This window comes from Homo sapiens, chromosome 12, assembly GCF_000001405.40.
Source record: "Homo sapiens chromosome 12, GRCh38.p14 Primary Assembly".
Taxonomy (NCBI): Eukaryota; Metazoa; Chordata; class Mammalia; order Primates; family Hominidae; genus Homo; species Homo sapiens.
Genome location: NC_000012.12, coordinates 42,947,950 through 43,020,038, shown reverse-complemented (window position 1 = coordinate 43,020,038; position 72,089 = coordinate 42,947,950). Strand labels below are relative to the sequence as shown.

At 38.5% G+C, this 72,089-nt stretch overlaps 2 annotated features.

Annotated features, from left to right (window-relative positions):
- Window positions 34,022–34,614: an enhancer, noted in NCBI's record as "OCT4-NANOG hESC enhancer chr12:43379228-43379820 (GRCh37/hg19 assembly coordinates)". NCBI's record gives its function as "activates a minimal SCP1, AML or CMV promoter by ChIP-STARR-seq in naive and primed H9 embryonic stem cells {active_cell/tissue: H9 hESC(naive and primed)}" and the evidence as "EXISTENCE:reporter gene assay evidence [ECO:0000049][PMID:30033119]".
- Window positions 58,221–59,420: an enhancer, noted in NCBI's record as "P300/CBP strongly-dependent group 1 enhancer chr12:43354422-43355621 (GRCh37/hg19 assembly coordinates)". NCBI's record gives its function as "activates an origin of replication core promoter dependent on BRD2, BRD4, P300/CBP, MED14 and CDK7 cofactors, with strong dependence on P300/CBP, by STARR-seq in HCT116 cells {active_cell/tissue: HCT116}" and the evidence as "EXISTENCE:reporter gene assay evidence [ECO:0000049][PMID:35650434]".

Sequence of the window (72,089 nt, the reverse complement as noted above, 5' to 3'; positions counted from 1 at the left end):
GAAACAGCATAAAAGCACCTGCTTTGCAGGGTCATTGTGAAGACTTAATACAATAATCTGTCTAAGCAACAAGGAAAGTGCCTGGCACATAGAAGATGCTCAATCAATGTGACTTTTCATCCTTTTCTGTTAATATCTGTCACATTAAATATATAATATAAAGAAATTTCTGTCTATGTCATTTAACAGTGGGGTGACAATAGGACACTGAAGGATTTTCAAGGAAGTAGACTGCATGTTCTCTAGCAGTAGTGAACACTGAGAACAGTAAAGTCTTATCAAAAGGTATCCCAGAGATTATAAATTAGAAGGTCTAGGTTGTAGCTAGATATATATATATTTTTAAGTTCCACAGTTTATTCTGATATGAACTTTCTGTTGAGGGCCCTTAAAAACTCCTTCTCAGGTAGGATGTTTGTTGTATGAAATTATGATGCTGCTATATTTCTTTTTTTATTGAAACTTTTATTTTTGACAAATAATAATTATATATATTTACAGAATGCAATGTGATCTTTTGATATATGCATACATTGAGGGATGATTGTATCAAGCTAATTAACACATTCATCACCTCAGATACTTATCATTTTTTGTAGTAAAAACATTTAACATACACTTTCTTAGCAATTTTGAAATATATAAGACATTATTATTAACTATGGTCACTATGCTGTACAATAGATCTCAAAAAGTTATTCCTCTTGTTTAACTGAAACTTTATACATTTGATATACATTTGACCAACATCTCTTCATTCCAATTTCCCACCCTTGCTTCCAGTAACCATCATTCTACTCTCTGCTTCTGTTAATTCAACTTTGTAAAATTCCACATAAAAGTGAGATCATGTAGTATTTGTTCTTCTGTGCCTGGCTTATTTCACTTAGCATAATGCCCTCCAGGTTCATCTATGTTGTTACAAATGACAGAATTCTCTTCTTTCTTAAGGCTGAATAGTATTCGATTGTGTACAGATACTATATATTCTTTATCTATTCATACATTAATAAACACCTAGATTGATTCCATATGTTGGCTATGGTGAATAATGCTGAATGAACCTGGGAGTGCAGATATCTTTTCAACATACTGATTTCAATTCTTTGGATATATACCCAGTATTGGGATTGCTGAATTATATGGTAATTTTATTTTTAGTTTTTTGAGGAACCTCCATAACTTTTTGCATAATTGCTCTACCAATTTGTGTACCCACCAACAGTGTACAAGGGTTTCCTTTTCTTCACATTTTCACCAACATGTTATATTTTGTCTTTTTATTAATAGCAACTCTAACAAATATAAGGTGATAGCTCATTGTGGCTTTAATATGCATTTCCTTGATGAGGAGTGAAATAGAGGATCTTTTCACATATCTGTTAGACATTTGTATGTCATCTTTGAGAAATATCTATTTAGGTCCTTTGCCCATTTTTTAATTGGGTTATTTATTTTTTTGCTATTGAGTTGAGTTCCTTATGTGTTTTAGATTTTAATCCCTTCTCAGATACATGGTTTGAAAATATTTTCTCTCAGTCTGTGAGTTGTCTCTTCACTCTGTCATTGCCTTTGGTGTGTAGAAGCTTTTTAGTTTGATGCAATCCCATTAGTCTATGCTTTTGTTGACTGTGCTTTTGTGATCACATCTAAAACAATTTTCTCCCAATAGTTTTGTGGTTTGGAGCCTTATACTTAAGTCTTCAATCCCTTTTGAGTTTATTATTGTATGTAGTATAAGGGTCCAATTTCATTCTTTTTTTTTTTCTGTGTCACAGCCTCAGGAGTTCCTGAGGACATGTGTCCCCCAATTTTATTCTTCTGCATACAGATATTTAGTTTTCCCAACATTTATTTAAGAGTTTGTCATTTCCTTTGTATGCTCTTGGCATCTATTGAAAATCAGTTGACTGTAAATGCATAAGTTGACTTCTGGACTTTCTGTTCTGTTCCATTAGTCAAGGTATCTATGTTTATGCCAATATGCTGTTTTGATTACTATAGCTTTGTGATATATTTTGAAGTCAGGTAGTGTGACACATCTACCACATTTCTAATTATTTCTTTATCTTTTTGTACATTCAATGAGATTTCATTTAATACTTAACAGTGTACCAAGAACTAAGCTAGACACCAAAGATACAAAAAATAAGGTGCAATTGATGATCCCAGGGATGTCTTTAGTGAGGATCACAAACTTCAGAACTAACTATTATAGGAAAGAGGTACTATTATATAAATATATCTAATGTGTAATGAAAGCACAAAGGAGGGAACTGTGTCATGGCCTTATTATGGATTCAATTGCAACTCACTTTTATATTGCCAAACATAAAGAGTATTTCAGTACAAACTATGAATTTTTTGTTTTCAAGCAGCCGTTTTTCAGTAGTTTTCAATTTCTAATAGTTCTCATTGCCTGATGCCATTGCCAAAAGACCTGGTCCAAATCTCAGAGCATAGACACTCAGACCAGAGGATGCCTGGGTTCTAATTATGAATTCCTTTTTACCCTTAGCTAAATTGTCCCTGGTGGGTAATTTACTTATCACTTAATATCTATGACCCAGTTCCTCAGTCCATAAAACTGAGACAATAATATTTATCTGCTTTTTATGATTTGGTATTCAACTTTTAAGTAACATTTTTTATTTTAAAGGGACCTTATAATTCTTAGTTAGTTTTTCCTAACTAGCTATACCTGCCTCACAGCGATGGCATGAAGGTAATGAATTCATTTTGGCAAATGCTTCCAAAGATGAGATTTTTATTCCATTATTTGGTAGTTTATTTTGGCATTATGAGACTTCCCAAATTTGCTTGCCCCCAGGGGCAGCCCTGGAGGCACAATGCTTTCTTACCACAGTGTCTCTTAAATGGTTTAACAGGAGAACATAGCATTGATTCAGAGAAAACATTTTTAATACATACTCTAGGTCATGTAAGAGAAATTCTTCTGATGCTAAGTATAAACCTGGTGAATGAAGCAGAAACATACTCCCAAGTATCCAGTGTGTTACCTCCAAGTTCTTCCTACCAACAGTGAAATTGTTGCTTGAAGCCAAGGATGTTGGACACTAATCAAGTTAATAGGAAACATAAAATTAAGAATGCCTGTATTATTAAGTGGGAAAAGTATATTTTTATAATTATGTAGCTGGTAAAAATGTTCATCTCTATTTTCTCATTTACTTACTGAGTAAATTGGTAAAACCTGTTTTAGAAGATGTGTACTATATAGCAGTGTGTATTTTTGGCTTTGAACGTAATCATACCTCTACTTAAGATTATAATGTTATGAAATCCATCCTAAGGAAATTATAGGAAAGTAGATAGTATTTGTATGTGTCTGTTCTTGCATTGCTATAAAGAATTAATGAGACGGAGTAATTTATAAAGAAAAGGGGATTAATTGGCTTACAGTTCCACAGGCTATAAGGGAGCATGGCTGGAGAGGCCTCAGGAAACTTACAATCATGGCAGAAAGCGAAGGGGCTACAGGGATGTCCTGCATGGCTGGAGCAGCAGGAAGAGAGAGCAGGGTGAGGTGCTACACATTTTAAACAACCAGATCTCATGAGATGTGGCCCCTCCAAAATCTCATATCCTTCTCATATTTCAAAATAAAATCATGCCTTTCCAGCAGTCCACCAAAATCTTAACTCCTCCAGCATTAACTCAAAATTCCACAGTCCAAAGTCTCATCTGAGACCAGGCAAGTCCCTTCTACCTATGAGCTTGTAAAACCAAAACAAGTTAGTTATTTCCAGGATACAATGAGGATACAGGCATTGGCTAAATACTCCCATTCCAAAAGGGAGAAATTGGCCAAAACAAAGGGGCTACAGGCCCCATGCAAGTCTGAAACCCAGCAGGGTAGTCATTAAATCTTAAAGCTCTGAAAGAATCTCCCTTGTCTCCATGTTTCACATCCCAGCAACACTGAAGCAAGGAGTGGGCCCCCAAGGCCTTGGGCAGCTCTGCCCCTGTGGCTGCTTTCATTGAGTGCCTGTGGCTTTTCCAGGCACACAGAGCAAGCTGTTGGTGAATCTGTCATTCTGCGGTCTGGAGAACGGTAACCCTCTTCTCACAGCTCCACTAGGCAGTACCCCAGTGGGGACTCTGTGTGGGGACTCCAATCCCACATTTCCCCTCCACTCCGCCCTAGTAGAGGTTTTCCATGAGGGCTCTGCCCCTGCAGCAAACTTCTGCATGGACATCCAGGCATTTCCATATATCCTCTGAAATCTAGGCAGAGGCTCCTAAGTTTCAACTCTAACACTCTGTGCACATGCAGGCTTAACACCACATGGAAGCTGCCAAGACTTATGGCTTGCACCCTCTGAAGCAACAGCCCAAGCTGTAACTTGACCACTTTTATCCATGGCTGGAGCTGAAGTGGCCACGATGCAGGGCACCATGTCCTGAGGCTGCACAGAGCAGCGCAGCCCTAGGCCTGGCCCACAAAACCATTCTTGCCTCCTAGCCTCCAGGCCTATGATGGGAGGGGCTGTCAAGGAAGTCTCTGAAATGTCCTGAAGGTGTTTTCCCTATTGTCTTGCCTATTAACATTTAGTTCTTCTTTACTTATGCAAATTTCTGCAGCCTTGAATTTCTCCCCAGAAAGTTAATTTTATTTTCTACCACATGGCCATGCTGCAAATTTTCCAAACTTTTACGCTCTGCTTCCCTTTTAAATATAAGTTCTTGTTTCAGATCAAGTTTCAGATAATCTTTTTGCTCATGCATAACAAAAGGGACCTTGCCTCATTCCCAATAAGTTACTTATCTCTATCTGAGACCTCTTCCACCTGGACTTTATCACCATCAGCATTTTGGTCACAACAATTTAACAAGTCTCTGGGAAGTTCCAAATTTTCCCTCATCTTCCTGTCTTCTTCTGAGCTCTCCATACTCTTCCAACCTCTGTCCATTACCCGATTCCAAAGCTGCTTGCACATTTTCAGGTATCTTTATAGCAATGCCCCACTCCTTAGTACCAATTTTCTGTGTTAGTTTGTTTTTGCACTGCTATAAAGAAATACCTGAGACTGGGTACTTTATAAAGAAAAGGGTTAAATTGGTTTCCTTGTTCTGTAGGCAGTACAGGGAGCATGGCTTGGAGGCCTTAGGAAACTTACAGTCATGGCAGAAGGCAAAAGGGAAGCAGACAAATCTTATGTGGCTGGAACAGGAGGAAGAGAGAGCAGGAAAAGCTGCGACACACTTTAATCAACCAGATCTTGTTAGATCTCACTCACTATCATGAGAACAGCAAGGAGGAAATCGGCTCCCATTATCCAATCACCTCCCACCAGGCCCCTCCCCCAAAATTAGGAGTTACAATTTCACATGAGATTTGGGCAGGGACACAAATCCAAACCATATCAGGATTATTTATTATTTTTAAAACATGGCACAAATATTCAACAATTAGAGAATAATTAAAGTATATAACATACATAAAATGAAACATTTTGTGAACATTAAACTATGTTTAGAAGATGTTTGTTGATAAAAATAAAATGTTCTGGAAAAAATAAACAATAATAAAGCACAAGACAGAATATACCATATGATCTCATCTATATATATGCATAGAAATTGGTTAACTCTGGATAGTAAAATTATTAGTGATTTTCAATGACTTTATTTAATATTTGTGACATTTCTTAACCTCCTAATTTTATATAGCAAGCAGTATTGCTTAACTGATCAGAAAAATTATGATAATTTAATGCCAGTTCTGAGACAGGCATTCTTTCATTCAACTCCTCTTCTATTGGCATTATTAAAGAGACATGCTATTACTTATAATGGTTACCAATTACTAAATTGGGATGTGTGTTTACAGGTATCATCTTATTTAACAAGGCTTTAAAAGTGACTTCTCCATTGCAGTATGTCCATGTGAACCTAGAAACTAACTACTTTCTTATAGCACATTCTTAGATGGCCCCACCCACCAACATCCACTTTGTATTACACTTATTCACAGTAATGTTTTTCTTCCTAATTTAAGTTACAATTTTTAGAAGCAGAGATTATGTTCTATATATTTTATATCCTACATTTCCTAGTACTGAATAATTTTTACTGAAAGAAATATTCCCAATCAGTGCCATCTTATCTAATAGACCAGAATACTCCTATTTAATGACTATATCTGCCTGATAGGCCTGAAGCCTTCTTGGGCAGTGGATCTAAAACCAACCCATCTTCTCTTCTGTTGATTCATTCATTCAACAAATACTCAGTGAGTGCCTACCATGTGCCAGACGCAATTCTAGGCACTACGAGTAAGGCTATAAACAAAACAAACAAAATCTCTCCCTCAAGGAGCTCACACCCTAATGAGAAAAAAACAAATATACACAATAGATGAAAGGTATAGTATGGTAGACAGTAATAAGTACAAGGAAAAAAACCTAAAGCAGAGAAGGGAAATGAAAAAAAGTCAGAAGGGATTGAATTTTAGAAAGGACGGCCAACAAAGACCTTACTGAGAAAATGGGACATTTGAGTAACACTTAAAGGTACTGTGGCAGCAACTTATGTTAATATCTGGGGGGGCAGGGGGGAACATTCCGTACATAGGAAATAGCCAATGCAAAGGCCCTGAGGTAAGTCCATGACTAGTATGTTTAAGAAAGAGCAAGGCCAGTCTGGCTATAGCTAAAAGTGTAGAGGATCAAAGTCGTATAAAATAAAGTTAAACATTGAAAAACGCCAAAACCATGTAGGCCCTTGCAAGCCATTATGCAGATGTTAGCTTTTACTCCAAGAGAAAAGGAGAAACACTGATACATTTTGGGCAGAGGAGTGACCTAAACACTATGTTTTATCAGCAAAGCTTAGGCTGCTGTGCTGCAGAAAGACAACAAGGGCAAGGGTAGAAGTTTTGGAAGGCTTGTAATCCAGAGATGATGGTGGTATAGACCAAAGTGAGGGCAGTAAAGGTGCTGAGAATCAGATTTTGAAGAGAATTTGCTGATGAATTGGATGTGCCTTGCAGAAGTATCCCAAATGCCTCCAAGGTTTGGATGTAAGCAGCTTAAATAATGGAGTTGTCATTAACTAGGAGGAGAAAGATTATGGGCAGACCAGTCTTGGGGAAAATAGCATAAGATCAGTTTGGTTTGTGTTAAATCTAAAATAGCAATGAGACTTCCAAGTAGAGATGTTGAATTGGCAGTTGGATATACAAATCTGGAGATCTATATATGAGTTCTGGGATGGATGTGGACATGTGGCAATCAACAATATATAGATGGGACTTAAAGCTAGGAGATCATCTAACACTGCCAATCATAATTAGAAGATTGTGAAATAACAAAATGATGTAAGAAATTCTTTTCCTCTCAAGGTAGAGAGAAAATAAGTCCACTTGACCTTTTTGCAGCATAACGTTTACCTCAATACAACCCCAGGAACATTAAGTCTTGTCAGAGCTCCAACAGGAATTACCACCACCTGTATTAGGCTTTACTAATTAGGATTCTTGTTTATCTAGTACTCTGGCCTCAGCACTGATGTCAAAAGCAGCAATGTTGAAAACAGGTAGAGGCCTGTATCAATTAGACCAGAGGCTTTGCCATTACCTGGGAGCTTGTTGGAAATGCAGAATCCCAGGCCCCAATTCTAAACCTACTTCACTGGTACATTGAAGTTTGAGAAGCGCTCTACCAAAGGCTATTAGGTAGCTCATAGAACCTTCAGGAGGTCCAGGAATCATCTTGGAGACTCTGCATCCAGGAATCATGCATAATCTCAATCTCAGGATGCTTGTAACTGTGCCTACAACATCTCTGAACCTATTAGAACAGGGACCATGTCTCTTCCTGGGGATACTCAGCAAAGAATACACCTACTGAGACTTCTGCTATTGCTGCCTCCAAAATCTTAATACCAGTCTCATCATGGTGAGTTCTAGTTACAGAACCTAGATCATTGAAGGCTGAGAAGGTGAGTTGTTGCCTATATTTTGGAATGGAAATTTCATAATGTGGAAAATGTGTTCAAAATATGCTGGCAGCCACAAGTGTAATAAATATCCCCCAAGGGCTGAAGATAAACACTGGGGAGAATATAGATAGAAAAGGAAAGCCTGAGTATTTGGAGGTGAAGTCAGAAATAAGAACAAAGCTAAATCAGATATATAAACAAACAGTAGATTCATTTTAGATACATGGCAGTAACAGGTACAGCATAAATAATAGTAGACAGGTCTCAAGGGTGAATGAGAAAATCTGCATCTACAGGATAGATTCTGAGTCAGCAATTGAAGCCAGGAACTGAAAATACAGTGTGGTGGTTTTGTTTTCTATCGATTCTGCTAAGCTGGAACTCTACTTCACAGAATCTTCTTTCCTATGTGGTTCTAGGCTTGAATTGGCAAAAAAAAAAAAAAAGAGAAACTGGTACAAGATTTAGATGGCAGACATGACAACAGCCATTTCTCTTTGAGAGTCCTAGTGGTTAGGCACAGAAGACAGATGCAGCAGCAGTCAGCTTGTTCTTCCTCTTCCCCATTCCACATCCAGCTCTTCTGCCTGTCAGCTGGCCTGATGACCAACGGTGACTGCAGGATGACCCACAGATGCAGAGATTCTGCCCTTCCCTATTCTTCTCCACTGCTCTCCTGTGTGCTCTCATCCAGCAGCTGGATATACCCGGCTTTAGGAGGGTTACTTAGTGAATATTCTTTGATCCTCCAATTCCCTCTTTTGGGCCCTTGTGTCCCCAGCTGCTCCTACAATCATGTAGGCCAAATTCCTATGTAAACCTCTTACTCCATAACATTCACAGTGCTTCTGCTTCCTCAGTTGAATCCTGACTAATAGTTATAGCTACTAGAATTGGCTCCAGGGAACAGAACCGTAAGGATGGGAATCTGACCATCTTACTCTGATAAAATTAGATTTAAAGGCATTAGTGACTCTGTGCCCAGTGGTTTAGGAGACACTAGTTGTTCATGGAATGCTATGGCAAAATAGTTATTTTAATCATCATCTGTCATCACTTATCATCAAATTCTTGTAGAATATAAGGCTTCGAACAAACAAGAAGTTGCTACCATACAATTTTATAGTGGAAATAAATAATACATTAGGTTGGTTTGTTGCTTCTGAGTGCACTTCTGAACACGGAGAAAGAAAATCATTAAATTTTCAACTCCAGGTCTGGGTGAAGAATTAGAAAGCTTTTAGGTCTATATCAACTTGGCTGAGTTGTAACTATGTTTTCTAAAACGTAGGCATTGATGCAGAAGAAAGTCACTAACCAACCCTCCTCAAGCACTGGTGCAGGTGGACAAGTTGGAAACTTCAAGTTCAATGGCTCTAGGAAAGTCCAGGCTACCAGTGTGAGACCACAAAGGGGAACTGGTAGAAAAGGCCAAGGAAAACTGTTGCCTCTGCACAGCCGGTGTCTGAAGCCTCAGATCTAAAAAACAACCCCAAAGTGTAATCCTATAGGTGGCTGAATTACAACACAAATTGAATTCACAACCTCACAGGGTCTCTAATGCTCAATGTGCTTTTGTTATTTGCTTTTGGTATGAGAGCTGTGCCCTGTAAGTATATATCAATAGGAAAATTAATGAGAAGAATTCAAGAAGTTACATCCCTAGGAATATACTTTTTTCATTTTTAAAACTTCCAAGAGTAATTTACTCAATCAATATAAAAATATGAAGAATAGGAATAAATGCAAATCAATGAGGAAATGAGAAAAATTGGGTTGCTTTCAAAATTGGTATTGGATTTCATAAAAACAAATTAGCTGAATTACTGCATTTTCCACATTTTATAGAGTCACAGAATTTTAGAGTGGGAAGAAGCTCTAAGGCTCTCTATTTTGCAGCAGAATACACATAGTCTCTATGTAGTCTGTTCTATTGCTTCATGTGCTTTGACTTCTTTGACTTTGGTCATTAAATTTGTTTTGAGGATTTAGCATATGAAAAACAAAGTCACAGGAGGAATGATCAGCACTGAATTTTGGACAATAGTTAACCCTGGGTTAGGTGTAAAATGGAAAGAAATGCAGCTGGCAAGAGTACAAGGAGGCTTCCAGTGCATTTACAATGTTTTATTTCTTAAGGGAGTGTTAGAAACACAGTCCTGTGTTATATTACTTCTAGCATTTTGTATGACTGAAACATTTTATCAAAATAAAATGGTAAAAACAGATTTAGCATGGGACTTATAAATAGGTTTTTCTCTATTTTATCTTTGGTATGAAGATTTTAATAAAAGACATTTTACGTTGGATAAAAGGTTTCTGCACAGCCAGTCAATGAATTATACAAAGCAGCTGTCAGGAAACCTGGTTCCTGCAGAAAGGATTTTTCAAGATTTACATAAAGTTTTATAGATAGAGAATTTTGGAAAAGATCTTATTCAGGCAGATACAAAATAATGACTTACTTTGGCAGCAAGCAATGCATAAAATTGTCTTCTCTTTCCTATCCCCTACAGAGAAGAAACAACAGTGACTTTGAATGATAAGGACTGGATTCTGGCCAGAACTCTGGCCTCTGCTAGCTGTAAGGTCCCAGCTCAGGGAGGGCTTTGAAAGGCTTTTGCTGACTCAAGAAGTGCCAAAGGAAAGAGGAGGGTAATGGCACTAGCCAAAAAAATTAAAAAATCAAAAATCAAAGTCACCATTGTTCCTTCTTGCCATGAAGTACACTTAAAGAAAAGATAAGAGGAAAAGAAGTGCTCTCAGGAACAGTTAGAGCATCACATTTTCATGATAAAATAATTCTAGTTTTTAGAAATGATGATATCTGGGTCACTTTTTAGCTCTGCCTGTTCAAGGACTTATAACGACAGCATATCCTAATAATGTCTCACACACCTCACTCACATACACATGGCTTTTGTTTATTCTTGTTTAACTTGGTTTTCACATTTTTATACATGGCCTTAAGGAATGACTTTGATGCTGAATTTTTCTGGGAATAAATGAATAAGTAAATACAGAAGTCATATATACATAAAATGCAAAAGTACAAATGAATGGGACCCTCAAGTGTTTTTCAAAAACCTATGTCCCCAGTAGTTTTTCCAAGAAAGATTCTATTTCGACAACAGTTTTACCTCTCTTGACTACTGAAGTATGCTAATTTCTGGACTCTTGAATTAGCCAGGTGTTTAGTTACATTGTGAAATGTTATAACTATAGAGACAAAATGCCTCAGAAGAATAAAACTACTTTTATTTAATATTTTCCTATGAGGAATATGAAATGAAGTCCTGATCAGTTAAATGGTGCATCTTTTCAAGGGTGACAAATTCATTACCTGCTGCCCTGGAATACGCAATTGTCCAAAAATTTTGTTTTGTTTTGTTTTTCAGCTAGGGAGTTTTCTTTCACTTTGCAATTTATTTCATTTATTCATAGAATTTTGATCTGACCTTTTTTTTCTGAGTCTCTTGTACATCATGGTGGGTGGCATTCAGCTTTAACACATTATTTCAACACACACACACACACACACACACACACACACAGAGCTGTAGAAGTAGGATTTCATTTTAGTTGCAAATCTTAAAGCTGTAAGCAAAGTGAATAAATATTCTTCATGTGACTTACAGCCATCTAAGGGCTACTTAAAGAATAAATCCAGTCTACTTGAAAAATATAGAAAAACTTCTAACAAAAAAAGACTATAATAAATGCAGAATATGGTCTGTCCTGATACTTCTTTCTGCCTGTCCTCATGTTCACCTCTTTTTCCATTAAACTCCCTGAATGGCTTACATCAAACAAAAAGCTGATTAAAGTTTACCAAAAGTTTCAGTGTTTGGGAGTCAAATACATATCTCACCAAAAAGTACAAATGAATGGGACCCTCAAGTGTTTTTCAAAAACCTATGTCCCCAGTAGTTTTTCCAAGAAAGATTCTATTTCTTGGAAATAGAATAAAATAAAAACAAAAATTCTAGGTTTTTAGTTCCTTTTAAGCTTGATCTTCGTGGATAAGAATATTAGTGGTTATGATGTATGGAGAGAGAGAGATGAGAGGGACAGCAACTTTGATCAAGTCTGACTGGCTAAGACTCAGAAATACCTGCTTCTTCTCCTGCCTTTTCCTCTTCATGCTGGTGCATGTTTTCTTCAACTTGTAATTTGGTTAGGATTCCTTAGCCACTAACACATATTCAGTAGGAAAACTAGTAAACTTTAATGTTAATCTCTTTGAAGGAATTTTTTCAGTAAAGAAAAAAGATAAAGCAGTATATGGAGGAGAAAGCAGATTCAAGAAGGTATTGTTGTTGTTGTTTATGTTTTTTGTTTTGAGATGCAGTCTCATTGTCACCCAGGCTGGAGTGCAGTGGCGCAATCTCGGCTCACTGCAACCTCCGCCTTCTGGGTTCAAGCGATTCTCCCACCCCAGCTTCCTATCTTGGACTACAGGCACGTGCCACCACGCCTGGCTAATTTTTCTATTTTTAGTAGAGACAGGGTTTCACCATGTTGGCCAGGCTGGTCTTGAACTCCTGACCTCAGGTGATCCGCCTGCCTTGGTCTCCCAAAGTGCTGGAATTACAGGCATGAGCCACCGCGCCAGGCCCAAGAAAGTGTTTTGTATTGCTTTAGCTGGGGACATTATGGTATGTTTATATATTTATGGAATTTTCTTCCCATAGAGAGGAAAATATATAGATTCCAGGAAAAGAAAGGAAAAATTTGCTGAAGTGGTAACCTTGAGAAAAGGAAAGAAGCCATCTAAATCTCAATCAGAGGATTAAGCAGATACAAGCACGGACAATTCTTCCACAGTAGTAGGTGAACACTAAAGCCTGTGGATACAGTTGCTAGTGGGTCTGGTAGATGTGGTGATGGGAATATATGACACAATTTTCAGTGACATAGGAAGCAAGGTTATCACCTGAGAGTGAAGATGAGGGAGGGGGTTTTCAAGTTTTAAGGAAAGGGAGAAGGAATAAAATAATTATCTAGAAGAACAATGGAGTGAATTGACTAGGGATTTGGGGTGGGATTGCTTGGCAACTTTGACAATCCAGTTGAGGATGGCAGTCATTAATTTAAAGTGAGACCAGGCTTTGTGATGGGTTGTGTTTTAGTTTTATTTCCTCCAGCCACATTTAACTGTGTGGATGCAGGTTTTAATTCATGCAGTTAGGATTTTCTAGGTGCATGCAATGAAGATATAATAAGGCAGTGGAGATAATGATTGTGATGATAATGGTAATGATGATGAAAGACCTTGGAATCTATGTTGAGTGAAGAGAGAAATAAGGATGACAAGGGGATGAAAAACAATGAGATGGTAGTAGGATCAATTATGTTTATCACCACTGGGGATACCGTTATTGGTAATATAAAGGCTTATTGTATGTATGACAATAGGAGTTGATGACTAACGTGGGGTGGAGAAGAAAAAAATTACAAGAGAGGAAATTAAGGGCAGCATATCAGAAAGATCATCTATGTGGATATTGAAATGCCCCTGAAGTTTGAATGGAGAGCCAGTAAACAAAAGCTAAAAATGTTAAGTAATGAGAGAAAGTGGCCAAGGCTATGTGGTCAACATGGAGGAGATGAGAGTGGTATAGTCTGAAGATATAAGTAGCAAGTCTGGGAGTTGTAGGCAAGAAGTAGAAACAATGAGCTAAAGTTGTAATGAAAGCAAGAAAGACACCTACTGTAGCCCTAGGTTCAGTGGCACTGGGGAGTGGGAGAAAACAGTCACTACATTTAGAATCTTGCTTGAGTTTCTGGAGGAATTTCTATATTCACATTGCTAGTATAGTCTTCTACATGCATCTTTATGATTTTTTCTCTTTCTAAAGCTTAACATGTTTTTCCTCTTTCCATAATTATGCTATGCCTACAATGGCATCATCTCCTAGATATCTGTCAGGCTATGAGAGCTGGGGATGGGAAATCAGAGACCTAAGTGAACCAACCAGTTCACATGGTCAACATTTTATTTTTGGCTCATGTTTTCTTAAATTGCTTTAACTTTTACCAGCCTTGGCATTAAGGGGTTGCTTGAATGTGGGGAGGGAACTTGAATACCACATACAAATGTTATCTATCAATCCCCCAATGACCCCAAGTAAAATGAAATAATATTTTCCAATATAGACCCTTGACATTTCTCTATGTTAATAAGGTGTGAAGGAAAGCATCCGGAAGTAGAAAGCTGTTACTTTAATTAATTTGTAACATACATTCTACATAAAAAATGTGCTTGCCATACAAATGCCATTTCCCTCCACCACACACTCGTTTTCCACCCCAAACCCCGCTGTGAAAAAATTCTGTAGTCACTATTGACTGCCTGCATGCTTTCACTAGTATGTGGCATGGTTGTAAACATAGCTTCCATTCGTGGATATAACAATTCAATTTGTGACTATGTAATTGATCTGCCTTGAATTTCATCAAAGTACATTTGGTACAAAAAGTACTGGAAAACTTTGTATTTGTGTACTTGTGCGATTTGAACCCTAAAATGAGTTACAGTGAGGCTTCAGAACATTATGTGTTTTTAAAAATACTGCAAATTAAGTCTTTTTGATACTTTTCCCCCTAAAACCATGAACAACAAGCTCACATTAAATGGAAATTAACATAGGATTCTAAGAATTAACGTAGTCGACAGAACCAGAATCTACTAAAAGTATGTCTCTTTCCAACACTCACTGAAATGCACGTTAATTCATAGGAAGACTCAGGTTAGTCCAAACCAAGCGAAAATACACTGTCCTAACCTATTTGACTTGGCTTTGGAAATGGGAAATTTTAGGAAAACTGGTGGCCACCCTGCTCCTGTTTAATTGTGTGTGTGTGTGTCAAGTGTGGTAGAAATGTGGAAACGTGGAGGGAGATGAGATACAGAAACAAAACAGAGGAAGAAGGGGGGAGGGGCAACTCACTACAGGATCCACTCCTCGCAGTGCACTAGAGTGGCAGACTTCCTGAGCTCTAGGCATGAGATTCGCTCCAGCCTGTGTTTGGAAATGACAGCTCAGATACAGACAACGTAGGATTCTGTGGTAAATGAATATGATAGACTGCCCTGGAAGCGTCATTTAGGAATTTAGAGAAGGAAGTCATTTGATTTCTTTGTAGATCATGAGGTGGGTCATTAAGTCATTTATAGTTTAATTTCCATGTCAAAACCTCAATTTTAAACACATACACACCCCCACAAGTACACAGATCACAGAACAGATTTAATTTTTTACAGGTGCTATAGCCAAAAATCCTACTAAGTGGTTAAAACACTGAGAATATACATAAACTCAGCTTTAGAATATATTGTGAAGGTAAAGAACTGATTTTTAATTCATTTTGTGGGTCTCAAAAGTCGGGTATGTAATGTAAAGGGAATATAAGTAACATACCACCAACATGCTAATGACTGCTGAACTAATTTAACAAAATATAATATTGAAATATACATATAGCATGTAAATTCCATATTTATAATCCTAATAAACTTATAATAAAATCCCAGTGCATGCTTGTAATATTATTATTAAGTTTCATTTCCATCTTCAACTGCCTACTTTTAGCAATACGTAATACTATCTTAAGCCATTTGGGTTTTATGTGGCAATTGCATTTACCTTAACTCTTCCCTGGAGGTAGATTGACTCATTTATTTCATTCTGAAGAAAATGGATTTCTGCATCAGAATGAAATAAAAATGATTAAATATGAATTGAATCATTCAATCTTTTTTTCTGGGTCAAAGGGCATAATTATCTCCCCTGCTAAGTGCTACATGTGTGATCATGTACCAGCACTTAGACTTATAAGCAGCTCTAAAATGGTGAGTTGTGAGAAAAAGGCAGCAAGACCCCAAGTATATAACCAGAGGCAAAGGCTTCAGGGGGCGTGTGGGAGGTATAGGATCAGCAAGCCTGGGTTACTTTACTAGGCATGTGTGCCCAATCCACCCAGGTTTTTTTCAAAAAACTATCTTTGGCACTATGTAAGTTAGCTTAACAAAATGTTTCAGGACAGCATTTTTCTTTTAAACTTTTCTTTCAGGTTCGGGGGTACGTGCAAGGTTTGTTACATAGATAAACACATGTCACAGGGGTTTTTTGAGCAGATTATTTCATCACCCGGTATTAAGCTCAGTATCCAGTAGCTACTTTTTCTGCTCCTCTCCCTCCTCCCACCCACCTCAAGTAGACCCCACTGTCTATTGTTTCCTTCATTGTGTTCCTAAGTTCTCATCATTTAGCTCCCACTTATCAGTGAGAACATGCGGTATTTGGTTTTTCTGTTTCTGCGTTAGTTTACTAAGGATAATGGCTTCCTGCTCCATCCATGTCCCCACAAAAGATATGATCTTGTTCTTTTTATGGCTGCATAGTATTCCATGGTTGTATGTATCACATTTTCTTTATTCAATATGTCATTGGCAGGCATTTAGGTTGATTCCATGTCTTTGCTATTGTGAAGAGTGCTGCAATGAACATTCGTGTGCATGTGTTTTTATGGTAGAATGATTTATATTCCTCTGGGCATTTACACAATAATGGGATTGGGAACAGGACTTTTCTATACTGGGGATGCTTTGGGCAAGTGTAGTTATAGAACCAACACAAGACCCACATCCCTTTCACAAGGCATGTTTATCACATTCATCTTTTGTTTGCAGCAGTTGCAAATTCAGACTCAAAAAAGTCCCTCCACACCAATTTTCTGCATTCCAGGGCGGCTGGTGGGCAATGTGTGTGAGAGGAAAACAAAATGGCTCCACAAAATGTTAAAAGACAGTGATGAAGAGAGAGGCTTGAGAACTAAGTAACCTGGATGGGAATCCAGGCTTTTCTTTTTAATGGCTATGTGACCTCCATTGAATTGTTGACCCTCTCTGGGTCTTGTTTTACTCATCTGTGAAAAGGAAAGAAGACTTAACCTTGCAGAATATTACAAAGATTAAATGAGACAACATCCAGAGAGGAATTGCACACACTTGATGTTCAGAAACAAGGACTGTAGCTGTCACTATGCTCCGTGCTGCACAAGGGCTCTCAGGCACTTGGAGGTGGCCACACAATGGTGGGAATGCAGGCGTTCTAAATGGAGGGTTCTCAAAATGGCATACATCTGTTTAGAGTAGGGTGACCATTCTGGGATGTACCTGTGGCGCAGCATGTCTTCTAGCTAGCCCTTTTTGGCTCTCAAGTGTACCCATTTGGATAATAAATCATGCAGTCACCCCTGCACTAGAAGTTTAGTGATCTTTTTCCTAGGGGGATTTTTGAGCCACCAGATTCTCAAGCATCGGAGGGCTTCATGTCCCTTTCCAAATCCATAACTGTGATTCTTCTGAGCAGATGCTTGAGTCAAAGCTCATGGTGGAGTCTGTTATGGGTAAAACTGTACTCCCCAAATCCTGGAGTCCTAACCACCCAGTACCCCAGAATGTGGCCTTATTTGGAGATTGGATCTTTACAGAGGTTATCACATTAAGATGAGGTCATTACAGTGTGCTCTAATCTAATATGACTGATGTCCTTATTAGAAGGGGAAATTTGGAGACAGCATGAAGGGAAGACGATGTGAAGAGACACAGGGAAAAGATGATCATCTACGGCCAGGGAGAGAGGCCTGGAACAGATCCTTCCCTCACAGCCCTCAGAGGAACCAACGGCTGGCTCAAACATATATTTGATTTCTGACTTCTAGCTTCAGAACTACGAGATGATAAGTTTTCCGTGGTTTAAGCCACCCAGTCTGTGGCACTTTGTTATAGCAACCCTTGCAAAATAACACAGTCTAAAGGAGGGAGCACAGCCCTTGCCCTTTCTTGGATTCTGAGCTTTCCTGACTAGAAAAACACCACTTCCTCCCAGATTCTGAAATTATAAAGCTTTTTATGGACCATCCTATATGTCAGCTGCTTGTAGCTCTGTGGGAGCTCTAGAGAAGAAATGTTAAAATCAAACTGAATAATGACACAAATGCTCAATTAGCGATAATGACATATATCAGAGTCAAGGTTCCATTCTCTGAAAGCATCTCGGGATCACCACTCCAACTGCCTGAGAATTATAAATTATTAACACATTTATCTAGAAAGCAAAACAGCACACTATTATGAGGAATCTCTGTCCATGGAATTTACTGGTCATTCAGAGGCCTAATAATTTACTCTTTCTTCTCTAAAGTAAATATATGCAAGTTATATAAATCAAAACTATTTTTAAAGCAATATTTTTCCTCGTGGAAAAGCAACGTGTTTCTTCCAATAACTTTATACACTTCATACCCACTCATGCGTGCACGCACACACACACACACACACACACACACACACACACGCACAAAGAATCTAGAACCAGACACAGCATTTGTATACATTTTGTAAAATATCTTCTACCCTTTCAGCTAACTCTGGGTCACAGCAATGTACAAATGCTTACAGATACAAACACAGGCTTTTGTCTATTTATGCTTTTCCTTTGAAAACAAAATATCTTAAATTCTATCTAATACATCACAAAGGCTTCAACAAGTTGTTTTTAATTAATGTCAGAGGAGCTGCAGAGGGGTGTATTGGAAAATTTTGGAAAAAGGAATGTAGTTAAAAACAATTTGATTTTTTTTGGTTACATCTGCCACATATTGTTAACATTTTCAGAGAATCTATTGTTCAATGACTATTAAAAATGTTACAGATATTGTTCCTTCCCGCACAAAACATTTGACTACATCAATAATGCCTAAGCAGTACATAAACTAAATTCAGAAAGTCTACATTCATGTTTACATCATATTTTTAACTCATGCCAGAGTAGAACAACAATAAAAATTAATAAGAAAGGAAAATGACTTGTATTGTGTGGGGACTTTCTCATTCCCCAAATATGAACATATATTTGTTTCAGTTTAAATAATCCCTTATAATTTGCTAATTACCAGAGCAAGTTGAAATTAGTTCTGTTAAATACAATTTTCCCCTTTCCCCATATATTCAAATATAAAAATATCTCATGATGAAACGAATGTGGGCTTTTAAGTAACACAGACCTGAGTCCAATCCTGGCTCTTTCACTCGGGGGCTGTGTGGCCTGAAGCAAGTTTCTAGGCTTTGTTGCACCTTAGTTTCTTCAGCTTAGAAATGAGGATAATGCTTACTTTGCAGGGTGGAGGAGAGGATTAAAGACTCTGAATCAAGCGTGGGCTACGCTAATAAGGGACAAGACTGTGAAGTGCTGTGGCACTTTCTGAACATGACCACACCATTAACTCTCATGCCACACATGCTTCCACAGAAAATCCCATCACCCACAAGGAGTGGTATCTCCTTCCTTTCCGCTTCAATCTGGGCTGGCCAACCAGCTCCGTTGTTACCAAAAGGTTGTGGCAGAAATGATGCCTCATGACTTCCAGGGGAGGTGAGAGAACTCATGCAGCTTCCCCTGGTTCTCCTGGAACATTTGCTTCCCTGACACTCCTTCTGGGGACACAGCTACTGTGTTATGAGGAACCCATGTGGAGAGGAGACATGGAGGTGTCCCAGGAAACGATCCCAATGGAGCCCAGCCTTAGAGTATTTCAGCCCAAATGCCGACATATGAGTGGAGAAGCCCCCAGGTGCTTCCATTCCCAGTCTCTTGAGTTACCCCTAGTCATTTGCGTCTTCCCATTCCCAGTTGAGGCCCCAGACATCACAGTGCTATGCTGTACGTGAATCCTCACCCACATAATCCTGAGCATGGTGAAATGGATGATGTTTTATATCTCTACATTTCAGTTTTTGGTTTGTTTGTTTGTTTGAGACTCGGTTTCACTCTTGTTGCCAAGGCTGGAGTGCAATGGCGTGATCTCAGCTCACTGCAACCCACTCCTCCTGGGTTCAAGTGATTCTCCTGCATCAGTCTCCCGAGTAGCTGGGATTACAGGCATGTGCCACCATGCCCAGCTAATTTTTGTATTTTTAGTAGAGATTGGTTTTCTCCATGTTGGTCAGGCTGGTCTTGAACTCCTCACCTCAGGTGATCTGCCCACCTCAGCCTCCCAAAATGCTGGGATTACAGGTGTGAGCCACGACGCCCAGCCATTTTCAGTGGTTTTTATGCAACAATAGGTAACTGGAGCAATGCCAATAATGTGCTTAGAACTGTGCTGCCAGAAAATTGAGAGGCCCCCACATTTGGGAGCCTAGATTTCATATATGTGTGATATAGATAGTCTGTCAACACACACTCTCTAACTAAGTAGCAGCTCTTTCTTCTCTGAGCCCTTGAGATGCAGTGTCTCTGCAAAAGTGGGAGAAAGTCACAGTCCATGATCTGCAACTGCAGCACTGATTCCATACATTTTAGTATTTTGACAAAGTAAGGCAGAGCAAATGTGGGAGAAGATCAGGCAAGGATTACCCAACCCAGAACTATGCTCTCCACTAGCGTCACCCAACACCTCACTCTAGCTAGATAATCACTTGATCAATGCATTTGTCTTTAAAATGCAAACACCTCCTAGGAACCTGGGACTCCTTCATTGCAGAGCAGAAATAACCCAAATAACCTCCTTAGAGTAGAAGAAGGTAGTGCATTTTGGAGATCAAGCTTAGGTGTGGGAGGGCCTTGGGTTAGCTTAAGGCCATCAGAGAATACAGACTACCTGAGAAGCATGATAGTGGGGATTACACCAAAGAAAGGAGAAAAAGAAAGGTTCTTGAAAAGTAGGTGGGAGAGTGATAGTGAGATAAGTCCTGCCCATTTATGGCTTAAATCAATAGGGTTGGTGCTGGGTACTTGCTGGGCACTGGCAGTAGATGGATGAATTGAACCTATTCTCTGGCCTAAAGGAATTTTGCAGGCTTCCCTCGGGTCTGGTTCTCCTCTAAGCCACTGACTCCTCCAGCATCAGAACATATTTGCAAGCTAAACTGCTCCCAAACCAGCCTTGGCACCCTAGTCTGCATTTACTCATTCAGTTCCCCAGTGCATGGAGCGGGAAGTGGAGAGGGAGAAGAGGAAAGGGAATTTGATGGAGAAATAGAAGGGAAGAAAAAGTAAGCCATTTGGTTCTTCATACCTACTTTTTATCTCTCTGGATGCAAAATCCTTAATTATAAAACTGGGTCTTATGCTAACATGATTACTGTACCTACCTCATAGCTAATAAATTGTTTATTAAGTGGAATTGAACTAAATCTGGGCAGTATTTGCAGAATTTACTATTCACAAGAATTTATAAAATATGACACAAGAATGACAAAGGCTAGATGAAGAAGTCATGCTCTCAAATTCACATTCTAATCAACTTTTTTTATACTTGAGAAAAAACGAGACTGTTAAAAATATTTAGTTTGGAGACACTCACATGTATTTTAAAAAGTTTTTACAAGTAAAAGCCTTCAAAAAGATACAGAAAATCTATTGGAGCAAAAGAAAATGAAATGCTAACTTGTCACCAAAGTCATTTTCGAGGCTATAAAAACCTACTTTCCCTTCCTCAAACCTATTCACAAATAAACTTTCACACTTTGGTATTCAAAACCCGCATTGCTTCAGTTAGATCCATCGTGGAATTACTCTCAAGTCTGCAATTCTCGTAGACTGTAAGATTCTTAGCATCCCACATAACAAGAACAACTAGGCACGGGCAATTTCCCTCAGTATCTTATTTAAGAGGGACACTTCTCCCCCAGGGGAACATCAATCCATCAATCCCTTCTACCTTTCAAGGCCACCATTCCCATCTCCAAAGAGCTCTTGACTGTTCAAACATTCTTTGTATTGAACTGAAATAGATTTCCTTCTGGTCTAAATGTTTTATAAAGGTGTCATTAATAAAATCATTCAAAATTTGACTATTCCAATACAAATTTGTAACAGATTTAGGGACATAGTAAGTAAAACTAGATCTTATGTAGTTCAATAGATGCTAGACACTATGACTTTTTAAAGAAAGACGAAGGGGTAGGGAGGATTTAACACTTAATAAATATTCTTTTTACATTGATTATTAGAAGCTGCGGTGGCTCACACCTGTAATCCCAGCACTTTGGGAGGCTGAGGTGGGCGGATCATCTGAAGTCAGGAGTTCAAGACCAGCCCGGCCAACATGGTGAAACCCCATCTCTACCAAAAATACAAAAATGAGCTGGGCATCGTGACAGGTGCCTGTAGTCCCAGCTACTCGGGAAGCTAAGGCAGGAGAATCGCTTGAACCCAGGAGGCGGAGGTTGCAGTGAGCCAGGATTGTGCCACTGCACAGAGCAAGACCCCATCTCAAAAAAAAAAAAAAAGAAAATAAAAAGCTCTGTAGATTTACAACAGTGAAAGGGAACACTTACAAAGAAGAGTCACCAAAAGACAAAATCATGTTAAAAGAATGAAATAGAACAGGAACAAATATATACAGTACACAATATAAAAATGCAGCTAATAAAAGCAAATATTAGTATGGATTTTAAAAGAAACATAATTCCAAGCACAGAACTTTGATTTACATACAAGTACAAAATAAAACATCTCCAAGACAGCTTTATGTAAATTTTTATAATGCAAGATGTTTTAAAAATAAATTGCAAAGAAAAAAATCAGAACAAAGCAATATCCTTTGTATTCTGTTAGTAATACAGGATAAAGAGGCTGCCATTTTTATGCTCTGAGCACGTTTAGAGGTTGTTTAAGTTTAATTTGTAAATAATTTTGAAACATTAAAGAGACATGGGGAAGTTTGTTCTGTAAGTTAAACAGTAATATGATATCAACGTCATTAAAAATAAACTTTCACCTGTTACTAATTTTCTTCTTAGTTACAAAGTCATTGTTTGTTTGAATGAATAGAAAAAGCATCTTGATGTTGTTTATACAGTCCAAACAGGAGAACAAATTGCAAAGATTCATGTATGCTAAAAAGCAAATAAAAGAACTTTTCCAAGAATATGTTGAAAACTCAACCAGGTCTATTATAAGTCCTATATTGTCAACCTCAAACAAAGCCCCAGATAGTGCATATTTGAGTTACAAACAGTACTGCAATAGTACATCTGAGAATAATTCTTTTGTATGTACTCTTGTTAATTGTGGACTTGTAATAAACTCTGAAAATTGAGCCCTGTAGTACAAAAACTCTTCCACAAACTCTGCCAGCAAAGCAAAAAAGTATTTTGTGTGGTGCCTTTGGTTTCAGTTTATTATTATAGGAGGTGTGTCAGATTGTGTGTGTATAATTGTGTGTTTGTTTATAGTTTATGAATATGCGTGTAATTTTGGCACTGCCTTCCATTTTCAGCAGCAGACTAAACCCATGCCCAGAAACAAACGGAAATAGCCCTTGAAAGGTACAAAATGACTAGATTGGGCCATTGTAACCTGGGCCATTCACATGAATAAGCAGATCATGACCACACCTTCAAATATTAAGTTTCTGTACTTTGGAATCAAAAGCCTAGGTCTGGTCGGGCATGGTGGCTCATGCCTGTAATCCCAGCACTTTGAGAGGCCAAGGTGGGCGGATCACCTAAGGCCAGGAGTTCTGAGACCAGCCTGGCCAACAGGGCGAAACCCCGTCTATACTAAAGATACAAAAATTAGCTGGGCGTGGTTGTGGGCGCCTGTAATCCCAGCTACTCGGGAGGCTGAGGCAGGAGAATCGCTTGAACCCCGGAGGCAGAGACTGCAGTGAGCCGAGATCGTGCCACTGCACTCCAGCCTGGGCGACACAGCAAGACTCCATCTCAAAAAAAAAGAAAAAAGTCTAGGTCTGTGTTTCCAAACTTGCGACTAGAAGCCCTCAGGGACACTCCACTCAACTAATGATAAGAACATAACAAGAAAAAAGATCTTCTGCAAAAACATAATTTAGGCCTTAGCAAAAAGCAGAATTCAGGTAAACATTCTATACACAATAAACTATCGGATGTCTGTTTTCTGAACCCCTTTTCCACGCCCTACTGGAAAGAACCAAAGATAAAAATGTCTAATGATTCCAGGATATTCCCAAGTGCTCCCTCCAGTTTTCCATTTCTCTCTCTTTCTCTCTTTCACACACACATACACACACACACACACATACACACACACACACACACACGAATTGAAGTAGTAAAGTCCCTTTAATCTCCAGCTTTCGTCTGCATTGTTTACACACTATGTTAGGAGATTTCAGAATATTTTTAATTTTAACAATCTAAGGACATTTATTCTTCCTGTTACCTTACAGCATCAAATATTCTCTCTCTCTCTCCCTCAATGCCCACCTGTTCCCTCACCCTCCCTTCCTGTCTTCCTCTCTCCTTTTCTCTCGCTTTCCCTCTTTCTTTCCTCCTCTCTCCTCTCCTTCATCAAATAAGCAGTACAAGCCTGTCCTATCCTGAAGTTTTTTCCCCAATTCTTTCAGCACCCCATCAAGACCCTACTCTATCTCTTTGCTCTTAATCTCCAAAACTTCCTGAATTAGTGGATTGTATTGCTGCCAGCTTTTCTCACTGTCAGTGATGCAATATCACCTTCAATCCATCTCTGTCATGTACTCCTCTCTCTTAAGTGTCTCTGGTGAACATTTTGTTGACAGAGCCTTTTCCTCAGTTTACATTCTTCACCACACTAGATCCTATTGGACTTCTTGAAATCCTTTCCCTATGGTTTCCTTAATGCATACTCTTCATTCTCTTATGTTTCTGAAAATCCCTTCTCTGCATTCTTCTCCAGTCCTTCCTCTGTATTTGTCTCCATAAATTCAAGTGTCCTTAAAGGATCTTTCCTTCTCTGTTTATTCTACTGTTCACTCATTTGGTGCCTGGTTCAATTTTTACAGCTTCAACTCACAGCTCTGTCCAAATGGCTTCCAAATCTTTTTCTGATCCGGATTTCTCTCCCGAACCTCCACTTCACATCTCCAGCTCTGCATCAAACACTTGCACTAAGGGCCCCTCCCTCTGGGGCATCTCTCACATTTGCTTCCACATTTCATGCTCATAGCCTCTACTCTGGTCCAAATGCTTGTGGCCTTTTGCCTGAGCCCCATGAAGGGCTCCCTAGCTGCCTCCAGCCTCATGCTCCTCTAATTTATCACCTATCCCGCTGTCAAATTCACTTCCCGAAAGTTCAACCCTGACCATATTTCTCCTTTTCCAAAACTTTCAATACTTCTCCATGATTCCTATGGAATAATGCCCCCATTTTCTTTTCTGTGGCATTCCAGAGCCTCCATCCATTTATCTTGATTCCCATTCCCCACCTCACTTCTCATGATCACCATCGAGTAGCTTTCACTTTAGCTGAAATGAGCCATGCAGAGTCCCTTACACCTTCTAAAATCTCCTTACTTACAGATTTTCTTTGGCGTGGAACATCTTTTTGTCCATCTCTGCCATTTCTAAGCCCCACATCAACCTGTAAAGTTAACACTAAACATAAGTGACCATACAGGGTCTTCCCTTTTCTATCCCCACTTCCCACCCATGAGGGAAACTCCATCCTCACCATAAACTCATTAAATATAGTCTCCTCTGAACCACTTTCTACTTTGCATATGTTATTTGTAGATATGCCCTAAATTCCCTATAAACCCTTCAAGGCCAGAGCTGTGTTTGTCCATAGCGTCTGGCACAGTACCTGGTGCATGAGAGTTTCATTTCTGTTTTATTCCTTTAATTGGCATTTACCGGATACTGTCCTATGCATTGGGAATGCAGTGGTGAGTGAAACACAGTTCTTGCTTTTATAAGGTTTATATTGTAAATTTAAGAGAAATGTTTATACATAAAAATTTTTGAGAAAATATTTAGTTCGTCTAATTGTCAATATTTTGTGGAATGGGTGTTTTTTTTCTATGTAAATCCAAAGTATTATCCTATCACAGAAGGCGTAAGTCAGTTTTCCTCAGGAAGTAGAGAAGAAAGGCTTTGGTGTGGCTTCTCTAGCAGCCAGCCCGGGAATTTTCTCTCCCGTCCTTCTCCACATGGACAACCTTCATTTGTTCATATCCGTCCTTCTCCACATGGACAACCTTCATTTGTTCATGTCCGTCCTTCTCCACATGGACAACCTTCATTCGTTCATGTCCGTCCTTCTCCACATGGACAACCTTCATTTGTTCATGTCCGTCCTTCTCCACATGGACAACCTTCATTTGTTCATGTTTTATCTTATTCCCACTCTGCCTCTTGCTACATGGAACCTGGCATTATACGGAAGCCTGGCCTTTGTCCTCAAAGCCTTGACCTTGTTCCCTCATAACTTTTAGGCTGCTTATCTAGACTTGATACAAGTCCTAACCATTTTACAAGTTTGACTATGTTTTGTTTTTAAACAATGGATAAATGGATGATCCGAGTCCACCAAAGCTATATGGAGGACAATTCTGCAGCCATTTTGTCAGAAACCTTGGACACCCGTATTGACTTAAGCGACAATGTTGAAAAAACACAAAAACAAAAAACTCCCAAAACCTCCATTTCTGAATGCAATGCGGTGACAACCGTTGAAAATCCAGCTGCTCGGGACACACCAGGTGCTGGGTTCCAGCTGCTGCCTTCAGCCTTAGGAGCCAAGGAAACCACGTCTCCAGTTTGAGATTTGCTCTACTTGCTTCTTTCCTGCGGATAAATGTAATTTCTCTGGAAACAAGGACCATATTCATCAACTGAGAATTAGGATCATTCTTCATCCAACCAAGCTTCGTTTTCTCAGGCCCTCCATTCCTCTCCCCTCAAAATATGTCTTTGCTTCTCAAGTTCATTTAGGGACTTACTACCAAATGTACACACTTTTATGCTATCTGCAATATTTCAAGGTGCTAATTAAGAACATCTGCCTTTCACCACAAATTTTTACATCACATCCCAATAAGAAAAAGCAGAAGCGTCTTCTAGGAATTCTGAAATGCAGGAGATGTATGGTGTGCTCTTGATTTCATTTGCTCTCTAGGATCAACAGAAAGCTCTTATACCTATTTTAAGCAAACTGTCTTTGTAGCCTCAGATGCAATTCAGTGAATGCTGCTGCACACAGAAGGAATCTGCCTCAAATAACTAACCCCGTTACCTCCTTGTTTCCTGCACAAATTCCTCTGTGAGGGACAAAAACAGGGCTTCTTGTTCCTTTTAAGGAAATAAGGTTTTTTAAAAGGCTTGCAAGCTCAAAATGGAATTCAAAGTCAGCAGTCTTAGGAGTATTATACCAGGCTGTAGAAGGTAAATTAAACTGGAGCTAAGATCATGGCCAAATTAAATAATTTTATAATATCTCCAAATCTTTTACCACATATATTGTCTTGTGCTTATAAACTAAATTTGGAAATAGCTTAACCTGGGTCTATTTTTTTTTTTTTTGAGACAGAGTCTCACTCTGTCGCCCAGGCTGGAGTGCAGTGGCGCGATCTCGGCTCACTGCAAGCTCCTCCTCCCGGGTTCATGCCATTCTCCTGTCTCAGCCTCCCGAGTAGCTGGGACTACAGGCGCCCGCCACCACACCTGGCTAATTCTTTTTATATTTTTAGTAGAGACGGGGTTTCACCGTGTTAGCCAGGATGGTCTCGATCTCCTAACCTCGTGATCTGCCCGCCTTGGCCTCCCAAAGTGCTGGGATTACAGGCGTGAGCCACCGCGCCCAGCCAACCTGGGACTATCTTAACCCCTAGGACTATGTAAAGGATTTTTGGAAGTTACATTAACTCTTTCTAGCTATAATAAGACCTATTTGACATTTGAAAATCATCATAATGATAATTTACTAAATGGTCTCTGAAAATAACAATGCAGTTTCCAAAAGAACTCATTTTGTTATCCTGTAAGCCATCTCCTATGGTATAAAGCTCAGCATGAATACATAGGTATATTACATTTTCTCAGGCCATAAGTACCTGGGGCAATAATGGGATCAGAGGAAAAGAAACATTAATCTCCAGTTTAGTCCTACTGTGGAAAATCACTGCTCCTCAGCCCCCAAATTCCCTCAGTCTAATTCAGGATAATCCTGAGAATGTCTCACTAGTGTTCACAAATAAGGGGTCTCTTGGTCCCCTATAATACAGCCTGTTATTCACATCTTATATAGCATAATTGATATTTTGGCAAAAACAGTTTCATGGCAGCTTTTAATCACTCTTCATTCAACAGCTAGATTTTGAGCACCTTGTGTCAAGCAAATTGCTGGGTATTAGGAATTAAAAGAATGAACAAGAGAGACTTAGCCTCTACCCTTGTCGAGCTTGTTGTCTTGACCTTCTTGCTACCCTCCTTCCCTGGTTGCCAAAGCCACATGACTCCTCTATGTTACCTCAGTCGTCTCCAGCTGCCTACTGCCTCTCTTCCACTGAGCTCACTCACTTTGTTAGCAGACAGAGCACCTTGAGGCACCTTTTGTGTTGCAGTTTTTTATATTAACCTCAACAGGTTTCCATAAAATGGACCACTAGACAATTCCAGGGACATTACACTAAACAGAACTTGAAATGATCTCCTCCCTAGAAATAGTGACTCCAGACAAAATGTATGTACATTGTCTGCTTTCAGGATGACCCAGAGTTCAATATCCATTTAATCTGTTATGAGATCAAGAAAAATCAGAAGACCAGGTCTCTTACTTGCTATTGGTATTTGAAATCAACTAATTGCTCCCCAAAATTCTTTAATTCATTCATATTAAAAGTGCAATAAAAGGGTAGGGATAAATTTAAGGACTTTGGGTTAAATAGATCATTTCCTCATCATTTTACTCTACCACTGGAAGCTATAATGCAAAAATGACAGGGAATCAATGAATCCCAATGTCTAATTCAAGATTTACTCCTCTTTAATGCCATTTTCAACAATTTCAGAATATAATATCGACAAAGCCAAATGCCACATGACTGGTTAAGATCACTAATTAAATCAACAAATATCTAACAGTTCCTACAGAGAATAAAAATTAGTTCCAATCCCTGCCCTAAGAGTATCAGCATAAGGAGGTGGGAAAGAGCCTAGGTTTTGTGGTCATACACACCTAAGTGCAAATCCCCATTCCACCCCTTACCAACATGGGACCTGGGCAAGTCCCTCAAACTCTCTGAGCCTCAGTTTCTTCACTTTAAAAATGAAGGCAATAATGCGTAGATTAGAAAGATTTCACCAGGATTAAAGGAGATTAGGCACAGATAGTATGTAACCCACTGCCTGGCACATGTGAATTTTCTCTCTGCTAAGTGATTATAAATCCAATAAAGGATTTGGATAAATACACAAATAACCTCAGTAGAAGGCAATAGGAGGGAAATGCAATAATAGCATTACAGTCAAACCATATAGACTTCAAAAGGAGATAGCAGTCCTTGCCATAATCAGAGAAAACTTCAGGAAATAACATCTGAGCTAAGCCACATAGAATGGTTAAGGTCTGGGTAGGTGAAGTTGAGGGAGGACTTTAGAAACAGAGAAGATGCAAGATTCAAGTCTCAGAGGTAGGAAACAGCAGGACAGAGCACTGCCTGAGGGACAGTACTCATCCTGTTGGCATGACAAGACTCAGTGTCATGGTAACAGCTTCAGATCTTCTCACAACCTATAGGTAAAAAGAACTGTAAGACTCAAGCCCAAATTGCCTTTTTCTTTGGAGATGGAGTCTCACTTTGTCACCCAGGCTGGAGTGCAGTGGTGCAATCTCAGTTCACTGCAAACTTCACCTCCCAGGTTCAAGTGATTCTCCTGCCTCAGCCTCCCCAGTAGCTGGGATTACAGGTGCCCACCAGCATGCCTGGCAATTTTTTTGTATTTTTAGTAGAGACGGGGTTTCACCATGTCGGCCAGGCTGGTTTCGAACTCCTGACCTCAAGTGATCCATTGGCCTCGGGCTCCCAAAGTACTGGGATTACAGGCATAAGCCACCGTGCCCGGCCTAGTCATATTATTGATGAGCCAATGATCACAGAATGCTCTTTTCCCTGACTGGCTCAGGCTTAGGAACGTGTTTCTGAAAGCAGAACTATTCAGTTATCCCTGCATCCACCCCTTCTTATATCGCTGTGTCTTGTGCCCTTTTCTCGAGACCTAAATGCCTGTGTCACATCTCAAACCTCTGCTAACAACCAGAAGGTAGGGTCAGTCTTGCTCTCCTACTGACCTTCCTACTATGAGCAATAAAGCTTTTGCTTTTCTCACCTGTTTTCTGGTGGTCTTCTTCTAGAATGTTTGACACCTTTGAGAGAAAAATAATAATCCTATAATATTTTTTCTTTGCTGAAAGCCTTTCCAGGTCCCTAGATGAAGAGGAGACTTTTTGTCCTGGGCCATTTCCCACTAGAGCCACTGACTGCTCCTTCTGAACGTTTCACTACACTTTTTCAGGTAAGGTTCTCAGAGAAAGGCCCTATGCTGGGTTCACACTACAAATTCAAGCACGTCAAGGGGCCCAGGGGTGTTGGCTCTATTTTCAGGGAGGTTGCAGAACCCTCATGGGAAGGAACTGGAGGTTATTACCGGGATGATTTATTTTTTTTTTTTCTATCACTAAGAGAAACAGGAAGAGATGGTTAAGAAAGGGTAGGTTCAAGAGAAACAGAATGAAACCTTTAAATGGCTACAGAGTAAAAGAGACCTTCCCAGCAAGAATGGCCTAGTAAATGGGGGCAAAATTCATGCCATATTCTAGACTCACCATTCAGTCATGGAGAATGTAAAATAAATGTAGATAAATTATTAAAATTGGTGAAGTTGTAAATATCATGTGAAATGGTCTACTCTGGGTCCCCATTTAAATTGCTTTGTAAAAAAATAAAAGCCTCTTGCTTGGCACACTTTCACAGTGAAAGGTTATTATTATCTTTTTAATAAGAAGGAGGACCATTTTATACATATACATGTATTCTTGTAGAAGAAATTAACTTAAACTGTAGAAAGATGAGTTTATTAAAATGCATTGGAATTCTCATGCTATTACATTTTTTAATAACCATCTTGCTTTACGCCGTATACCCCTGTTGGTGTACAGACACATCTGGGCCTCACCCAGGTCAATAGTGATGCTTCAGTGCCTCCTTGGGAATTAGCTCTATATTCCAACACAATTCATTTTTAGTGTAAAATTTGTTTGAGCCATGTGAGTAAAAATATATTTAAATTTTTACATATAAAAGCCAAACTTTGAGCACATTTCTGAATTGCAAATATATGAAATAAGGTCAAAAAGAGAAAAAGGACCCAAATACTTGTGAAAAAATGAATGATTGATGGTCCAAACTGCAGTGCTCTAAAACATAATTGTCTTCCTGTGCCCCAAGGGCAGAACCTTCATCTTGTACATGCCAACCAGTGTATAGTATGAAATAATTTTTCTGAAGACCAAGGATCAATTTGTTTAAAATAATAGAGTAATAAACAATTTAATAAACATAAAATTATTTCTATTGTTTGATGACTTTTTTGTCAGAATTTAAAAAGTATAAAAATGCTTTTGTCAAAGTATAAAATAATATCATATAAATATATGTATATATATATGTTTCTTTTATACATGTTTCTTTTGAGGATGTTTTCAGTCAACTACTATCTAAAGGTAATATCTACTTTTATCAACTACAATCTGAATATATGTATAGATATATATATGTTTCTTTTATATATGTTTCTTTCGAGGATGTTTTCAGTCAACTACTATCTGAAGTTAAAATAAGTTAGAGGAGTTATTGTACATATTTATCTTGTATGCCATATTTTAATCAAATCTTATTATTTACTTCCAATTTAAAAAAAAAAATTCCCTCTCTCTCCATGGATTCTAGAGATACTGTGGGGAGAAAAACTGTAAATAGATACAAAATGTCCATAGTATTTATTTTCATTTACAAGATTTTGTTCTTTTTATAGCAAATCAGATATTGAATTTTTGACAACTCCTAAATCTGTCTATATCAAAGAAGGTAAAGGACATCAGAATTTATATTGATTATTGTCGGAACAAGCTTTTTAGTAATGAAATACGGTATGTTATTTTTAAGTTTTTGTGATTATTTTCCCTAGCCTAGAAAAGCAGGTGGTTAAGAACACTGCTTCAACGTTGTTATTTCTAGGTGTTGTCATTCAGGCAAGAACACCTTATATTTTTACTCTGTTTGCATGGGAATTAAATTATTAAACACTAAATTGTGGATACCAAAAATCCTTAAAAATGGCATTAGAAATCCAACCAGTTGAACAAAAAGAAAGCCATGTACTTTGTTTAAAAATGTCACACAGAGGAGAAAAAAACTGCCTTTCAAAAAGGTGGCAATAGCCCTAGCAGTATACAACTTAACCCACATGGAGAAAACAAACTTCTCAGCTACCTTTTCATGGGGTTTCCCTAAATTCCATTTTATATGCTCACCTTATTAAATCTCCCTAATGTGGCAGTTTGTCTAGAGACTGGGCCCTAATCGAGTCAACCTAGAGTGAGGTAGGTAACAGTAACTGCTGGCACCAGCCTTCTGAGGAGTTATCGTGTTTGAGAAAGAAAACATTGTCAGGGTGGTAGCATAACCCCAAGAGTAATAAAGTGGCCAGACACCTGGAAGCAATTACGTGCATGGCCGAGATTATCCATCATGCTTTGCTCACTGTCTCTCTTGCAAAGACCTTTGTTTTTACACTCTCGGTAGCTAAATTCTGGACTGAAAAGCTTATTTCACAAACGATGTTTTCCACCGAGGCCCTTCCACTTACTGCCATTCCCACAAGATGTCGATCATTTGTTTGCACAGCCCAGCGACAAACCTCAGAGCTGCTGTAATAATAGTTGGTTACTAGGCTTGCAGAAGCAGCGGCATCAATCACACTCCTGCCAGGGCAGAAACAAATGCCCTTTGCCCACCAACACCACTTAGCAAAGCACAATCTGGGTCTCTCAAATGGAAATGTTTAAACACCGCTTTCCATTTAGATCCTAATTTAATATTTTTCTAAATCAGATTATTGCTTGTAAGTCATGATTGTTCAGTTATTTCTGACATTTATTTATCGCTCAGATACCATTATTCATTAGGCTACTGGGTTGCAGCTTATGTCCCAGAATTGAATGCTTTTTTGCTCAGGTCAGAGGGTAACAGAACTGCAGAAAATTACCAGATCTCCCAATAATATTCTAGTGCCCTGAAAACTTAGTCAGCTTTTCAGATATTTTCTCAAATACTTGTTAACCAAGTCAAATAGCATTCTCGTAATGAATAAAAATCCATGAGATTTAGATTCATGCCCTTTGCCAAAAGCCCAAACACATTTCCTGTGAGAGAATTTAAGTTCTATTAAATTGGTTTCAAATTGGCTTTCTCAGTGTGATTTTGATCATTGATCATTTTGCATATCAACTCTGCACAAATGCCCCCTACGAGGAAGCCTGGGTGTTTAGCAAAGGTTTTTGTTTGTTTTTTCATTTTTTTCATTCTTGTGTCAAATGTCTTAGAAGTTTCTCTGAAACCTGCGAGAAATCTCTTCCAAGAAATCTTATATAATGGAATGTGTTTTAAAGCACAAGTTTAGGGTGGTGAATGTAAACTTTTGAGTTTATTAGTATTTACTCAAAGTTCCCACTATCTTGGGAAACATACATGACAACATTCAAATGAAACAGTCCTTATTCCTTTAGGATCTTACATTTGAAAGTTCGCAGTATTAAAAAGCAAACTAACAGCCATAAATACTTTGGAGAATAGGGGAAGGGGTAGGAGTTGGGGAACCCAAATTAGGGCTGTTTGCAAGAAAGAAAATAGCCGAGGCCCTGCGCTGTTTGTCTCCTATCACCACTGATCTCCTCTGTCGGTGGCATAACTTTAAAGGGACTTAGAGTGAGGCTCCCAGAGCAAGACTTTATTTAGGTCCTTCTGTTAGTGCCTCTATAGCATCCAAATGGTTTGATCCTTTCCATTTGGAAAACCAGTTTCAGCTACCACCTATCCAATTTCTGCAAAAGTTGCAACTGCTTCTGTAACCCCAGTTTTGCTATTAGTGGGCCACTTCTGATATAAATGACTTGTTTTAACAAAAGTTCAGCTCCATTTCTGCCAGTTTTCAGTTTCAAAGGAGATTTGTGGAACTAAAGAATTCATATTGGCACATCTATTCTTTCTAAATGAAAATTTTACATTTTAATGTTAACGCAGTTAATAGATTGTCATTCTCAGAAAACTAGAAATGAAAAAGAACCTACCCCTTTTCCATATAAACATCTATTCTCCTCAAATTTTATCAGACCCCAAAGTGATTTCCAGCCCTCCATTTCCTCTTAAATCTTTCAGCTTCTTCCTGCATCTCCTCCACCCCCAGCACCAACCACCACTCACAGCAAACACAGCACTCTGCTAATCTCGGTGGCTGAGGTGGCTGCCTTTGTATTTAAATAGCACTCAGCTGCAGTCTTTCTCAAAGCAATGTCATCACAAGGAGCTCAATGCAAGAATGCTGAAAAGAGCTTAGCAGCTGGGTCTGTATTTTCCCTTGTTTATTCACACAACAACCCACAAGTTAGATAAGCTAGTTCTTCATCAATTCCATTTTTCTTGTTCTGGGAGCCTTATCCCTTAGACTCATTTCTGAAGTAAAAGCCATTTCTCAGCTTCCCTACTCCAGGGTTCAGAAACATTTATATGCTTCCTTTGCCACTATTAACACTATAAATATTTCCAGTTGGCAAAAAAAAAAAAAAAAAAGAAAAATAGAAAAAAAATCCAACTTAGATAAGCTGATTGTGTAAGTGGAATACTGATCTAAAGAAACTAACCATCACTAGATCTCAGCTTTATACCCTCCACGAATCTCTCCCTTGTTGCTAGGTGACCTTTTCATCATTAAAAATGCTGTTCTCATTTCATTAATGTTGTCTATCATCTGGAGGAGTGGTCCCTCAACCTGACAGGGCATCAGAATCACCTGGGGAGATCTTTCAAACTATCCAGGTCCTGCCCCACCACCATCCCCACAAGATTCTGAGTGTTTATTCTGAGTGGGGGCTGGATATTTATATTTTGATAAAGCTCCCCAGGTGATCGTGGTGGGCAGAGATTTTAGGCAACACTGACCTACCCAAACCACTGATTTTTGACCAGCAGGACAGCTGCTAATGACATGCCCAGACCTTTCTGGCCCAGCACTTACCCAGCCCAGTCTCAAGTCTCTGGTTTGGCAGCACTGAAGTTTTGAGAGCCAGGCTTGTACAGTTTGTAAAATTTATCCAGATAATTCTGACATGAACCACCAAATGGGAATCAGGTACAGTGAGGTTTAATAAAAAATAAATATTTCCTAAATATAGCATCATATATTCTTTTTTTTTTTACTTTTAAAGTTCAGGGGTACATGTGCAGGTTTGTTACATAGGTAAACTTGTGTCATGGGGGTTTGTTGTAGAGATTATTTCATCACCCAGGTATTAAGTCTAGGACCCACTAGTTATTTCTCCTGATCCTCTCCCCCTTCGCACCTTCCACACTCAGGTAGGCCCCAGTGTCTATTGTTCCCCTCTTTGTGTCCATCTTTATCATCATTTACCTCCCACTTACAAGTGAGAACATGCCATATTCGGTTTTCTGTTCCTGCGTCAGTTTGCTAAGGATAATGGCCTCCAACTTCATCCATATTCCTGCAAAAGACATGATCTTGCTTTTTTTTAATGGCTCCATAGTATTCCATGGTGTCTATGTGCCACATTTTCTTTATCCAGTCAACCATTAATGGGCATTTAGGTTGATTCCATGTCTTTGCTATTGTGAATAGTGCTGCAATAAATATATGCATGCATGTGTCTTTATGACAGAAGGATTTACATTCCTTTGGGTATATAGCCAGTAATGGGATTGCTGGGTCGAATGGTATTTCTGTTTTTAGGTCTTTAAGGAATTGCTACACCGTTTTCCACAGTGGTTGAACCAATTTACACTCCCACCAACAGTGTATAAGCATTTCTTTTTCTCTGCAATCTCGCCAGCATCTCTTATTTTTCTGACTTCTTACAATAATAGGCATTCTGACTGGTGTGAGATGGCATCTCATTGTGGTTTTGACTTGAATTTCTCTAATGATCAGTGATAATCAGCTTTTCTTCATATGAGTGCTGGCCCCATGTATGTCTTTTTTTTGAAAAACATCTGTTCATGTCCTTTGCCCATTTTTAATGTTTTTTTTTCTTGTAAATTTGTTTAAGTTCCTTATGGAGCTGAATATTAGACCTTTGTCAGATGCATAGTTTGCAAAATGTTTCGCCCATTCTGTAGGCTGTCTGTTCACTCTGCTGATAGTTTCTTTTGCTGTGCAAAACCTCTTTAGTTGCATCATATATTCTAAACTCTGTAATCTAGCCTGCATATCCACACATTTCAGTCATTTGGAAGTGAGGACAATGAAGAACCCAAATCATGAAACAATCACTGAGAGGCCGTTTTGTGTCTTCACCTGTCTTCCAACAACAATGTTTAATAAACTAGTCCCCAGACAGTAGCATTTCCAGTTTATATTTAAAACCGTACAGCATAAGGAGGGCCCATAAACACCCTCAGGTGTCTAGTTCAGGATTTAACAGCCTTGATTTCCCAGACAGCCTTTCCTCTACATCAAAACCTGCATCCTTCTTGTTGCAGGTTAGGCCTTTTGTTCCTACCTTCAGCAGAGATGGAGAACAACAGATGGTGGCAAACGCAGAAATCTGGTAATGGATGTAGGATCAGTTTGTGCCTTGTATCGCTGTGATCAACACCACTACTAAATCCCCTTTTTGCTCTCTATGGTAGGATCATAGTGACAGCCCAATTTATCAACTGTGAATATTGGCATAAACAACTTCAAGGCTGGGATATTTTTCATACTCCCTTGAAAACTGTCATCAGTTCTGTAGAGTAGTAAGGAAACCATTGATCCATTTAAGAAACTGTCAGCAGGTGTACAAAGAAGTGAAAGATGGATGCTTTCGAAAGGTCTTAAGAAGGGAGGCTCCAGCTGTCTGAATACATGACTTCTCATCCGCAGTCTGACTAGCCATGGAGCAAGGGAAATTGCGAGGCAGAGTGGAACTCTCAGCACTGCATTTATCAGCATCAGGAACAATTCACTTCAGAAGGAAATTTCCAGACACACATTCCTTAGTTGTGAAGTATTTGAATTATAGCAATGTCGTCTGTGCCACAATTATCCAAAGTGCCAACTTTTGGATTATAAACTTTTGTCTCAGAAACTTCAAACTGAGTCCTCCAACCCCTACTTCCCTAAAATGATTAAAACCCACTACTTGGCATCATGCTATCCATCTTAAACACCAGCAGATCATCTGGAGTTTCAGACATCATGTATGTCATTTTTATGCCACTTACTTATGGAAAAAATATGTAGGTTTTCCTTATTTAGAGACATTTTGGTGATCTAGCAGCTTCGCTTTAACATGGCACTGACCACAAATCTAATTCCCATCAAGTGGCTACAATATCAAGTGATTTGATTAAAAATCAGTCTTAGCCGTTAGCCATCAGAAATTCTGATAGAGAGAATCAAGTGTACATTACCTCCAAAACATCATAACATCATTTGGTCTTTTTCATACAGGCTTGTTCTGGGAGATATTTTTAAGTAGTAGATATAAAACAATTTCAAAAAATTTGAAGTACTGCACAACTATAGTATTAGTATTGCGCATTGTAGGTTTAGTTTTTCAAGTAGTATGTTGCAAACAAAAGCAGGTCAATTTGGGACTTATTTTAGTAGTATCTTAGTAATGTCACATGTTATTAAAATTAGGATTGAGTTTTTTCACTACAATGCCCTTTTGTGTTGTCTGTGTTTTTATTAGTGGCTATAACTGAATCTATATAAAATGATGTAATATGAGAAAAAGAAATCCATTCATGGGATAAAATAGAAAATGACTGAAAAGTAATATGTTAAGTGGTGTAAGATGTTAAGCCCATTCATCAAAGCATGAGCAATTCAAGATTACTCTCAAAATTTGCATTCAATTCAATCAGCTATATACAAACTATTTTTTCTTTTATATCACTTGATCAACATAGCACTAACTTATGCTAAGAGCAAATAAATTCAGACTTTCCTCATAAATGGTAGATTTCATGAGAACAAACCAAAAAGAATAAAGCAAAAAAAAAAAGGAAGGACCATATTGAATAACTAAGTTCTCACCCTAAGTTCTCTAGTCTAGTCCTGATTTTTCTGGGTATGCAGAGCACTGCTTATTTTCATAACTGCACTAAATGATGCCCAAAGCCTTAGAATAGAATTAATTTGGATTATGAGAGTAAACAGTTCATTCAAAACCATTTTGCCAGTGTAGTTTACCGTAGACTGGAGGCGTTGCTTTGGCTCAGTGTGAGTCTCAGACAGGTTCATTTATTTACATACAACTAATAGACTTCCTATGACATCTCATACATGTCCTGGTTTTGTTATTTTGTTTATGATTTGGAGGTTTAGTTATTTATTTTGGGCTAGTCACAGCCACCGCAAAAAAATGAAACACATGACTAACAGTCCACTTCAAATCACAGCATTACCAGCAAGAATAACTGTCTCTTCAACATTTGGGTTCAGATGACACATCAGAGTTGAATCCAGCGTGTCTTCTTTGTCATTCCTTCTCTTAAGCATGTGAAAAGCACCACTTGGAAAGCTGTCTGAATAGAGAGGTGCCACTGCATTCTATTCACTCAACCCAAAGAACATTCTGTCTGCTCTTGTAATCTGTGGGCTTATTTTTAAATGACAGATTACAGTGTTTATAATAAAAAATACCCATTTTGAAAAGTTCCTGAATTAATACTCATGCTGAAGACTTTATGTTAGGAAAAGGAAGCATTACCGTGTATTACAGATGGTCAAGACTGCAATATGCATTAGCTAGAGACAAGGAACGAAATCACCCCCCACCAAAGCCTCAGTGTGATAATCATGATAATCTAGCATTGCTGTCAGAGCTCTTAAAATTGTCTGTGGTGGTTTCTTTAAACAGACCTATGATAATGTAGAAGGAAGGTTATTCCTTTTCTTAATTAGTAATGGATCTTCAACTTATCATATTTATATACCATTTTCCTTAAGCAGTTATCAACATCATTTTGTTGAGCTCTAAAATATCCTTAAATAGAAAATCAGAAAAGCAGATCAAACTCATCCAAATCTCCAATCTCCACATATATTAGTGATGTACTCTAGAAGCAGAATGTTTGGAATGCCATTATTTTCCTGCTGCTAGTTCATGAACCAAACACAGCATAAACAGCGTAGCTGCCTCTAAACCTAGGTTAGTCAACATTTCAGAGAAAAGGGTAACGATCAGGATCAGAACTGATTCCTATCTTCCATATTATAAAACATTACCTCTTTTAAGTAGAAACTTGAGTTCTCGAACTATAAACATAGCTTTTACATAATAGGGTAAGATTCTGAGTAGAATACAAATCTGCTTAGATTTGTATAACTGGCTCCCTTCCCGGCCATAGAGTCTTACAGTTCATCAAGCCGAAATGAAGAGAGTTCTTCTACCCACAGATGGGTGCTTCAGCTTCCTTCTCTAGACAAAGTCAGTTCTGAAACAGCTAATATTAAGTTGAACATATAAAATACAAGGGGAAATCTAAGAACATACGTTATTTTAAGGCCATAAAGAGGGGTAGGAATGACAGTTATTAGAAAATTTTGAAATGTCCATTTTATTGTCACCTAAGCCAACCCCAGTGAGGGGCAAGCATTGAGAAGATAACCCAGCCCACATTCTCTCAGGTCCCAGAGGCTTGCTGTGCAGAACCTGAGTCAGCCCTGACAACCCTGAGTTGCCACAGACTGGCTCTCACTGGAAGCCACGCTGTGCATTTACAGGTGTACACTCTTCCTGGTTGAAAGGATGCTCAGAGAATCCTCAGGCTTCGTTCCCTGTGCTGTTCCAAGCACTGGTTTGGTCAAACCCCCAGTGAAAAGCGCAGTTAGGGCAATGCCAAGTGTCACTGTTGGGGTGTTGAGATCAGAGGCACATTTTTTTTTCTAGATTCTTAAGATTTTCATGTTGAGAATGGGGGTGAATGTGGGAGTTGAGTAGGGGCTCTGAGTCAGTTGCCTTCCAGTTTAATTATGTGAAATGGCAGATGTCTCTTTTTATAGTAGCATATTTTTTCAGGTGTCTCACTGCCTTTTGGTTTGCCACAGCTGTGTCTTGGAAAGGGCTGTTAGTACTTTTGGCTTAAACAAATTAGAGCTATCCTGATATAGAAGACCAACCTTCTCCATCTTTTGTGGTTTATGCTACATATTACATCACAGCTTTCTGCTGAAATTGTTGCTAAATAACCTTAATCTTTAATACTTTATTCCTTTTCCCAGGGAGAATCAAGATCACATGGTAGTGCTTCTCAAACCTTCTCAGTTCTAATGGCACAATGTAGGATACTCTCCTGCGTTTCTTCTGCTGTAAACTTAGTATGTTTATTTTCAGGCCAAGGTACTTTGTGTTCACATTCTATAGGGATTGTTTTTCCCACTTTCTCATGTTTTCCTTTAGAGTAAAATACCATATGGCAGATACGCATGTACACTGTTTGGTAGATTAATGAATTTCCATTGAGATCACATACTCTCCTCCGCTGGGAGTTTTTTTGCCTGTACTCCACATTTCAGATTTTATAAAGCTCTTTCTTGGTAATATGACTTACAAATTGCATATTTACATCTCTTTCTAGGGTGCATGCAACAGGAATCCTTGAAGTCCATGCTGACAGCACCTACTATGGAAACCATTCAGTGCCATTATCGTCACTACCCTCCATACTCTGGACCCAGCAAACAAGCAAGACCTATGTGTACGCTGTAAGAGTTGGGATAACACTATGTATGGTTGAGCCATTGCCCCACATTTTTATTTCTCAACATAAATATTTTTTATATGAATGAACCAATATTTTTTCCCTAGGTACAAAGGGCTATTTTTAAATCCCCTTTTAAAAGGGTAGGGGGAGGATTTAATGCACATAGACAGCATTACTATGAATGCAGGCTTTGCACATTGCAGACTCACTGACCTTTTAGCCTTCTGGAGTTTAACCATTTCCTGATGTCTTTTAACAGTAATTTTCTTGTTGGAAAGTCCTCTCTAAACTGATAGCATCTAAACAAGTCTCTACCTTAATTGGAAAAATTCTCCCATAAATATTTATGCTGCAGTGATTAGGCCATTTACTGAACTCAACTGCCCATTATGGGTTAAAACAGGGAGCATTGTTTTGGGTTGCCTAAAGCCTGACATGGTTTATTGGAGGGGACCCGAAGCTATAATTTCTTTAATCAAGCCTCTGACCCCAGCCCTCTGGAGTAGCCAGTAATTGTGAGGGAGAACTAACCCAAGACCACATTGACTAGAGTCAGTATTCTGAGTTGTAAATTCTGAGAGTCTAATTTGGAAGAAAAAAATAAAAAGAGTAAAGTATGTAGAAATGAGATTCCCATGTCTTTGTATGTCACACTGTGGTATACACAGAAGATTAGATACATAGATGACAGATAAATACAATTTTAAAAAGAAAAAAACTTCAAAGCAATGAGGAAGAACCCAGTTTACCACAGGGTTAACCTCCTACTGGTTCGATGTCCCTTTGTGGCTATTTGCCCTCTTTATAGTTCTAAAAGCTCTGTCACATAAAAACTCACATGGCATTTAATTTACTTTTTGCTTTCTAAAATACACCAGATTTTGTGTTCAAATAGTGGTTAAGGAAAGCCTTTTGTATTAAAATCTGTTAAGACTTCTGCTTAAACCCAAATTCTATAACTAAATAAATAATATAAATAAATCAAGCCCTAGGTGAAAATATGAATGTGGTTTTTCTTCTCAGGTGTTGAATTGGTGTTACTTATACACTTACATGTGGTCAAAGATTTTCAGGAGCTAGATGGTGGGTATGAGCACATATTTGTACCATGTGTGTATATAGATACATATGTGTGTGTTTATACAAATAAATAATTTTTCTTTATTTTATTTCCCTTTCCAGCGCAGACAATCTCTTGACTCCATTTTTGAGTCATGATTAATTCATATGTTTACAATCAAAAGGAACCTCTTCTCCCTTGGCCTTTTGACCTCCCAGCTGCAGACTCAAACCTCCATTCCTTATTTTGAGGCATGATTTAAAAGAGATACTGAAACTGAAAACATCTTTTCCTCTTTAAACTTTTTACTACCACTACCTGGCTACTGCACTCCAGATTTCTAGTTCAAAAAGGAATTCTAAAGTCAAAAATTATAATGGTTCATTAAACTATAAATCATCTTTCCTCTTTGTTTAAACTTGAATTTCACTGAGGCCTCCACATTTTCCTTAACCATTATGGAGCTTGACAATACCAATATCTTTTAATGGCTTCTCCTGTCCTATTTTTCATTAGGAAGCACTTGCAAATACTGTCAGTACATAAGAAAAATGCATGACAAAACTGGCTTCTGGCCCATGCTAACATTAAGAGCATACAATGCTGAGGTCTCATCAGAGTCAGTTTCTGAACCTTGTGAAAGAAATCAAAGCAGTTTGGTTTTCCAATCAATAAGAATCATAAGTGATGTGGCTTCAGAGCCCTATAGCTTTAGGAATCTATACTGTGAATGGCATTTTTAAAGACTATACACAGGGGCCTAGGTTAGACATCTGAGCCAGACAGGTTGTTACAATAACCATTCAAATGACTTTTTACATAATAAGAGTATCTTGTATGGATGCTTTTAGATACACAGATGATACCTAATTGTTTCAGCTTCATTCATGTAACATGTGAACAATCCTCCAAGGAGCTTGGAACACAAAGAAAGGGTTAATTTCTTTTACACCAAACAGATTACCTCAAATTTAATTCAGAAAATCTCTTTGAAGAAATTTATACTAGGGATCTAATTTTTCCTGTTAAATTATTCATTCCTTCTTCTGGGCAAGAGATAATTCCTTATTATTATCTCCGTCAGAGTGATGGATGTTACAGAAACAGTCATTATGTTGCAAACTGTACACATGTTTTAAAGGGTTAAAATTATGACCAAACAAGCAAGCAAACAAACAAACAAAAACAATAGATGTGATTGTACAGGTCTCCCTATAAGAGTAACTCAGGAGCAGGGGACAGATAGATTTCCTGTTAAAGAATGAAAATGTCTCTAGGAGAAAAAAAAAAAGTGGGGAAAAAGATCTGTCCCTGTGGTGACAAAGGGTGTCTGTGGATAGTAGCATTTCTCAGTTGCTCTGATCACAGCACTCCTGAGCTACCCTTCATCCCACCCAGAGCTGTTTCCTTAACAGAGAGCACAGTGTGCTCTGTGGCCACAGATGGCCCTTTTCCTCTTAGCCAGCAAACTCAAAAGTACATGCCATTGATTAAAAGCAAACTGGACAATGAAACTAGAACCAGCCCAGGAAAAGTTCAGCACCTATCAGTAAATGAGCTTTTTTTTAAAAATTATTTTCATAACAATGACAGCTCATTATTGTTCACTTCCTAAGGGCTCTTCACAGTTCGAAGTGTATTTCTTTAAGCCTCTCGACAACCACTTTTACTCTCTTTTTATATTTTTAAATATGAAAAAAACCTGAGAAACAGACAAGTTAATTCAATCGTCCATGGTCACATAGTTGGTCAATGGAAGAGCTAGCATTTGAACTTAGATAACATAGTTCCAGACTCTATGCTCTTGGTTCCGGAACCCATTATCTTAACAGCATGCACTGTCGTCATCCTTAAAAATAATTGGGCTCTAATAATATTCAAAGAGGCATGCTGAGACACACTATTCAAATCTAAGTTTAGGAAGGAAGTGTTCTGTTGGTTCTGACTATTCCTGAGTTCATAGAAGGCATCACTGTGGGAGGAAGAGTGCTGTATCAGTACAGACAATTTCCAGATGCTGTCTATGAACTCCATTGAAGGAGATCATAACATATTATGCCCATATATGTCACTTTGGCTCACAGATTATTTTGAGCTAAAGGCAACTGAGAAACAGCAGATGCAGAAAGGGGTCTCTGCTCTCCTCCTTTCTATCTACCATTGGGGCATACATTTCCCACAAGAAACATGCCTTCTTTGTTCCAGGAAGAGAAAAACATTTATATCACCAGAGATGGGAAACTGATGCAAAGATGCATCTGTATAAACAAAGCTAATTTTTTTTGGAGACAGGGTCTCACTCTGTCACCCAGGCTGGAGTATAGTGACACATTTACTGCTCACTACAGCCTTGATCACCTGGGCTAAAGCCATTCTCCTGCCTCAACCTCCCAAGTAGCTAGGACTCCAGGCATGCACCACCACACCTAGCTAATTTTTTTTAAAATTTTAAATAGAGATAGGGTCTCGCTATGTTGCCCAGGCTGGTCATGAACTCTTGGGCTCAAGTGATAATCTCACCTTGGCCTTCCAAAGTGCTGGGATTGCAGGCATGAACCATTGTGCCTAACTAAACAAATCTTATTAAAACAACCCTTGTCTTCCATTAGTTGCCCTTCATATATTTCTTAGTCACTTTCCCACAATTTACTGCCCCTAAACCAAACCTTTTTTTCCTTCATCTTATCATATCTCCACAATTTATCATTCTTTGTTAAAATGGTATGTAAGCCCCCAAGTCTAACTGCTACTTTGGGGTTTTCACTTCTTTCAAGGAAGCCCTCCCTGCCACATAAAAACATTAATATCAAATAAAATTTTTATGCTTTATTTCTTCTGTTAATCTGGTTTTTCTCAGCTTAATTTGTAGGCCCCAGCCATAGAATCTAAGACGGTACAGGAAACGTCTTTGTTCCCCTACTCTGTCATCACTCATATTTCACTTTCTTTGCTCCCTCATCCCAACTGACCTTGCTTTTCAAAGTCAGTGCGACATTTAGTTTCTTGATCCTTCCTGTTCTCTCAGGGTATTACCTCTCTCCACCACTCTGTGAACACCCAGTGTAATCTCCTTAGGCAATTGTTTATAAGGCTTTCTCCTCCTAGGGCCCTATGTGCCATACTCTTGACCTTATGCTATACCCTATACAGCAATGAACACCAATCCTCAAATCTGGGTAAACCTAACCCTGTGCTTTCTTACTTTAAGTCCCATATTGTGAGCTCCCTGAACAAATAATTCACGACTGCTTCAGACATCCGAACCTTGGCCACGTCTTTGGTTCATCCTCCTTTAATTTATCCATATCAGCTGGTTCTATTTGGTAGTAGTAGCTGATCCTACCATTTAGTTTTATGTTTTCTTATTTTCCACTAGCAATCGAGCATCTAATCTATGCCAGGAATTGAGACTCTGAAAGATTTGGTAAAGTTGTACACCATCACACAGCTAATAGGGTCAGGCCAGGATTCACATCCCAGTCTGTTCACACAGGCCAGGCTTCCAGAGTAGAGTCTTATCACGCATGGCTATATATATATATATATATATATATATATATATATATATATATACACACACACACACAAAGGATCCCAAAGCAAGTGAACTCATTCAGCTGGAGCTCAACCAAAGAAACAGCCCTGTTTCATTGCTAGAGGAAAGCTAGCTCCGTCAGACTAATAGAAAGACAGCACAGCACACAAAAAACCATATATACTGTACGTTATGGGATACTTAGGGGATTTTTTAAAGTAATTTTGATTGCATGTGACTTTTACTTTATGTGCTGACATTTGACTCTAACCCCCAGTAGTGTGCTACTTCATGGCACTGCTGCTATTTTAATTTCTGTGTTCCCAGCTTTTTCAAACCATAGCTATTTCTCAGTGCTGTTAAGCCACTCTGGTCTACCTTTACCTCAAGAAATGATCTCAACGTTACCAAACTGCAGGGCCAAATCACCCAAAATGAACCCCACTACTTCCTGCCACCCAAACGTTGAATCACCTCCTTCACATTTTCTTTTTCCTAATTCCAAAGGAAAACATTTCCTTCCTCCCTACCTCTCCTTTTGGCAACTACCAACACCTCCTATTTTCTACTATATCTTGCTCTTTTTCTGCTTAACTGCTCTCCTAATTCCACTCCATTTATGCTACAAGCATTCTAAAATCTCACTACAGCCAGCCAAGAACTCTGCTGCTGCTTTTTTTTTTTTTTTTTAAACAGGGTCTCACTCTGTCACACAGGCTGGAGTGAAGTGGCGCGATCTCGGCTCACCACAACCTCCACCACCCGATTCTCCTGCCTCAGCCTCCCCCGTAGCTAGGATTACAGAACTGTGCCACCATGCCCAGCTAATTTTTATGTCTTTAGTAGAGGTGGGATTTCACCATATTGGCCAGACTGGTCTCGAACTCCTGACCTCAGTTGATCCACCCACCTCAGCCCCTCAGAGTGCTGAGATTACAGGCATGAGCCACCATGCCCAGCCTGCTATGTTTTAATTTAATGTTTAGAGAGTGTATTTCAGTCAGACTGCTTATATATAATTCCTGACTTTACCACTTTGCTGTGTGATCTTCATCTCTCTGTGCCTTAGTTTTTGTACCTATGAAATGCATGTAACACAAGTATCTATTTCAGGGAGTGGTGAGGATTAATTTAGGTAATTTATTTAAAGCTCTAACAAACACCCAATAGATGTCAGCAATCTTTACCAGTTTGACTCCATTTTCCTCCAGTCTACTATTCTCTCCTTAACTTTCCCTCCTTTTTTTTTCTTTTGAGACAGGGTCTCACTTTGTCACCCAGGCTGGAGTGCAGTGGTGCAATCATGGCTCACTGCAACCTTGAACTCCTGGGCTCACGTTATTCTCCCACTCAGCCTCCCAAAGTGCTGGAATTATAGGTGTGAGCCACTGTGACTGGCCCCAGCTTCTTAAAAGATTAGCAGACACTAGGTATTTGCACTTTTTCATCCTTCTCTACTCTCATCTTTGCCATGTGGGATTAGGTCATGCTACTTTGAAGACATTTCTCTCAGAAATTGCTGCTGATTTGTTATATCACCAAAGCGAATTATGCCCAAGCCCTTATTTTGCTTCTGAGTCCAGTCCACATTTCCAGCATCAGCAATACATCCCCGGGTTCTTCCACCTCACAGGTAACTTGAAGTCAACATGTCTAACTCAGGGCTCAACCTTCCCTGCACACTTATTCTTTCATTTTCATTCCTCATCTTGGTTATTATGGCATAATATTCCATTGTATGAATACAGCACATTTATCTATTGTTTTGATGATAGATATTTGGATTGTTTCTAGTTTGGGCTATTATAATTAGTGCTGCTATGAATATTCATATATATATGGTACCAACTGACATTCCCACCAGCACTATATAAATTTTTTACTGTTCCATATTCTTGCCAAACATGAACCTTTACATTTTTGTCATCTGGAGGGTGTGTTAGTGGCATCATTATTTGCACCACCCTGATTATTAGAATTTGAGCATTTTTTTAATGCTTATGGTCCCATCCTTTCACTTTCAACCTCTCTGAGTTCTTTTGTTTTAGGTGTGCCGTTTGAATTCAATATATAACTAAATTGAGTTCCTTAACCAGTCTGGCAATTTGGTCTTTTAACTAAAAAATGTAGCCCATATGTATTTGTTGTAATTACTGACATATTTTAATTCATTTATACTTTCTTATTTTGTGTTTCCTAAACTTTCTCCCTCTTCTGTTTGTTTCTTTTTATCTTCGTTCTTGCATACTTTTGTGCTGGTTTTTCTCATTCTGGATTCTGCCCACAACTCATTTAGAATTATAAACTTTTCCTTTATTATTTTAATCATGAATATAGGAATTTAACATGCACATTTAATTTTAAAAAGTCTAAAGCCAGTAAGATATATTTACCAAAGTATTTTAGTTACATCATTATTATAACAACAAAATTAGACATTGTTGTTATTGTTTATACAAATTGTTTTTTTCATCTTTCTCACATAGTTAGGGTATATTATTGATCAAAATCCATCAGTATTGTTTGTCTGAAAAAAACTTCAATGTTATTTTCCAGCTTGAAGCATAATTTTGCTGGGCACACACTACTAGGTTGACGAGTATTTTCTCTACAGTCTGAAGACAGTTTTTGGTGTTCTTTTAGTTTATATTGTTGTTTCTGACAAGTTAGATGGCAATTTGACTATTATTCTTCCATAGATAACAATGTGTTTTTTCTCTCTAGCTATTTGGGGTTGGGGAAGGAGGGGTCTTAGGTATTAAGAAATTTTACTACAAAGCGTCTTGATGTGGTTTTCATTTTATTTGACTTGTTTGGAACTTCTGGATTTCCTGTTTCCAAGGATTCCAAGGGATTCATGTTCTTATATAATTTTTTGATAATTTTCAGATCTTAACACTTCAAATAGTGTCTCTCTGCAATACCTCTGCTTTTCATCTAGAACCCAATTAGACATTTGTTATATTGCCTCACTGGCATTTTTCATGTTTCTTAATTTCTCTTTTATATTGCTTTTATCTCTTTTATAGTGTTTTATCTGTTTCTCTTATTACATTCTAGATTTCTTCAGATATATTCCTGTTCACTAATTTTCTCTTCAGCTTTGTCTGATCTGTTTAACCTATTCATTTTTTTATTTCAATTATATTTATTTCTACAATTTCTATTTGAGTCTTTTAAAATCTGCCTATTCATTTTTAAAATCTTATTCTATACTCATACCTTATTATTTCTTTAAACACATTAAATATAATAATTCAATAATTACAATATATAATATCTTTGTGAGTCTGAGTCTGCCATTTCTATTTTTTAGTCTGTTAGGTTGTTTTGGTTTCTTTGGCTTCATTTTTGCTGATTTGTGTTCATGGTTGCTTCTTTCCTTGTGTTATACAATTTTGTAATCATGAGTATATGTTCAAAAAACTTTATCTATGGGAATTTTTGAGTCCTAAGTTTAAGACATGTTATTCCAGAGAGATTTATATTTGCTTCTGCCAAGCATCTTGGGAGACTGCCAACCAAGGGTCACTTTATAATAAATTCTAAGCTTAAGGTATCTCAAACACAAGAGTAGTATAAACTTGGGCCTCAAATCTCTGAGGTGGCCGGCACAGGGAAGAATTTTTTCTTCCACTAGGAGTAGAAGTCAAGGTAGGGATACTTTTAGTTCACTATTTCACCAACAGTGTCATGTGGTGGGTCAAAGCTTTTCACCTCTGATATCTATGCCGACACGGTCTTAGTCTTTGCTTCTTGGCCCCAATTTAATAACAAAACCAAAGCTCTGAGTTATGGGCAAATGGCAGGTGACTTTAGGAAAATGGGGGATTTTCACCACTGGCTTACTTCTATGGATTTTTACTTTTGCATTATTTTTCGCTTCATACAAATTTGTTTCCAGGTCAGCAATGCATTTAAAAATAAATATTAAATATTTTACTGAGCATTTTTAGGTAGATGAGGGTTTTAGGATTTCCAGTCTGCTATAATGCTTGATATAGAAGTCACCTTTGAGCATGGAGTACTTTTTCACAGTTAGTTTTTAGGAACCTAAAATAGATATCATTATATATTATTTGATGTGTGTGTGTGTGTGTGTGTGTGTGTGTGTATGCCTTTCATAAGTGCATGTTAAGTTCCTGGAGGAAATGAAACTTTTCTTTTTTCAGTGTTTATCTTTCCCAGATACAGGGTAAGGCTTCGCCTTTGGTCAGCACTCCATAAATGAATGATTTGATGGTCTTATTCTCTTCCCTGGGCTCCCATAGAAACTATGTCTATCAAGGAATAATTATTACACTGCAGCAAATTGTGTTTCTCCCTACCCAGCAGATTAGAATTTCTTACTGGCAGTCATCTTATTTTATTGTCTTTGCAGATTTAGAGCTTAGTTTAGAGTTTGGCCCATAATAAACACTAAATAAAAGTTGACTCAAAGAAATCATAGCCTTAGTCTCTGAGACTGGCATGTTAGGCAGGAGAAAGCAACCGTATTCATTTCAAGAATGATACTGATTTCAGTGATTCGGATGGGCTGGGAAAAGCCTGCCAAAGAGGAGACAGAGGAAACTGAGTCAGGCTTGATAGTCTCTGTTTTTATGCTTTCTGGGAGTTTTTACTTTAGGGGCCAGACAGGAAGGAAGAATGGAAAAAGACAAAAAAAACTTCCTTGAACAAAAATCAAAACTTTTTTCTTCCTGCAGTAGTCGCCAATGAATTGCCCAAAAGGAAGATCTTATCCTTCTTCCTTCCACTCATTTTACGGAAACATATGTTAAATACTTAGCATCTTTGATTATTTTAAGCTCTTTAAATGAGCTTAAGTTGGCAAAGTTGAAATAATAGAGTATGTGGCAGCATGGTGGTTTCCTATAAAACCCCATAAATAGGTATTCTAATCTGAGATCTTCTGTATATCCTGGAAAATCTTCCTAAATGAGGACTGTGAGCACCTTGCAAGTCCTCAGACTTCATCAGCTCTTATTTTTACCTGCTGGAGGTCATTTCAGTCCATGGAATCATGGCTAGGGCCTATTCTGACAGAGCCATCCTGATTCCTAATGAGGCTATCTTGAGTTTCACTCTGGGGAGTCCAGACTGCTGGAACGGAGACCACTCCCTTTTCCGGAATGCTCCCTTTGGACATATCAGCTCCAGCATGTAGCCTGCGGCAGCCAAACATGTAACTTGCTGGGAATTCGGTAATACTTTCCTTGACCTGTTGGCTTTAACGTTTGCTTTGATGCCCTTTGCCTTTTATTCCTTCATCTGTTCCAGAAGGTCCACCACATAGCCTGACTTCACTTTTGTTCTTTGTTCTGTAATTCTCTATCTCTGAAACAGAAATAACCATCTTTCCTGTGACCTGCCTCCAAGAGATAATGTGAAGCAGTGCTTTGAACACATCAGAAGAAACTATGCTAAATAATTTCAAAAGTAAAGGGATTAGTCATTTTTTTTCTTAAAATTCTTATGGATTGTCATAAAACATACTGATATAGCCTAACAATCCCTGTTCTGTAAAGCCCAAAAACATGAGAAAGTAAGAACTTGATATCAAACTTCAATTCCAATGTCACTTCCTCCAGGAAAATTTTCTGACCCCTCTCACTCTCTAAATCTAATACCTGCTGTTTAAAATTATAAATGTTGGCATTTATAAAACTCTTACTATAAGCCAGACACAGTGTTAATGCTTTATATGCAAAGCCATGTTTCCATTCATTTATTTCCTATTAAATCTAAATATTTAAAGTATATCCTCCTTGCCAAGCTTTGTGGTGAAATGAGTTTACGGTGATGAAAAAGATATGATCCTCACCCTCTTGAGCTACAGTCTAGGGAGGAAGATAAATATTGTATATACACAGAAGAAGATAGAATTAAAATTATTACAAGTACTGTGTAAGAAAACAACAGGCAGGTAGGAAAGAAAACAGAAACGTGAATAGAACTGATATACACTTTGAGATCAGGAGAAAGATGCTTGAGCTGTGACCTGTGAAAAGATATTTAGGCTGAAATCTCAGAGATGAGTCACCATTAGTTGGTGGGAGTTGGGGTATTAGAGCATTTCAGAAAAGGAGTCAGCATGTTCTAAGGCCCAAAGTAGGGAAGACTTGGTATATTACAGGACATAGAGAAAGTGTGGCTGGTGTGTAACAAGTAAAGGAGAGGGTGAGAAAGATGAGATTGATGAGAGGGGCAGAGACTGGAATCTAGCATGATTGCAAGGAGTTTTTATTTTATTCTAAGTGATTTCATAATAAGTATATCTCATAAAATCAAAACACCTTTTGAGATGAATACTACTGTTGTCTTCACTTTACAGATAAGGAGACTGAGAGACAACGTAATTTGCCTAACATCACACAGCTAGTGAGGGGTATAGGTAGTATTAGAAACCAGACTTCAAATACCCATGTTTGAGCTCTTAAAAAAATTACGCTGAACCACCTCTATATGGCAAGAGGATCTTATGCAAATCACCATTATAACATGTACCGTCATTGTATTTCAGTACTTATATCACATAATAGCACTATGTTTTAACTGATTACTTATCTTTATCTTTCATGTAAAAGCACTATGTTTTAAATGATTATTTATCCTTATCTTCCTGCGGACTGAAAGCTCCCTAAAAGCAGGAACCAGATCTTATTTGACACACTGCCTTGAACATAGCAGGGCCATACTCTCATTGCATGAATGAACACTCAAGTATGTAAAGTAGGACAGACATTGAGCTAATCAAATCTATGTCTCTAAGGCTTATCCTTTAAAAAAATGTTTAGGGGAACAAAGAAGATAAAGTCAGGAAAGGCTTTTTAGACAATCTGTTATGAATATCTGTAAAATATTAAATATAATTTAACCTGTTCTTTGTTTTCTTCATGGAGGTCATGGAGAATGATTTTCTTATTCTCATGAATAGATTTTTAAAAAGTGATATGGTTTCAGGGCACTTTAACAAGAAACCAACACATTTTAAAGTGATTTTTTGTGTTTTTCTTTCAAGGTACTGTTTCACCCCATGGAAGGAGTCTGACCATAATGGTCGCAACCAATGCTAGAAAATAAAAACTCAAATTGTACTTTATAAAGCTAGTTTTTTCTAGCACTATTAATAGCGATTAAGTAAACATATTATAACCATATTGCCATTTACTGGAGCCATACTAAATGCTCTCTAGATAATTCTGCATTCATTTATTTTATTAATAAATTTAATTAAATTTTTATTGAGTGATTATTATGTGCCAGGCACTCTTAGTCTCAATCATAGCTAACAAGGAGTCGATACACTCTGAAAATTTCATGCTGTTCTTGAACAAAGGATTTTATTAAGCCGCAGGAATTAACCAATATGATATTCATTCATCAAGTCATGATGACCTGTGACAAAATGGGCTCAGAGTATCCCAGAATGGAAAAATTCCAGAAAGATTCTGCCACAAGTAACTTTCTGTGTTCCTCAGCCAATGTCTCAGGAGATTCTCTTCCAGGACTTCAAACTTGGCTCTGTGCTGCTTTCTTCCTTTCCTCCCCGGTGGCCCTGAGTAGGGGGTGTTGAAAAAAGCCTAAGCTCAGAGAGGCAGTGAGGGCAGAAAATTTATTTTATTACATGTCATGAAATGTAAATATGTATATTCATTACTCCAGTTAACTTGGAGCAACTTATTACAAGGTATTATATTTTCCTTCTATTTCTCACCTCATTCCTGACCCCAGAATGAAATGGAGAACTGGAGATTTATTCTCTCATTCTCTCTCTCTCTCTCACACACACACACACGCACACACACACACACGCACGCACACACACACACGCGCGCGCGCACACACACACACACACACTCCTTCTATCAGTGAGGAGGCCAGGCCACCTCTTCGCAGTTTCTCCCTGTGTTGACCTCAAGGTTAAGTCTCACTACCCCTCAAACAGCTTCCTAACTTCTTGAGCTGGAGTACCTTTCAGACTCTCCAGAACTCCTCCTTCTATATATGGCTCCCTTTCCTAGATAATTTCTCTCTACCAAGGCATGTCCTTACACACCTATTCCTTTGATTTCCTGTGATCACATTTCTAGCTGATTTGCCTCTGCTCTGCTGTTGTATTCCTTTCTGAATCCTGCTTTGGTGACTCAAACACACAACAAACTATTTTGTTGTTTGACAATTTTTTTTTCTGAGGCCTTGCCCTAAATCCCAGCTACCAATTCTGAGATGATGTAGCAATCATATTTACATGCCTGACCTCTACATATACTAAGACCCCACATCTACATGTAATAAATAGCCATGGTTTCTTTATAATAAAATATACATACACAGTCTGTATATACAGTAACCTCCTCAATAGATTGGAGAGAGTTGTAAGTCTTCATCTGGACTTGAAAAACACATGACAGAAACTGCCAATTACCTGCTCATTTCATATACTTGGGGTTAGAATATGCCCAAATAAAAATTACCTTTCCCAGCCTTTCCTATAGAGGGAATATTGCCAATATGAAAACAGGAGCACTTACATGTCTTTGGGCAGCACTTCCAGAAGAACATGTTTTGCCCTCCTGTTCCTTCCCATCTCCCTTCCTGCTATTTAAGCACCTGAAGCACAGATGGTGTGACTGAGCAGCCATCCTGTGACCTTGAGAGTGTCAGTCTTCTAAGATTTTGGCAGGGCAGAAGGACAGGAAGAGTGTGAGTCCCTGGAGCTTCATGAGGCAACCACAAGGGCCCTGGACTGCCTACCACAGGACTACATTTATTTAAGCCAATGTAGTCAAAGCTTAAATGAAATTCCCTGTGTGTGCGTGTGTGTGTGTGTGTGTGTGTGTGTGCGTGTGTGTGATTCCTAATTGATACATGTATGGGTATGTGTCTCTTTGCATGCAAACAAACATATTTATTGTTATATGGCCTGAGCACTTTATGTACTTTTTAAGGATTACATGAAAAAAATAATCATAAAATACTTGGCACAGAATATGACACAGAGCAAGGAATCTATAAACATTAACTACTATTTCCTTTAATCTTCTCAACACCCGCAGGAAGCATGTAGTATCATTCTCATGTTACAGGGGAGGAAATGGAGTCTTAAAGGGGGTAAGTACTAAGACTTGATTCATGCAATTAGCAAGCAGCAGAGTCAGGATTTGAACCCAAGTCTACCTAATTCTAGAACTCCAAGTCCTAAAGGCAAGGTACACTGCCTCATTCAGCAAGGCACGGAATCTCAGTGAAGAGAGGCCAAGCAGCCATCCTGTGTGCCGAGGAGGGGGTTTCTGTAACAAGGAGTCAGAGGAGAGAACATGAGTTGAGCCTGAAGGTCCCCATGGCGAAGTCTCAGGTCTGCCACTTGCTGGCTTTGTCATCTTGGACAAGTCATCTCTGCTCCCTAGGCCACATTTCTTTCAACTTTACAGTGAAGAGATTGACTTGATTCTCTCTATGGTTCTTTCCAAATCTAGAATGTCATCAATTAATGATTCTCTATAGTCAGTTTATTGAAATAGTACTGTAAAACAAAACCTGATTTTGAGGTCTGAATAATATATTTTGGTCTCTGTGAAGTCCTTTTTTCTAGATACTTTTTGATTCCCCTTTTGTCTTCTGATAACGTAGACATTTTATCAGTCTCCCATAAGCTTTTAGAAAGAATTGCCTGTATTCATGTATAGTAGGAATAAACAATGTGGGGACCAAAGGAAATGAGCAGAGAGGCAAGAGGTAGAAAGGGCTTCACGTTTAGGAGATGGGGTAAAAACAGAGAAGCAGCATATTGCCATAGAGGTACACAGTGTTGCTGTGTTTTGAGTTCTGCCTTAGTGTCTTCTTGGTTACTTTTGTACTCTTGCAGGCAGTTGCCAAAAGATGAGCCGTCAACTGCAGTAGGGCAGATAGAATTTTGAATTAGAGAGGCCTGGGTCTCAATTTTAACCCTCCCATTGCTAGCTTAGTGACCTTAGACTTTACCCATCCATTTGCTGTGTCACTATAAATAAGTTATTCGACTTCAGTTGCTCATTTACAACCTGAGGTTAGCAACAGTCTTCACTTCTAACGATTGTTGTCTAGTGTATATAGAAGCTTAGAACAGTGCCAGTATGTAGAAGCTTAGAACAGTAGACTCTACACAAAAGTTAAGTTGTATGAGCATAAGTCCTATTTGGGCGTTGAGCAAATCTACAAATTCAAAGTTTAAAGAGTATATGATTGCTGTCATATTTTATGTGGCCAGAGGAGTCTTTGCTAGCATTTCACAAATGCCCCTTGCTAAATTAGCTAAAACTTCTGAGACAGGCATCACAGGCTTCAAGATTTGTAGAGTCTAGTCTGGTAGCAGTTTTGTGGTTTTCTTTTTAATGATTATTTTAGTAGTAGCTTGTTGTTTGCTTAGTTCTGAAAAGCAAACTCCACTCAAAGACTCACTGTTATACCGTTCAAATTTATTTTAACATAATTTGTAGAAAGACATGAGTTGGGAATTTGTCAAAGAAACTTGCAGAGTCTAGGCAGGGGCACTTCACTTGGAAAGTGTTAGCCAAGATCCAGATAAGCCAGATGGCCTCAAGTTCAAATTATAACATTTTCTTCTCTTCTGTAGCTTTGAAATATCTAAATATTTGGATTAAATACATCAGGATTACTATAAGCACGAAATACTGATCCATCGTGCTTAACAGTGAGAATTGTTGCCATCCCTATATGTTTCATATCACATAATTTAAATGTAATGAAAGGTAAATTTTTAGAAACTGAACCTTTTAGAAAGAAATCTACAGGGTGCTTTCACCTAGGCTATTTCTTTTGATGGGCTACTGGGCAGCTGTTAGTTTCAAATAAACTCAATACTAGATTTGCAACAGATGTTCCTAAAACGGAACAAATAAGAGAATTACTGAATTTCTTACAAAGACAGATTAAACCTGAAAAAATAATTGAGATCTAGCAAGGCAGTCATTAACATGAGGAATGAAATTAAGCATGTTACAAAGAATAATTCAAATGTTTCTCAACTAAGAGGCAAGAGGAAGAGCTCTTTAGTCAGTTTTGTTTTTCTTTATTCATCCGTTCAACAGACACTTATTACTGAGTTTCATTTGGTGCTATTCCAATTTGTTGCCGTCTTCTTAAATTATACACATGGGAATGTTAAAACTACAGCTTGTCTGCACTAATGCATTTTATTAAGTAAAATTTCACCATGCCATGGAATCATCATTGCAGAAGTTCATGGACTCACAGCCACAATTTCTTTAAGGTTTTCTCATTTCCATATAGCAGATTCTTTTTTTTTGTATAATGTTTCAACATTACTTTAATAGCAAAATCTCAAAATAGTGAAATAGCAAAATTCACTAATAGCAATTTATGAATAGCAATTCACTAAGCAAAATTCACAAAATAGTGAAATAGCAAAATCTCAAAATAATAGACACTAGGTATCTGAGAGTAGAAGAAACTGAGATTTCTCTTTTACTTTATCCAACTGTATTTAAATTTCTCATTTACTTGTCTATAACCTCCAGCAGATTGTAAACCTCCATAGCCCAGTGACCTTCTTTGCTCTTTCAATATTGTCATCTCAGTTCTTAACATAACAGCTGGCATTGAGGGAACACTTAAAAGAAGAAGAAATATTTGCTGAAAATTATAGAGGAACACAGGCAGGTATAAAGGCAGACAATAACTCATTTTCTTCTCTGCTCATTTGCCGGGTGATAGACACCAGTTGTATACAAATGATGGAAAGGGCTCTAAGGGTTATAGTTTAATTAATTTAATTTAGTTAACTCTGTATCTAGTGTAGTTCTCAATTTTTTTGTCCTAAATGCAAAGAAGACACACCTATTCTTACCTACCACTTGCCTCTAAAACAAAAACCTAAACTATTAACTCACTAAATAAACATATAAAAAAGGCCCAGATGTAACTAATCACCTATTGCTAATGTAAAACAAAACTGAAATTTGTCTTCTTTTTATCATTTCTGGGCCAAATGGTTTCAATATGTAAAATGCATAAAACAATGCCTGGCAGATAGTAAGCACTGATATGTATTTGTTATCATTACCAATCTCATCATCATTACTTCTGTATCTTAACTGACCCTTCTGGCTGTTTAGATAAAACCCCAATTCTATCTGGAGCCCTAACAACAGTACACCAACCCACGTTCCACCATGAAACTCTCTTCCACGAGGCAAGGTTTATCAGATAAGACTGCATGGATAAAAAGCCAAAAAAAAAAAAAAAGTCTGACTTTCTATTACTCTTTCAGGAGAGGACCAGGTCACATCTCTTATTGCCACAAGAACCACTAAAATATCCTGGCTACTGGAAGTTGCTTTAGGGAGTGAAATGGGGGCTGAGAGTGGAAATGGTGCTGCAGAAAGTATAGAAGACAATCTAATAGAATTCTATGTGTTTTCTAATTATATCAATGAACTGATTGCAATACCTGGTTTATTCATTGCAAAAAAAAAAAGAGTGTTTTATGGCTAGAGCATGAGATAGAGCTGAAAAGAATGAGATAAAGTCATACTCATTTATTCCACTTCCTTTGAGTTTCTAGAGAAAACTTCGAATTTAAAAAGTATGGTGAACTAAATATTTTCAATAGCCCTTGAACAATAAGATCCTAAATGCTGAATCAAATATAAAATTTTATTTTAAATGCATTGCTGGGAATATATGAAAACAAGAAAAATCAAGCTCCTACCCTTCCCAGGCCCAAAATATGGAGAAAACAAACCGAAAAAGGTAAGGATACCCTGAGACACAATGCCTTTCCTAGAAATGAGAGATAAGAGTCTTTATTCTGGGCCAGTGCCTTTCAAAATAAAACCTAAATAGAAAATTCATAGATTATGAAAGACATCTCAGAATTAATAAAAAATAAGAATCACTAGAATGCTTTCGCTTGTTTTATCTCTGCAAGTCTCTCAATATTTATTGCATCATCCAATACTCTGAAAATTGAGAGTATGTGTTGGGTAGATTAACTGTTTGTACAAAGCTCAATGGAATGTTAAAGGAACAAAGATCGTGCCTACAGGTGTGGTTGATGACATACCACCAAGAAAATGTAGAGGTTAAGAACTCAAAATTCTTGGGAGCTTGTTTTTGCCAAGGAATGTGGGCGCAGTATTTGGAACTGCCAAGTTATGCAGCTGAGAGGTCTGAGGTTGACTTCTAGTTCAGTGTGATAATAACCTCATAATAAAATCCCAGGTTTTATCTATGAGACTCAGAATGCTTATGGATAACCAAATGCAAGCCACTTAAGGTTTCCCTTTACCTCTTAACAAAGTGAGCTTTCATCCAATTTGCATACCTCTATTTTAACAACGTAAAGAGCTTCACAAAATCAATTGCTATATTTTCATTCTATTTTTACTATATTTAACATGCTGGCCACGTGAGGTGGCTCACGCCTGTAATCCCAGTACTCTGGGAGGCTGAGGTGGGTGGATCACTTGAGGTCAGGAGTTCGAGACCAGCCTGGCCAACATGGTGAAACCTCATCTCTACTAAAAATACAAAAATTAGCTGGGTGTGGTGGCGCACACCTGTAATCCCAGCTACTCAGAAGGCTGAAGCAAGAGAATCACTTGAACCCAAGAGGCGGAGGTTGTAGTGAGCCAAGATGGCACCACTGCACGCCGGCCTGGGTGACAGAATGAGACTCTGTCTCAATAAATAAATAAATGAATAAATATAGTTATATATCTATATGCTGGATTTGATTATTGATTAATTATGGATTTGATCCTTGTCTCACAACGTATTATGTAAAGGTAGCACCATTCCTTATTTCTCTTTGTACATATTTGAATCTAACATACTGATTTGCACATAAAAGATATTCAAAAAGAGTTATTGATCTAGAAGACATTAAGATGCTCTTTCTGAAATAACAGTTTGAGTCAACGTGCATCTTCAATCTAGAAATTTTCTTTCTTGTCTATCCACAGTTATCTCTTACTTTCTTAGTCACAGCGCTTGAGTGCATTGTGACAGTAAATGCGTTAAATTGTATCTAAAGACAGAAAGTAAAATATGAAGAGCCAATAAAATTTCAAAAGTTTAGTGAGGCACAATGGGCCCAATTCAAGAGAGAGGCTGAGCAAGTTAAAGGCTTTGTTGGGAGCAAAGTGTGCATTCATATAGCAAACTCTGGCCAAGGTAATTACCTGTTTTGGACAGGCACACTATTCCCTGGAGGCTGCTTCACTCACCCGGACTTGACTCAACTTTGGATAAGTTCCAGTATAAATATTCCCACAAAAAATCAGGCAGAGGGAAACATCTCAGTGTTTTTTAAGAATAAAGGGGTCTGACTCTCAGTTTTATATCTCTTTATTTTTGCTGATCAGCACCCAGCACACTGACCTCTGCATTACTCATCAGCATTACTGCATTACTCAGGTGCAACTGAAAGGAGACCACACTACCGCTTCCGTACCACCTTCTGAGTTCCCTGCCAAAATTTACTTCTTTTTTAACTTGGAAGTCTCAAATGTTCTCATTTAATGTGTTGATGACATCACACTTAAGGGTGGTATGGCTGGCGGGACATTAAATAAATTACACTTTATAAGGTACCTAATGTGCTAATACTGGGAGGGCTAAGTTGAGCCCCCTGCCATCAAAGTTCCTATCTGGATCTCAGAAATGAACCAAGAACCTTAGAGAAAATTCCTCCCTGTTAACTTATTAAGCATATTTCACCATTGTTCTTCAGACAAAGAGGAAAATATTAGGTTATATAGTATTTATTGTGCGTAAGACCACACACGAAAATACACACATAATCTTACTTTCTAGAAGATAAGCAGAAGAAGAGAGGTTTTCATTTCTGAATTTAAGGAGATGAGATTGAGATCTTCTATATCAGAAAGTTTAAAGTGACATTTTTGCATGTCTTAGTCCATTTAGACTGCTGTGACAAAATACCTTAGACTGAGTGGTTATAAACAACAATAATCAATTTCTCATAGAGTCTGGAAAGTCTAAGATCAAGGCACAGCCAGATGAGGAGACGGCCTCTTCTGGTTCATAGATGGCACCATCTAGCTGTGTCCTCCCAGGGTGGTGGAAGGGGCAAGGCAACTCTCTAGAGCCTGTTTTATAAGGGCACAAATCTCATTCACGAGGGTTCTGTTCTCATGACCTAATCACCTACCAAATACCCCACGTCCTAACACCATCACACTGATCATCAATCAGGTTTTAACATATTAATCTGGGGAGGACACAAACATTTAGACCATAGCATTGAATTAACTATAGATGTGTTAAGTAATTATATTAACATGGTACAAACAACTTCAGTTTAACATTGCTAGTGATTCCATGTGGATACCATGTACCTTCTTACATCATGTGATAAGGAGGACATTTCGCCTCTGTGGTATTCTTTCCAAAACCCCATAGCTCCATTCTAATCATGAGAAAAATGTCAGAAACATCTATATTGGGGGACATTACACCAGATAGTTGGCCAGTATGCCTCAAGGTCATCAAAAACAAGGAAAAACTAGGAAACAGTCACAGACCAAAGGAGACTGGAGAGACATAGCAACCAAATGTACTGTGGTATGCTGAAATGGATCCTAGAAACAAGAGACAACATTCATAGAAACACTGGTGAAATTCACACAGAATCAGGAGATTACTATTTTTAAAAACTCAGGATGGCCTTTAGTGGGGACTGTTCCAAAACAATTGGAAGTAAATAAGATAAGCATACATATAAGAAGTTTTGAGGGGGAAAACATAATACTCTTTTTTGGAATCTACTTCAGTGATCAGTTTTAGCTATCATGAGAAGCTTGGATATCTTACCTATTCATTCATTCATCCACTCATTCACTTAGCGAAATAAATAGTACCTGCCAAGAGCCAGGCCCTCCCTTGGGTGCTAGGGAGACAGTCATTAAACAAGACAAACCAGGTCCCTGCCCTCATCTATAATGTATCTCCTTTTTGGAGCCAATTTGTCTTCCTTTATCATTAGTAGAAACAGAAATATTGTTTGTTATGCTTGAGCAGCCATACAAAATACTACAGACTGGTGACTTAAACAGTAGAAATTTATTTTCTCACAGTTCTGGAAGCTGGGAAATCCAAAGATCAAAGTTCCGGCCAATTCAGTTGCTGGTGAGGGCTCTCTTCCTGGCTTGCAGACAGCTGCCTTCTCACTGTGTCCTCACATGGCTTTTCCTCAGTGCATACACACAGAGGCAGCAAGGGAGTGAGTTCTGTGGTGTCTCCTCTTATAAGGAAACTAATCCTATTGGATCAGTGCCCCACACTATGACTTTATTTAATTACTTCTTTACTCTAAATACAGCCACACTGGGGGAGAGAGCTTCAACATATGAATTGGGGAGGATACATATATTTGGTCCACAACAAATTAAAAAATATATAAGATTAACTGTTGAACAATCCAAACCTCAGGCTGAGTAAGACTTGAGTAACTCAAAAAGCAGAAGGCAGGAAATCTTAGATCCGTTCTTATTTCTGGGTTTTTTTATATATCCTGGAGAGTGTTGAGAAGTGCAGCAAAGTCTGCCTTTCACACAATTTATAGAAACTTCTGTTTCTGCTATAAGCTAGAGCCAGATAGCACAAAATTGCATAAAAATAGGAGAGAAGTCACCTGAGCATTTTTTTATGCTCAACAATAATATAAAGTTGGAATTATCATCTAATTTGAGGTTTGCTTCAATTGCCTCACTTTAAACTACACATATTCCATTTCTCAAAATTTAATTCTATTTCTAATGCTGCTTTCATTCACTGAGAGGAGAGGGAAGGAACCTAAATCTGGGTAAGGCAAATGCAACATAGATTTGGCTTATAAAAAACTTGGGCCATATCCAAATCCAGGAAAAATTAAAAGGAAAACAAAAATCAACATGAGAAAATTGAAATGCAAAGCTTACCTCTGAATCTAGAACATTCCCAGGCTGACACTGACAATATTGCCAGAAAGTTTTATCATAAAGATATGAAAAAGTTTTTACAATGGCTGTGACAGTGACCAGCATTCACACTGTATTTGCTCTAAGGTGCTCTTGTATTTCCTGAGAAATACTTTAAATTTGATAATTAATTTAATGTGATAAAGAATTTTGATGTGAATTAGTGCTGTAATCATAATAGTATTTACTATACCTTTTTTAATATATAAAAGCACTGTTTATTTGCAGTAGGATTGCCATTTACCTCATTCTTCTACATCGCTTTCCTTCTCCCTGTTAAACAGGCGGGCACAGTTCCCAGACAGCAAATTGTGGCAGCTATCTTTTTTTTCCAGTAGCATCTGGTGTTTTGGCAGAAAACTCATTGGGATAATCTTAAATATGGTTAGTTTTCTTTCCCAAATCTTTTTTTTTCCTTCAAACACTGAAAGGAGCTGAATTTTCATTATTTTCAGAACTGAGTAGAGAAGCGCTCAGGAAGCATTTTTTAAGGTAATATATCCTTAAACTCAGGAAAGAAAGTCATTCTGGGGAATAGCTAAGAAGGGAGCTCTAGTATTAATTCCTTTAAAAAATCTAATTTTCCCAGGAGCACATGAACATGAATTCTACCTTGCTCATTCTCTCTGTCCCACTCTCTAATTTTCTGTGAGAACCAAAAGCTGAAACAAAATCAATATCAATTTCCTTTGACTTTTCCAGAATAGAACTAAGAATTCCTTCTTTTTTCCCTGAAATAATTCCAACTCCCAACCTCAAAATAAGCTCCAGGTATCTTAGGGGTTCACATAAGTAATGTAGTAAACAAGGCTCAATGAAGGAGCAAACAAAGATCTCTTACTTGAAAAAAAAATAAACTGCACAAAAGCTGGATTTGCAGAGCTTCTTGGAGTTTGGTCTTTAAAATAAGCACAGAAGGCTTTCATAGAATATAATTGCATGAGAAAAATTGTGTTCTCAAAAGATTAATCTGGTTGCAGTGTGGGGAAAGATTGGAAGGGAACAGACTTAGGGCAGCAACCAATTCAAACCGATTCAAACAAATTCAAAAGTCCCAGAGGCGATTCAGAAGGCTGAGGCAAGGGAGTCACAGAAGCAGTGGAAGATGGGAGAAAAAGTGAGATACATATATTTTTTTAATAGAAGGAGAAGATGTTTCTGAGGTCAGGCCCACCCCTGCAGCTGCCTGGGTTGACAGCCCCTGCCCTTCTCCTGTGGACACCGTATGCAGAAGGCACAGTCAACATGGCCTCCACCCAGTCTCTCCCACAGGGAACGTCACACTGCCCTGATAATGTTGCCTCCTACTCTACTCCTCTAAATAGTTTTGTTTTTCTGTTAATGTTTTTAAAAAATAATGGTTTCCCTAATCCACTTTTTTCTTACAGTTTTAACTTAATTTTTATTTTTCTTCCGTTGCCTTTTTAGTTCTGACTTCCTGTTCCAAATCCTTAATCTCAAGGATTGGTCTGTTTTTAGCTTTTCATCTCACAGGCTTTAGCCTTTTAGCCTAAACCATTATAGCTTTTACTGATGTTTTAACCTTTTATCTCATTGGCTTACAGTATTTTATCTTTTGTTTTAAAATCTCATTTATTTTGTATTTTTTAACTCTTAACCTTTTATCTTCATGCAGATTTTAAATTTATTTTAGCTTTCATGTCATTCCCTTTTAGCTTACCTTTTCCCCTCTTTTTAAATTTTAACCTCCACTTAACCAACTTCCCTTTTTATTTTTCCTCATTTTTAAAAAAACTTTATATTGTTTCCTGGCTTTAGCATATGTTTATAATGAACTTCAAGTTCATTATAAAAACGCTCAAGTCCTCAAACGTCCCTAATTATGGTAGCATGGGAAGGACCCAAACCACCATAATTAGGGACAACTGAACGCTTCTTCCTCATCCTCCTTTCCATCCTCTAGCCAGCCTCCCACACGTACACCTATACAAAAAATGCCTTTCTGGTGCCCCTAATGGATTTTCTAGCCTTCGTAAGGCTGGATATTAAAAATCAAAATAAATACATAACTTATTAATTAATGAAATGGGAAACCGTATTTTCAAATCTGTGACCTCTGACATATACAACCTGTGAATTTTGGGCAAGTTAGTTGCCTGTCTAACGTCCCTGAGACTTGCCTTATGAGGAGGCAGGTGATGTTGAAACTCTGCACAGGAGAAAGCAAAGTAGATGGCCCTTGGTCATGCTGTTTGCACCACTTACAAATCTCACCTTCTTCTAATATATTTCTTTCCAGGTTTATCGTCTTCTTCTCAGCAGATTCTTAAAGTACCCTTCTTCCCCTATTCTAAAGGATGAGGATAAGCTTCCCAAAGTGGAAGTTATCACAAATAGAACTTCTAAAAACATAATCTAATGTGCTCCTACCAGCTACCTTTTTTTCTCATGATCCACATTGGAAAACCTCAGGACAATAAGAGGCCCGTTTCTCCTACATATAATGGGTGTAAGTTTCTCTCAAAAAGCTTTAGGGGCACAGCTGAGGTTGGTTTCTCTAAGCTTTTCCCCACCTTCTTAAGGAAGAAGGACTGAGTCTCCAATGGCTACATCACAAGAGCTTCACCTCTACCTCATGCACTGTCATCTCATGGAACTCCTACTGGGTCCCCATCTAAGATTCTGCTAAGAGCCACTCTCTTCTGAGAAAAAAATCCTGACCCATTGTTTTACAAGTGGATTACCTGTAACCCCTTTCCTGCCTCAGGAAGTAGCATGGCCTCCAAACTCCACTTGCTGGGTAGGAAAAGAGTCACCCTCCTCACAATTTCACTTGAGAATATTCCTTATTTTGCTGAGTGCCATGTCTCAACCTACCACAGTGACCTGGTAAAAAACAAGCAAACAAAAAACCCAGCCGACTCAACTGATGCAGGAACTGGCTAAACATGCTCTACCTCAAACAGGATACTTTTCAAAGAGTACAACCTTAAAGTTTCATGTATGTAATTTCTGTAGAAGCTACTGAAGCGATATGTCCTGCCAAAACAAGAGAGGAGACCAAGAAAGGACTACACAGTATCCAGGAAACAGGGAACCCAACCCAGGAGAATAGTGGGAGGAACCCCAGAATGGTGGCCCAGGGGAAATTTTACGGCAACCACTGGGCAGCAGGCCTGGAGAGCAAAAGCCTCAGATCAGAGCGGAAGAGTGCTCCAGTAGGGGCATCTTCCAAAAGGAGAAGCTGATGGGATTCCCGATGTAGTGGATGTATTAAGAGAATACTAACACTTCTGATAAAGATTTTGGGGAACAATTAGGGATGAGTACATAGAAAAAGAAGCAGGTATCAGAGAAGACACGTATAATGTCCAGAAAGGACAAAACCTTTTTAAGGAAAAAGCAAAACTTACCATAGAATCCTATATGCCTCATCCGTGAGTTATATTTGCATGATCCTAATAATGTGAATTCATAATACTGAATATCGATCTAACCAAAAATAATTCTATATCTATATCATAGCAGTAATTCAATGGATAATATCAATAAATGGTGATGTATGTTATCTAGAAACATGGAAGAAAACACCAAAAGAAACAGTTTAAACCGTTTAAAATAGTTGTCTCGGTGGAATAAGAACCAAGTTTGTGATGTAGAGAGGGAAAGAAGACTGCAATGTTTTGTTCAAAATAAGGGAATTGTATTAGTCCATTTTCACACTGCTGATAAAGACATACCAGAGACTGAGAAAAAAAAGAAATTTAATTGAACTTACAGTTCCACGTGGCTGGTGAGGCCTCAGAATCATGGCAGGAGGCAAAAGGCACTTCTTACATGGTGGCGGCAAGAGAAAATGAGACAGGTGCAAAAGCAGAAACCCATGATAAAACCATCAGATCTTGTGAGACTTATTCACTACCATGAGAACAGTATAGGGAAAACTGCCCCCATGATTCCAATTATCTCCCACCAGGTCCCTCCCACAACACATGGGAATTATGGGAGTACAATTCAAGATGAGATTTGGGTGGGCACACAGAGCCAAACCATATTATTCCACCCCTGGCCCCTCCAAATCTCATGTCCTCACATTTCAAAACCAATCATGCATTCCCAACAGTCTCCCAAAGTCTTAACTCATTTCAGCACTAACCCAAAAGTCCACAGTCCAAAGTCTCATCTGAGACAAGTCTCTTCCACATATGAGCCTGTAAAATCAAAAGCAAGCTAGTTACTTCCTAGATACAATGGGGGTACAGGTATTGAGTAAATACAGCCATTCCAAATGGGAGAAATTGGACAAAACAAAGGGGTTACAGGGCCCATGCAAGTCCAAAATGCAGTGGGGCTGTCAACTTTTAAAGCTCCAAAATGATCTCCTTTGACTCCAGGTCTCACATCCAGGTCATGCTGATACAACAGGTGGGTTCCCATGGTCTTGGACAGCTCCATCCCTGTGGCTTTGCAGGGCACAGCCTTCCTCTCAGCTGCTTTCAAGGGCTGGCATTAAGTGTCTGTGGCTTTTTCAGGGGAATGGTGCCAGCTGTCAGTGGATCTACCATTCTGGGCCTGGAGGACGGTGGCCCTCTTCTCACAGTTCCACTAGGCACTGCCCCAGTAGGGACTCTGTTGGGGGGCTTCAACACCACATTTCCCTTCCACACTGCCCCAGCAGAGGTTCTCCGTGAGCGCCCCACCCCTGCAGCAAACTTCTGCCTGGGCATCCAGGTGTTTCCATATATCTTCTGAAATCTAGGCAGAGGTTCCCAAACCCTGATTCTTGACTTCTGTGCACTTGCAGGCTCTGCACCATGTGGAAGCTGCCAAGGCTTGGAGCTTGCACCCTCTGAAGCCATGGCCTGAGCTCTACATTGGCCCCTTTTACCCATGGCTGGAACAGCTGGGACACAGGGCACCAAGTCTCTAGGCTGCACACAGCACAGGGACCTGGGGCCTGGCCCATGAAACCATTTCCTCCTAGGTCTCTGAGCCTGTGATGGGAGGGGTTGCTGTGAAGACCTCTGACATGCCCTGGAGACATTTTCCCCATTGTCTTGGCAATTAATATTTGGCTCCTTGTTACTTATGCAAATTTCTGCAGCTGGCTTGAATTTCTCCTCAGCAAATGGGTTTTTCTTTTCTACCACATTGTCAGGCTGCAAATTTTCTGAACTTTTATGCTCTCCTTCCCTTATAAAACTTAATGCCTATAACAGCACCCAAGTCACCTCTTGAATGCTTTGCTTCTTAGAAATTTCTTCCGCCAGATACCCTAAATCATCTCTCTCAAGTTCAAAGTTCCACAGATCTCTAGGGCAGGGGCAAAATGCTGCCAGTCTCTTTGCTAAAACATAACCAGGGTCACCTTTGCTCCAGTTCCCAACAGGTTCCTCATCTCCATCTGAGACCACCTCTCAGTCTGGACCTTATTGTCCATATTGCTATTGGGCTTTTGGTCAAAACCATTCAACAAGCCTCTAGGAAGTTCCAAACTTTCCCACATTTTCCTGTCTTCTTCTGAGCCCCCCAAACTGTTCCAATCTCTGTCACCTAGTTCCAAATTCACTTCCACAATTTTCAGGTATCTTTTCAGCAACACCCCACTCTACAGGTACCAACTTACTGTATTAGTCCGTATGATAGAGACATATAAGAGACTGGGAAGAAAAAGAGATTTAATTGAACTTACAGTTCCACGTGGTGGGGGAGGCCTCAGAATCATGGCAGGAGGTGAAAGACACTTCTTACATGGCAGTAGCAAGAGAAAATTAGGCCAATGCAAAAGTGGAAACCCCTGATAAATCCATCTGATCTCATGAGACATATTCACCACCACGAAAACAGTATGGGGAAAACTGCCCCCATGATTCAAATTATCTCCCACAGGGTCCCTCCCACAACACGAGGCAATTATGGGAATATAATTCAAGATGAGATTTGCGTGGGGACACAGCCAAACCATATCAAGAAGGTTGACAAAGTTTTTGGTAAAGTCAAACACATAGGAAGAACAATCTTCATGTTTGACAAATGAATGATTGAAGAAAACTGTGTAGTAAATATAAATTTACATATAATGTTTTGATTGAATTAAGATGTTAATGTTAAAAGTTCACAGGAATAAATAGAGTATGGTAATAATGTCTTGAAGTTAGTTTTCCATGATCTGGAAACAGTCCACCTTGGTAGCGTCATCTTCAGTCATTCCCTCTCCATACATCTTACTCCCCTCCCTTTACAAAATACCTGCCCTTCTCCTGACATCCCATAAACCTTAACACGTGTGTGCTTTGCCTATCCCACACCTACTGTCTGCAACCATGAGTCTGGGTACTCCTCATAGGCAGCCTCTCCATCACAGGCAACTATTTACACCCAGGGGCTATAATGCAGTACATGGAACTTATGTGCTAAATATGAACAGTATTGAATGAATGAACCAGGAAGTCACGATAGAGGTAAAGTGACAAGAAATACACACAGGAAATAACAAATCACCCAGCTGGCCAAAAACAACTGACCTCACACACACAACAGTGATGTTTTCTGAAAGATTTACCACTATCATGTCAACAAATTCTGGGATGATAAACATTTTCCTACATTTTTAGCAACTGACTTTTCTAAGCCTACTATGGATATAAATTTTTAAACATAGTATACTTACTTTTTTAGAACTTAAAAATATTCTTCATATGGTAAGGGTAAGAGAAAAAAATTAAAAAAGCATTAAACAGAACTTTAAAAAGTATCTTTGCAACAGACTAATTGTTACAGTTAATTTGTACGTGTACATGTGTGCAAATGTATAGTATGTGTTCTTTAACTAGCTTCCCAAAAACTCTCATGAATTGCACCATTGCACCTAGACTTGCAACTGGGCAAATGAGGTCAAGTGTATATAATGATAGCTGATTTTCAACACCTTTTAAATGAGGTTATCCATGTATGTATTGCAATCATGTAAATTTTGCCCTCTATAGTTACCAAAGGCAAGAAGGTGAGCGTTACTTTTCTGCCTATACAAACTTTACTCTGACATTTTATTAGTCAAAGTCAAAATATTTTCTACTTAAATAATTGTTTTTGTCTTACATTTACAATTTGTTCCTGGCAAAAGAAGATATACTAATTCTCTCCTAGTTTCACTTCTCCTTTGCCATTATTTTAATTGGCAGAGGCCAGGACAATGCATACCCTTAAATGTGTACTGCAGGTCTGGGCTGCAAACCCCAGACCCTTCCCACTCCTAAGGAGCTGGACTGGCTCCTTCATCCTTCGTCAACAAATAGATAAAGATCTGAGGGGGAAGTAGGTGGGAATTTTTAAAAACTAAATGGCTGGGTAGAAACAAATTCAAGGTTGTATTGATTATGAAGAGGTTTGCCTGAGCAGATCTTCAAAATATTTGCAAATTGCCCAGTACTGTATATTTATGTGGCTGAGTATTGACAATTATGTGTTTAGTCAACAAAGACTTCCTGAGAAATTTCTGTGTTCAGACATTGTGTTAGAAACCAGGATTAAAAATAATAAGATTTTCCCTTGTTCCTATGGAGTTCACAGTCTACTGAGGAAGACAAACATAAAACAGATAATCACAAATGCTTGCGGTAAGACTTATAACAGATGCATTCATGGGGCACTTAGAAGAGCAGTTAACCCAGTTTTGGAGAATAAACAAATTCTTCCAAAAGAGAATGTTTAAGTTAGGGTCTGAAAGATGAACAGGAAGTTGAAGGCAGGAATGAGGAGGTAGGTAGGAAGTTCTAGAAAAGGGGAACTTTATGTTCAAAAAACCTGAAGGCAAAAGAAAGTCATTTTTAGGGAAAATACAAGTAATTCAATATGGCTGAAGCACTGGGGGGAAGGGACAGGGAGTCCAGCTCCCTGGAGAAGGAAGCAGGTACCCGATGGTGAAGGGTGTGGGCATTCAGACTCAGTTCTGAGGGTGGCGAAGAGCCACGGCATCTTCCTGTAGGACTCATGCATGATCAGATTTGCTTTTCAAAAAACCACCCAACTCCATTGTAAAGAGCAGATGAAGCGGGGAGACAAAACAAACCAGAGCATTTTTTAGTAATCTGAAAAGAATAGAATGGAGCCCCATGATAGGGGAGAGGAGGCATGAAACTGGAGCAAGAAGAACAGATTTGCAGTATTATCAAGAAAGGAGCATTAGCTGGACTTGGTGACTGTTGCATGTGGGAGAATGAAGGGAAAGGAGGTATTCCAGAATAACTTCCAGGTTGTAGTTTGCAGATCTAGGTCTTCTCTGAGGGAGGAGTCAAGGAGGGATTTAGAGGTTCTGGGAGGTATGCAAGCAGGCATGTTTAATAGATACTCTTGTTCCTGGTCTGGGGCTCCATCCAAAGAGCTTTGGGGGTAGTAGTTAAAGATGGGAATCATCTGCATGTATTTGGCAGTTTAAGCTTCTGGTCCATTGAGGATCGGAGTTGGGGAACTGAATTATGCCCAATTCCAAGGCATTTTGTTAAATTTGTCAAGTTCCTTTCAGTAGCTCCCAGTTGTGCTTAATGTCCCTCCTAAAGTCACAATACAGATACTCAATAAAATACTTTCCCAAAACACCAACAATATTTCCTGAAGGTTTCAGATGGCATTCAGGAACAATGAACTCAAAAAATTCTCCTTAAGTACCCCTTATCTGCCAAGCATTGTGCTAGGTTCTAGGGCTACAAAAATGAATATAACTCAGGCCCTGGCTTCCCAGTGCACACAATGCAGCAGAGTCCAATGGCAATTAATAAATAATTAGAGCAATATAATTAGGATAAACAAGATGCTAAGAAAGCAAGGGGGAAAGCCTGAAACAATCAGGAAAGGACTCATGCAAGTGGAAAACTTTGAGCTGAGTCTGAGGATTGAGTTCATCAGGCAGATTAGATAAAAGGCTTAGGGCAGAGAAAAGACAAGCATCAAGGAACACAACACAATCTTGTATATTTTACATTTAGTAAAAACAGAAGGTAGTTCAGGATGCCTGGAAGAAAGAAAGGTTTAAAAGGTCACATCATAAACTGTCTTGTGTGTCATAGTAAGGAGAAGGAGAAAAGCCTGTTGGTAAGTTGAGAAGTTCCCTGTGTAAAATTGTATATGCCTGAACTAAGACAAGGACAGTGAAAATGAATGCAGATTTGAGAGAGATGAGAGAGTAGACACAGAGAAATTAGAGATATAAATTTTAGATGTATACTAAAATTATAACTGCACAGCAGCTAGGAAAAATGATTTACATTTATGTTTATTACAATAAGTTTACACTTATAGAAAGTTGGAAATGCTTGGAATTGGGTCTGGACTTTTTAAATTGATGCCAGTGAGGTCAACTACATTCTACTACAGGACCTCCTAGGGCAAGTTGGAACTAATGAACAACAATCTTACAAGGCTGCATGGTGGAGCATGAATGCATGCATGCATGCAGCATGGGCTATATGCATGGGGCCGGGCAGACCTGGGCTTGAAAATTGGCTCTACACTGACTATACAACTTTGAACTCAAATAAGGTCATAATTAAATGATACTGATGATCTTTACTCCTTTGTAACACCAGTGAGAAGGAAAGGATGTGTGTTTGTGCTTGAATGTGTGGGTGGGGGCATGAACATCTCTGTGTGTACTTTTAAGCTGGATACCACAATTATTTTTATTTCTGCAGGGAACTGTCACAGTAATGAACCAGCTTCAAGAGGCTATAACTGAGAAATGGCTCACAAAGTCTCTCCCATTATCCCC